At 41.5% G+C, this 72,089-nt stretch overlaps 1 protein-coding gene and 1 long non-coding RNA gene across 4 annotated transcripts; both read right to left on the bottom strand.

Moving 5' to 3' along the window:
• Nucleotides 1-25,432: 25,432 nt before the first annotated feature.
• Nucleotides 25,433-27,107, bottom strand: LOC134364752 (uncharacterized). The gene is made up of 3 exons (XR_010021882.1): nt 26,981-27,107; nt 26,332-26,483; nt 25,433-25,810 (listed from the first exon to the last, which is right to left on the bottom strand). It is a non-coding gene; the product is annotated as an uncharacterized LOC134364752 (long non-coding RNA).
• A 10,438-nt stretch (nt 27,108-37,545) lies between these two features.
• On the bottom strand, nt 37,546-57,918 carry PCMTD2 (protein-L-isoaspartate (D-aspartate) O-methyltransferase domain containing 2). Of its 3 annotated transcripts, XM_063111402.1 has the most exons (7): nt 57,794-57,880; nt 57,273-57,367; nt 53,883-54,213; nt 49,516-49,618; nt 48,638-48,809; nt 43,817-43,940; nt 37,546-40,340 (listed from the first exon to the last, which is right to left on the bottom strand). In XM_063111402.1, exons 3-7 carry the CDS (start codon nt 54,187-54,189, stop codon nt 39,964-39,966), a joined length of 1,083 nt encoding a protein of 360 aa, XP_062967472.1. In that variant the 5' UTR covers nt 54,190-54,213; nt 57,273-57,367; nt 57,794-57,880; the 3' UTR covers nt 37,546-39,963. The 3 variants fall into 3 exon arrangements, with proteins under 3 accessions (XP_062967472.1, XP_062967480.1, XP_062967490.1); XM_063111410.1 differs by lacking the exon at nt 57,273-57,367 and having other exon boundaries at nt 57,794-57,878; XM_063111420.1 differs by lacking the exons at nt 53,883-54,213; nt 57,273-57,367 and having other exon boundaries at nt 57,794-57,918.
• Nucleotides 57,919-72,089: the final 14,171 nt, after the last annotated feature.

Genomic DNA, 72,089 nt, shown 5'->3' with positions numbered 1-72,089 from the left:
TTCGAGACTACTATAAACAACTATGTGCCAACAAATTTGAAAATCTGCAGGAAATGGATAAATTTCTGGACACACACAAGCTCCCAAAACTGAACCATGAAGACGCAGAAAATTTGAACAGACCAATAACAATAAAGGAGATTGAAGCTGTTATCAGAAGGCTCCCAACAAAGAAAAGCCCAGGACCAGATGGATTCACAGCAGAATTTTACCAAACATTCAAAGAGGAATTGACACCGATTCTTTACAAACTATTCCAAAAGATTGAAACAGACACAAATCTCCCAAACTCATTCTATGAAGCAAACATCATCCTGATACCAAAACCAGGTAAAGATATAACCAAAAAAGAAAACTACAGGCCGATATCCTTGATGAATATAGATGCAAAAATCCTCACTAAAATACTAGCAAACAGAATACAGCAACACATACGTAAAATTATTCACCACGATCAAGTGGGATTCATCCCAGGGATGCAAGGTTGGTTCAACATACGCAAATCAATAAATGTGATACACCATATTAATAAAGTCAAACACAAGGACCATATGATCATCTCTATAGATGCTGAAAAAGCATTTGATAAAATTCAGCACTCATTCATGACAAAGACCCTCTATAAGTTAGGTATAGAGGGAAAGTATCTCAACATAATTAAAGCCATATATGACAAACCCACTGCCAATATCATCCTGAATGGGGAAAAGCTGAAAGCTTTTCCTTTAAGAACAGGAACTAGACAAGGATGCCCACTCTCACCACTCCTATTCAACATAGTGTTGAAAGTACTAGCCAGAGCAATCAGAGAAGAGAAGGAAATAAAGGGCATCCAGATTGGAAAAGATGAAGTCAAACTGTCTCTGTTTGCAGATGACATGATCCTATATATCGAACAGCCTAAAACCTCTACAAAAATACTCTTGGAATTGATAAATGATTTCAGCACAGTAGCAGGATACAAAATCAACACACAAAAATCAGTAGCATTTCTTTTCTCCAATAGTGAACATGCAGAAGGAGAAATCAAGAAAGCCTGCCCATTTACAATAACCACCAAAAAAATAAAATACTTAGGAAATGAGTTAACCAAGGAGGTGAAAAATCTCTATAATGAGAACTACAAACCACTGCTGAGAGAAATTAGAGAGGATACAAGAAGATGGAAAGATGTTCCATGCTCTTGGATTGGAAGAATCAACATAGTGAAAATGTCCATACTACCCAAAGTGATATACAAATTCAATGCAATCCCCATCAAAATTCCAAAGACATTTTTCTCACAAATAGAAAGAACTATCCAGACATTTATATGGAATAATAAAAGACCACACGTAGCCAAAGCAATGCTGAGCAAATAAAATAAAGCTGGAGGCATAACACTACCTGACTTTAAGCTATACTACAAAGCTATAATAACCAAAACAGGATGGTACTGGCATAAAAACAGACACACTGACCAATGGAATAGAATAGAGAATCCAGAAATCAACCCACACACTTACTTCCATCTGATCTTTGACAAAGGCACCAAGCCTATTCACTGGGGAAGGGACTGCCTCTTCAGCAAATGGTGCTGGGATAACTGGATATCCATATGCAGGAGAATGAAACTAGATCCATACCTCTCACCATATACTAAAATCAACTCAAAATGGATTAAGGATTTAAATATACACCCTGAAACAATAAAACTTCTTAAAGAAAACATAGGAGAAACACTTCAGGAAATAGGACTGAGCACAGACTTCATGAATACGACCCCAAAAGCACGGGCAACCAAAGGAAAAATAAACAAATGGGATTATATCAAACTAAAAAGCTTCTGCACAGCAAAGGAAACAATTAACAGAGTTAAAAGACAACCAACAGAGTGGGAGAAAATATTTGCAAAATATACATCTGACAAAGGATTAATATACAGAATATATAAGGAACTCAAACAACTTTACAAGAAAAAAACAAGCAACCCAATTAAAAAATGGGCAAAAGAGCTAAATAGGCATTTCTCTAAGGAAGATATACAAATGGCCAACAGACATATGAAAAAATGCTCAACATCACTCAGCATCCGGGAAATGCAAATCAAAACCACACTGAGATACCATCTAACCCCAGTTAGGATGGCTAAAATCCAAAAGACTCTGAACGATAAATGCTGGCAAGGTTGCAGAGAAAAAGGAACTCTCGTACATTGTTGGTGGGACTGCAAAATGGTGCAGCCTCTATGGATAACGGTATGGAGGTTCCTCAAACAATTGCAGATAGATCTACCATATGACCCAGCTATCCCACTGCTGGGAATATACCCAGAGGAATGGAAATCATCAAGTCGAAGGTATACCTGTTTCCCAATGTTCATCGCAGCACTCTTTACAATAGCCAAGAGTTGGAACCAGCCCAAATACCCATCATCAGATGAGTGGATACAGAAAATGTGGTATATCTACACAATGGAATACTACTCAGCTATAAAAACGAATGAAATACTGCCATTTGCAACAACATGGATGGACCTTGAGAGAATTATATGAAGTGAAACGAGTCAGGCACAGAAAGAGAAATACCACATGTTCTCACTTATTGGTGGGAGCTAAAAATTAATAAATAAAATCACACACACACACACACACACACACACACAAAAACGGGGGGGGCGGGGAAGAAGATATAACAACTACAATTACTTGAAGTTGATACGACAAGCAAACAGAAAGGACATTGTTGGGTGGGAGGGAGGAGAGGGAGGAGGGAGGGAGGTTTTGGTAAGGGGCCGCAATAATCAACCACATTGTATATCGACAAAATAAAATTAAAAGAAATAAAATAAGAATAAAAAATAAATAAATAAATAAATAAATAATAAAAAATAAAAATAGGTCATATAAACACCCTCTTCTTAACCAAGCTTTGTTGAAAATGATAAAAAATATTCTCCAAATTAATTTAATCTAATAAGATGCTTTAAAGTAAACTGTTACTAAAATTTTCTCTTTCTAACGTATTAATCAGATGTAATTTTAAATAATAATTTTAAACTTACTTCTTTTCTAACCCATTCAGGGCTGCTACTGTATTACATAACATTATCCAACAACATATCTAATACTTTAGAACAAGAATTTAAAATGTGGAGAAAAAGTAAAAGAGCATTATGCAGGAGTACAGTGTCATACAGAGAAGTCTCTATTAGTTCCAGAATAGGAATGACAGACTACTTCTAAAAAGTCCGATGCTTTTCACATCTTCCAGATAAAATCTATAGTAAACAATACACAATTAAGAGCACGTTAGAAGGAATTAGTCACAAAGTAAGGAAAAATGATTGCAACTATGGGTCATTTTGTTAACCTGGTTTTGAAGCTATAACAAAACAAATTTGGGGAGTAAGGATTCTTAGGCTTTTTTTTTTGTAGATTATAATAGACCCCCTCCAATAATAAGATAAAAGCTATTGCTAGAAGTCCATCTCAAGATAAATACACAAACATTTAGCTGAAATATGCATATAATTTCATGTTTTTAACTGATTCATTTTAATTCATCCATGGGCGCCTTATGTAACCCAAAGAACCCTTGCTTTAGGGGACTATATAACAAGTGCACAGGAAAATTATTATTATTTTACATAGTGTTTGAGAGACAGTGAGCTACTAAGAAGGTCTAGCAAAAAGGAATGAATCTGGAGTTCTTGTCCCAATAATATTTGCCTCTATGACAGAGTGGAATTATTTAAGCATTTTGTGCCTCATTTTTCTGATGTGTCAAATAAGCATGTTGGTATTTGCCCTACTTTCTTCTTCTCAAGGTTGTTGTGAGAATCAAATGAGATAATGCAGAATTGCTTTGAAAAAGCCAGAAGCTTATGCAAATGAAAAGTACTATTGAAATTACCACAATAAATAAGTAGATTCTTCAAGGCCTGAATCTGTCTACCACAATAAGGAGACACAAATTTCTGTCTACTTTATCACACACAGAAATAACAGTTTAACTTTTCTGCCAAACTTTTGGTTTGGAAGAAAAACATTTTTATTTTTGCACTGTTTTGCTAATTGTTCAGCATTACACCAGGGTCAAATCTCAGCAATCAGTACATCGGGAATTCCAGGTGAGGGATGTGCTCTTCTCCCAGATAACTTGAGGGCCCTGAAGGTGTGTGAGGAGAGCCTGCACAGAGCACTCATGGAATCTGTTGCTGAGAGTACACGAGCCACCTTTCTTTTCAGTTAGCCTCCTCATTGTAACACTGCATGCCAAACATTAAGATCACTTTCTTTCATTGGATGCAGCATTTATTTGTTTCTAGTTTCTAATTAGTAATTGAAATACAAAGAAAGTAATTATGTTAAGAATATCATATGGAAAATAATAAACTGATTTACCTGGAAAATGACTTTTAGCAGAATTTTTCTAAAGGTAACCAAATAATTTTAAGAATGAATTCACTAAATTTTAAAGACAAGAGATCACCAGCTGGTGGAGGGAAGAACCCACTTACTCTTCATCAAGGCCCATAAGTCGACCAAAGAACATCTCAATGAAGCACTCTAACAATTCCTGAGTTCCCCGGTGAAGATACAATTGGTTGGCTAGCAAGGAAAAGCCACGATTCTTCAGAAATTTACCTTTTTGTTCTTTTGATCCTCTATTACAATATGCATCTAATAGCTAAGGAAAAAATTTAGGATAATTTGAGTAATGTACTAACTTAATATAATATATACAAATCAGACAGTATTGTTTAAAGTAATATATATAAAACAACATAGAAAGTTCAAAAGAAAATGCCACTTCCATAGCAAAATGAAAATGAGCTTTATCTCTGACTATTGTAAAATGCTAATGGTGACTCTGTCTTGGAGATCTTAATACTTCTGTGATGGCAAAACTGACATTTTTAGCTAAGAATGGACACCAAGTAGACTGGCACTGCCTTAGTGGAGTATAAGTAAAATATTTGTACCTAATTCTGAAGGAAAAAAAACTGGTACACTACGCTCTCTGCAAATCTACAACACACATAAGACTAGACCTCTATTACTAGACTTCTTGACACATAATTTATCCTGAGCACAGGCTTGAATTTCCATCCTTTTCTAGCTTCTTAAAAGCAAATTACTTTTCCTTCCAAACCTACTTCTTCCAAGGCTTCAATCTTAAAGGAGAGTAGCACAATACTCCTAGACTTCAAGGATAAACTCACTTTTGGCTTTGCTACTCCTGATTACCCACTTTTAATTATGAAGGTCCTTCTTTCCCATTCCAGTGAACGTCTCTCAAATCTGTCCTTTGACTTCCCACTACCCCAGATCAGGAACTCACCATTTCTCCTTGGACTACTATACTAGCCTGCTAATGTAGAACACTCTCACTCTCTCTCCCCTTCGATCACTCCCTCACAGTGGTGATAGACTTCTCTTCCCCAAACACACATCTATTTAGCTCCCTACTTAGAAAGCTTTCTAAGTTTACAGCATAATACAAAGTACACCTTCTGCATGAATCCTTCCCTATTTCCCCCTTCAGAATAATTTCCCCCTTCAGAATAATTTCCCCCATGATCCTATTCTTCATTAATACTGCCATTGCAGCACTCATCACAGAATTCCTTACATTTTTTTACTTAGTTGCATACATGACTCTCTCCCCAACTAGACTATAAACTCCTTGAATGTAGTAGTTTATATTACTCCTCTTTATATCCCATATAGCAACTAGCCCAGTGCCTTGCACATGAAATGGGAGCTCAATAAATACTGGGATGAACTGCAAGTGATTAAACAATACTATATCCAGACAAACTAAAAAAAATTAGAATCTTTAAAAGCCAATTTCAATACTGGGTTATTTTCTAATGGAAACCTTTTATATCAAACATTCATTCATTCAACCATATACTTAGTACCTCTTATATACTAGACAAAAGATGCCTGCCCTCATGCAGCTTATATTTCAGTGTAGATTAAAAAACAAGTATATAGATAAATTGAAACATAATTACAAAACATAAACAGGATGCTGTCATAGAATATAAATAAGGAGTGGGGCTAGAGGAAGTGATTTTCATAAGGTGATCAGGGAAGGCCTCTGAAAAGGTGACATCTGATCTAAGATCTGAAGTAAATGCCTAAAATTTGATACTACACTGCAGTAGAAATCTCCAGTGAATCATGTGTTCCTTGTAATTTTTGCAAAATAGACTTACTAAGGGTTCATGTATGTGAATTTATTGGTAGTTTAAAAAACATATTGATATGAATCAATATAAGAAGGCTTTAAAATTAGATTACAATACATACAAAAACATGAGTAAGAAGTAACAAACTATATTAGTTCATTATTCCTAAATATAAAATAAAGCTTTAGGTCTACTTTAACATATATATTCAAATTTTTAATTAACACATACATTTATTTTTCTGAACAAAAACAAAGCTTAGTACTTACCCTTACTTTAATAACTCCATGTTATATAGCTGGTGATGGGTGGTGAAGAAGGACTAAAAGTGTATTTGCTTGAATAAGCTTGTCCATCACATCTTCAAGCACAACATCAGGCAGGATGAGAACTCCACTCAATAGCTCATATAACACACAGCATATAGGTACCAGTCTTCAGTTACACTAAAACGGAACCCAATATAAGTGAGAAAAGTACATGAATTACCTTAGGAACTGTGCTAAGGAGAAATAATTTTCACATGTGAAACAGATGTTCAAATAAGAAACACTTCCTAATATAACTGTAATTAACAAAGTAACCACAACTTTTTTTCACTGATCTGTTTTGGTCATGTAGTCTACTAAACACTACTCTATTCTACCTGATATCTAAGGCAGTAGTCATTGCTACTTGTGCTCTTTAAGCTATTTAAAATTAAATAAAAATTCAGTTCCTCAGTTGCACTAGCCACATTCCAAGCGCTCAGTAGCACATATGGCTAGTGTCTACTGTACTGGACAGCACAGACAAAACATTCCATCATGACAAAAAGTTGCATTGTACAATGCTACCTGAGATGCTACTGGATAATAAATCTTATCATTTCCCTGAACTAAAGAATTTTTCTCTAATTTAAACTCTAATTAATTATTCATTAAATAAACCACAAGAGATTTTTTTCTTTGAGAGCAATTTATGGTTCAACCTTTGGTTAAATATGGGAAAGGCTAGCCCAAGGCTTGCAATAGTGCTGTGGCTTTGCTGGAATGAGGCCAGTCCCTTTAGGTAATCTAGTCAGCGTGGGCAAGATTCGTCCCAAGGATTGTCACTGTCTGATCTGGGTTCTGCTCCCAACTCTTTATGATCTACTTTGACTACTGGAAATCCCAATGTTCCTTTTGGGACACCATCGACAGACACTTGGGCTAAGAGGACAGCTTCCATTTCACAAAAGATTTTTGCAGACTCACAGCTACTGATGAATGTATCCTTTTTGCCTTTTTTTCAGTGTGTTGAAACACCCCAAAGCATTCTGTTTCTCTAGTTGGGTAGTAACAAAAGTATCTGCAACATTTTGTATCTTGTCAATATTATGACCCAAACTTCCAGTCAGCTTTAGTGGCTGCAATGGTGGTGAAGAAGAGGGAAATGTGGGTAGGCTTCTGGAATGCAGCATGTAGGTAGCCATCAGTTGTGGTATAATATTGGAGGAACTGTTTCCTGGTGAGAGAAGGTAGATTTTTAAGTGGGACCACTTCTCTTCTGCACTATAAGTCACAACCACAGCAAGAGTACATTTATCTAGCACTGTTAAAGAATCCACATAGGTTAATTTTCCTAGTAACTAATGCTTAAAATTCTTAAATGGCAAACTTTCTCTCTTTTAACCACTTTCTTTTACAATATTCCAAAAACAAATGTCTTTTCGTGTCTCCTTAACAAAATACAACATTGGCTGAATGATTCAAAGGCTTTAGGATTAATGGTTCTATTGTGGTGAAATTAAGTGAATGAAGTGAAGCTTAGTTTAACCTCAGCATGCAGTCACCAGGATGCAGTTTGATAAGTGGAAAGAGTGTGGGCTTTGCAACTAAATGTAACCAGATGCAAATGACAGTGCTGTTAGTGAGATGGCCTTAGCTAAATCACGTACTTGTACCAAATGAGGGTTAGTTTCTACAAATGTAAAATGAGGGTTCATAATATCCACTTTGCATGGTTGCTTTGAAGATTAAGTGAGAGCATATTTGTGATGCACCTGCACACTGCCCAGCATATGATAGGGTCTCAATAAATGGTAGTGCTTGTTCTTATTACAAGACTAAAGGGCTCTATACAGTTCTCTCTCCTCCATTTCTGTAGCTACTTCTTGCTGCTATTAGCAGCTCTCCAATGTTATTTCTTATAGTCTATAGAGGAGACCAGAAAAATCACTCTCCTTGTAAGCGTAGTGTAAGAGTAGTGCATGCTACTTGTAGTGGATTGAATTATGTCCTCCCCAAACTCACTGAAGCTTGAATTGTGTCCCCCAAGTTTTATGTATTAGAAACTTAGCCCCCACTGTGACTGTTAAGAGGGTCAGAAATCCTATTATGGCAATTGAAAGGTGGAGCCTTGAAGAGGTGATTAGATTGTAGGACCATGCCATAGTGAATGGATTGATAATGGTGGTCAGGAGCATGGTTCTGAGGGTTTTAAAAGAAGAAAGAGGAAAGCCTGTCTCTGCTCTCTCTGCTCCTCCATTTTTCAATGTGATACCCTGCCATCACTGAAGTCCCCACCAAAGAAAGCCTTCATCAGATGTGTTCCCTGGACTTTGGACTTCCCAGCCTCTGAAAATGTAAGCAATAAATTGTTTTCTTTATAAATCACTCATTCCAGGTATTTTCTTATAAGCAACAGAAATGGACTAATACACTACTCAAGGTGTGGTCCGTGGACCAGCAGCATGGAATCATTACCACCTGTGAGACTGCTAGAACTTCACCTTCTCAGGCTCCACGCTAGACCTAGTGAATATGTAGAAGGGAGGGTCCCAGGAATCTGTGTTTTAACAAGCTCTACAGGTGATTTTTTTGCATGTTAAAATTTGAGAAGCACTGATATAGATTATATAGGCACTGAATGAACTGCTTTAAAATGTAGGCTTTGTGGCAATAAAATAGCTCCATGGCTCAGAAGATTTTCCAGTTATTTCTGAATTTTGGCTGAAGAGCTAAAGCTGCCAAAAGATTCCATGCAAAAGACAGAAAAAACAGGGCATGATTGAACCTGAAAATGTTTCAGAGTGATGCATTTGATTTAAAAAGAGATCTTATAGATAGAATAGACTGTGATACGAGAGTTGTAGAAGTGCCAGTAAACCGCTCTTGCTGATGATAAAGTCCAGGACAGGTGCGGACAGACTGCTAGATAAGGAGAGGTGGCGGTCCACGAGTCAAGGAACGTGAGGCTGGAGTACTGGATGGCCATTCATATGGCAAGTGAAGTTGTCTAGAATGATTGTTTTAGGTAGAAAGAAGAGAGAAAGACAAAAACAGCTTTTGAAAAAAATGGAAAAGTAAATCAGAAGCTTAATAAAAGACAAATGACTATGGTAAGAGGAGCCAGAGAATGCCCAAGCAAGAAGGCATGAGCCTCACTTGTTTTTTAAGTTCTCCCAAGGACCTGTGCTGGGTCTCTCTTGTTAAATTGAGTGTGAGTTACTGATACCAGAAAGTAGTGAAAATGGATCCCTTACATATATTCTATAATTTTAAGCTTAATCTTCTGTTTATTTAGTCTGAATATCAGGTTTTGCTATACTGCTAAAACATGTACAATTGAATTGTCTGTAAATATTCAGAACTATCATGTGAAGGGTCGTGATTTCATTATTGCTATTTTTACCCTCAGGAGGTGAAGCAGTAAAACCTGACAGATTTATTTCTGTAAATCCAGGGCTAGTCAGGGACTTTCCTCCACTGCTGGAATGCCCCAGGTACACGATTGATTTTACTTTCTCCTGAAAAATCATGCTATCTATAATCAAAAAATGTTTTGAGACAGCAAACTTTAGAAAAAGGATAAAACAAAATATAACTTCAAAAGCAAACCATTAGATTTTGACAAAAAAGGTGTTCAAGGAGGAAAAAAAAGCAAAGTTTATACTAATGTGCACTTATGTGAGTTATTATACTCTATGATTTCTTACTACAGATTTTTGTTGTTATTACTACTGGCCACATGAACTTTTCTTTGAACTCCAACTGTACTTAGTTATTTCTATGGTTTAACACTTATTCTATTTTTATATGTTATGATTTCTCAAGGACACGGTTCATCCATCTAGACCTTAAAGATGGGACTGTGTCTTATGTTTTTATACATCCCCTTCAATGTCTAACATGACTCCTAGACTAATACTACCAGCTTAACCTTCCTCTCTGAGCTTCACACTTATATATTCGATGGCTTGGTTTCTTCAATGTACCACAAATGCACCAATCTACATCGGCATATTCTTTCTGCCATCAGCACACTCCCCGTGTGTTCTCTGCTTAGTTTGGCAGAAGCGCACTCCCCATGCACAACTGGAGCCACCTTCAACAACCACCTTTCCTTTATCCATGGCGAGTCACTCACCAGCTTCTACTGACTTTATTTCCTGTTTCTTCAACTCTTCTCATCCCTACCACAGTGCTATAATGCAGGCTTTATCATCTCTCTCACCTGGATTACCATCATGGATTTCTAAATGGCATCCCTGATGGACATCTTGTCACCCTCAAATCCTCACAGCTACCAGAGTTCTCTCTCTCAAATGTTGACTCCTGTTTAAAACCCACCAGTAGCTTTCTGCTGCCTCCTGACCAGCTTGGATAAAGCCCAAGCTTCTTGTCTACAAGCATCTCCACGATTTGTCCCTGGGCTGATTTCCAGCCTGGCTTCTTATATGACATTTCAACAATGCCAACTTCTCACCACTCCCTGTTGCTTCCTTTGCCTGGAACGCCTTCCCCTGGACTCCCAGACATCCTTTCAGACTCAGAGCCAGAATCATCTCCTCCATAAAAGGCCCCTCTGCCCTCATCATGTTCTGTGCTACCAGAAAATGAAATGTTGACTTTTCACTATTCTTTCCACATGGTATGGTACAATTATCTGTTTATGTCTCTCTCCCCTCAACTAGGCTGTAGGCCTCTTCATATTCTATTCATTTTCATGACTACCCTGCTCCCAGAATCTCACACAGTATTTTATCCACTAAGCGTGCTGAGCCCACCACAAAGATAAGCCATCTAATTTCATTTGGACTTTTACTGCTGCTCAGTCACTTCACTCATGTATTACATTTCTTAAAATGGCTGTTGACAACCAGTTTTCCACTTACAATTTACTACCTGGCTTTTCTCACAGGTTCACTCTTGCTTGCTCTCTTACCACATTACATTTTCCTAGTTTTTTAAAAACTCTGATTATTCCATCTTTCTCTTACACTGATTCCTCTTTCTTGTCCCACCCTCTAAATAGTCATGTTACCAGTAGTTCTGTCCTTAGTTTCCTCTTTCCTTCTCTCTCTAGACACTTTTCTTCAGTGGCCTCATCTGTTCTTAGGGCTTCAGCCCACTTCTACATGGGTAGCTCCTTGTAACTTCCCCCATGTTATAACCCTCCTTTCCGATCGTCTGCTAGATAACTATGCTACGAATAACTACAGGGCACCTTGAATGCAACATGTCATTACAGTGTCCTCTTTCCCTTACATCCCAGAGCCATCCCTCCTACCTTCCCATTTCCCCACTTACCCTTCCTCCTCCCAGTTCCACTGCTACTACGCACAGATTCTATTATTTTGTCTCTTACAGACTACTATAATTGGTCTTATTTCCCTTAATTTCTTATTACTGAATCCCACTGCAATAATTTACTTACATCATATCCCTTTGCTCAAAACAAAACACTTTCAATGACCTCTAACTAGAATACAAGTTCAAATTCTCTGGCCTTACATTCAAGGACCCATTTTTTATGACCTTATAGGAAAAAAATAAATAAATGATAATCTTAAACTATATTTACGGCATTATTTCTCATTTCTCCTTTATAGATACCCTACACAAAGGTAGAATTCATTAGTCCTTATTTCTTCCCTTTCTATTTTTCCTCCCTTCAAGTCATTCTCTGCTAACTTTTCAGAGTACCTATCAAATTCTACCCAAATTCTTAAATGCCCATGTCAGATATCATGTAATCTATTAAATATTCTCTCTCCACTGAGGTCTGATAAAACCCTCTCTCCTCTGAAATCTCATTCGTTGTTCTTTTGTGTCTATTAGGTACTTACCAAATATTGTTTTGTATTGTAGTTATTTGAGTGCATGTCTCCTCTCTCCCCTTGGCATTTAGGCTCCCTGAAGGCAGAGACGCTGTCTGGTTCATTCTATAACCCTCTGTCCTGTCCCAACCCTAAGTATGTAATTAGGGAAGTTTCTAGCACAGAGAAGCCATTCAATGAATATCAAATAAATATTAATCAAGTGCAAAGAATAAAATGAAGGTACAGATATCCAAGCTGCAACAAAAATGACTGTACCTACTTATGCGCAAAGAAAAGTAGAAGTTCGTGGGGTTGTGACAAATCTAACTATTAGTATGAACTGCAAAAAGGAAATTGAAGATAACTGTCAATAATTCCAAGTCTGGAAGCAATCCAAGGATTTCTGTTATAATTTTCACAAATGATCTACAGACCTCTCAGGGCATGGATGTAAGCTGCCCCTCTTTGTGTTCCTGAAAAAATAAAAATCAACTCTCTTTAGATTTAAAGACAACTGCCAGCTTAACTACGATTTTTCATTTAAGCAAGATATCCTTCTTAAAATAGAATTCTAACTACGATTTTTCATTTAAGCAAGATATCCTTCTTAAGATAGAATTCTGTTGCTTTACTACTCTAGTCTGACCGTAATTACCATTGAGTTGCTATTTCTCAATTCAAGCAAACTTGCTATTAAAAATTCATTAAAACTGAGGGCAACTTATTTCTGGTCTATTTATCTTGACTAAGTGAGGCAAAGTTATATTATAGCACTCATGAGCATGGACTCAGAAGCCAAACTGCCTAGGTTTGCATTCTGGCCCCTCCACTCACACTAGGTGTGTGGTCTTAGGTATGTTATTTAACATCTCCATGCCTCAGTTTGTCTATAATATGGGGATAATACGAGGGTACTTCAAAAAGTTCATGAAAAAAAGAATGGAAAGATAATACAAATTTTTTCATGAGCTTTTTGAAGTACCCTTGTACTAGTGCTACTTCATACAGTTATTATAAGGATTAAATGACATAAACTATTAGAACAGAGCATCACATAGTAAGCTCCATATAAATCTTAGCTACTGTTAGTACTATCATTACTACTACTAATGTTACTACTTTGGTGCCCCGTGTGAGGAATCCCCGCGGATCAGAGACTGACCTGCCAAGCATTGGAGAGGAAAAGGACGTCCAGCTCATCCCGGCAAGGGAGTCCCTAATAAGGGAGACGCATCCTGGTAAGGGAATCACAGGTGGCTTTCAATTAGCGATTGCACACCTGTGGCAGTGTCTAATTAGGGCTTCACCTGGAGGTTGTGCTTTCTCTCTCTTCCAATTTTCTATCTATTCTTCCAGCTATGGGTATCTCGCTGTCTACAAAGGAAGCTCAATATAGGTCACAACTTCAATGTCTCCTTAAGGCAGCAGGATATAAGGTAACTAAGCATCAACTAACTGAATTATTATTGTTTATTAGACAACAATGCCCTCAGTACCTTAAAGAAGGGAATCTTGATATTAAGGGTTGGGAACAAATTGGCTGACAGTTAAAAAATGCAATAGGTCCAGTTAAGGCTTCTCATGTAATGGTTTGGAGTTTATGTCGAGTTGCTTTAAGATCTATTCAGGACCCTAACAAAAAGCAACAACGTGTTTCTGTCACTAAGGAGGATAAGGAACAATCCTCGCCTCCTCCTTCTCCTCCACCACCTTTAGAAGCGAACAATTCAGCCACTCCCTTGATGGAACGTTGTATTAAAGAAGGACACAACATGGAAACTGATACTTGTCATGTCTTTCCTGTTGTGAGAACTGGGACTCAGCCCAGACATGAAAACCTCTCATTTTTCTTGCTTCAAAAATTTAGAAAGAGCATAACAGAAAATGGCTTACATAGTACTTTTACTAAAGGGTACTTAGAATCAATTGCTACTGAGTATAATATGACCCTCTGAGATTGGAAGACACTTGGAAAAACTTTTTTAACTACTGCTCAATACACAGTATGGCTACAAGAATATCAGGAAGCCTTACATAATATTTTACTGGAAAATTTACAGAAATAATGTTCAAATTGATAGGAATATGTTATTTGGGGAAGGAGATTTTATAACACCTCAGGCACAAGCTTTACTTCCTCAACAAGTACTTGACCAAACAACCCGTGCAGCCATAAAAGCTTGGAACAGAATTCCTGAAACAAATACTCCCACTAAATCTTTCACTACTATTAGACAGGGCCCCTCTGAGCCTTATATAGATTTTATTAATCGTCTTCAAGATGTCATAACTAAACAAACTGACAATGCTGAGGCAGTGCAAGTACTTTCATTACAATTGGCTTTTGACAATGCTAATGAGGACTGCCAAAGGGTCCTCCTTTCAATGAAAAATAAAAATTCCACTCTTGCTAATATAATCAAAGCCTAACAGAATTTGGGCGCTGAAACCCATAAAGCCCAAATTCTTGCTGCAGTTCTCCAATCTAAAATATGTTTTAAATGTGGAAGGGAAGGTCATTTTCAGAAAGATTGCAAAGTAAGAGAGATAGAACAGACTAAACCAAAACAAAAATGTCCTAAATGTAAAAAAGGATTTCATTGGTCAAATCAGTGCAGATCTAAATTTGATACAGAAGGCAATCGTATTTTGGGAAATGAGGAAGGTGGTGCCAGATCCCACGCCCCAATAAACAAAGGGGGTCGAATTCTCAATGCTCAGGCTCAAATCTGGACTCCTCGTCAGGACAATTTTCCTCCCCCGGACTTCAAATAAATGATCAAACAATTGTCAATTTGACCTTAACAAAAGATGTTATTTTAGATGAAGCAGGACAAGTGAAGTCAGGGACAACAAATTTCTCTGGTCCATTACCTTTTAACACCCCTGGTATTCTACTGGGCAATCCAAAATACTCTATAAGTGGTGTCCAAATTATTCCAGAGTTAATTCCACCTGATAAGTTGGGACATATTCATGTTATGATAACTAGTTTAGGATATCATGTAATTCCTAAAGGGACTCAAATAGCTCAACTTGTTCTCTTGTCCTCCTTGTTTTCTGAAACAAAATCAAACCTCAATCTCCTGCTTCTCCTGGTACTTTCTGGATACAAAAATTAAATAATGCTCAGCCACTGTTAACATTATCTGTTGAACAAAAGTTAATAACAGGGTTGGTAGACTCGGGGGCTGACGTTATTATAATTGCAAAAAAGGATTGGAATCCATTATGGAAAATAACTTCTTCCCCATGTTAACAATTCAGCAGGTCCCAACCATTGTGGACCCGTCAGTAGGTGGCGGTATAAAACCAAAGATTTAGGCTTCTTTTCAGGAGGGATAAAGTGCCCTTCCGTGGTGCTTAAATTTTGGGAATTGCAGTTTAAAAAATTTAGGGTAAACAAAGACTTGAAGACCTGTTCATGAGGGGCCATTCCTATATTTATATTGTCCTTTTTTTGTTTATTTAATTGAGATTTAAGAAGGCCATTAGCCCTTTCTACAATTGCCTGGCCGGTGGGGTTATATGGGATTCCTGTGACATGTTTAATGTTCCAATCGTTACAGAATAATTGAAAGACTTTGGAGGTGTATGCCAGCCCGTTGTCTATTTTTATTTGAGCTGGAATTCCCATGGTAGCAAAGACAGAGAGACATTGTTTTTTGACATGTTTAACAGCTTCTCCTGTTTGGGCAGTAGCATGAATAAAACCAGAATAAGTATCAACAGTAACATGTAAATATTTAAGACGTCCAAATGGACTCGTTATGCTAATGAGTGACATCTGTCTGCCAAATTTCATTACTTTTTATTCTTCGGGGATTAACCCCTCCAGGAAAACTAGATTTAGAAAATCTTTGACAATCAGGGCAAGCATGAACAATGTCTTGAACTTGTTTGTAAGAAATTTGATGCATCTTAGCTAAGGCTCGTGCCCCTTGATGAAAAAACTGATGAGAATCAATAGCCTTTTGTAAAACATTATTATACATAACAAAGTGATCAGCCATATCATTTCCAGTTGTTAAAGGACTAGGGAGACCAGAATGAGAGTGTATGTGAGTTAAATAGAAAGGGTAATGTCTCTTTTGAATAAGTTTTTGTAAGCTTTTGCTTTTTCTTTTAAATAAATAAAATGGGGGAGATGTGGAATATACTATAAAGCATATGTACCTCACAGGGCCTGGTTTTCCAAAGCCTTGTAGTTTCAAGTATTGACCTTGTGGAGGACTGGAAGTTTTCCTCAGGCTATAAAGTTTCTGGTGTAAGATAAAGATTTGTGGCACAGCAAGGTTGCTGGCTCAAGGACAGACTAGTTATTGATTGTTATGTAAAGATACTGAGAAACTGCTGTAAGATCACTTAATTGTCTAAGGGAATGTCATCTGACTTGTTTCACTGAAAGTTACCAGCCTTTATTGTTAAACTATAACCCCACCTATGTTCTCTTCCTGTAACTTCCTGGTCTGGAAAATAAATGCAGAAAGAGAACTCCAAATCGGGGTTAATTTCCCAAGGAAGGGATGCCTCTTGCTTGAGCGTTCCCAAGGGAAGTTAACCGCTTCAGGGCCTCTCACTGCTCAGAAGAGATGGGCTTTGAGTAATCCTTTGCATCTCAGTCACCCAGGGGAAGAGGGGTGACAAATCCATGGGGGGCAAAGCAACATAAAGCAACACTACTCCTTTTTCTTCTTCTACTACTACTACTACTACTACTACTACTACTACTACTACTACTACTACTACTACTACTACTACTACTACTACTACTACTACTATCACCACAATCACCACCACCACTACTACTGCTACTACTACTATGGGAAAAGGAGAGAAAATTTCTGATAGACAAAACTAGTTACATTAATATAATGTGCTCCAGATTACAAAGCTCTTTCTCACAACAGCTTGGTGAGGTTTTATCCCTCATTTCCGGAATATGAGGCTCAAAGCGGTTAATTTGACTAGTTTAAATCACACAGAAAATAAGTAAGTAGTACAAGTAAAATTCAGACTCAGGTCTCTGAACTCTTTCTACTGCATCATCTACTGCCTGGAATAATGAGACTTGGTAGAATGCCAAGTAATTACTAAAAATAAAGATGGATATAAATACATTGTTTAGATCCTCCAATTCCACCTCAGCAGAAGGCCTCTAGATCAAGGGTATGAGAGGTAAACTTCCTCATCTTCCCTCTCCCTATGTCCAAATACATATCCCTACATCCACTCTCCTTCATTTACTCTTGCGTATTGCTGAATCAGAGGACTTATGTTAATTTTAAAACAATTTAGTCTGACTACCTCAGATTTAAGAAGAGAACACTGAGTCTACACAATAAAACATAAAACCCCTGAAGTTCCCATTTAAAGAGAATCAAGCTCTATTAATTCTCTTAATATATTGTCTTTCATATTCTTCCTATTTTTACATTCCCATTTTTATCACCTTCATTCAGGTTCTTTATGTTGCACTCACAAACTACTAAAACTGCCTCACATCCAATATACTACCAATTTGTTAATCTTCCTGAAATACTGTAAAGACTCTGAGACATCTTAAAGGTAAAGACTAAGTTCATTTCTTTATACACTTTCCACAATACCTAACATAAAGCTGTGCTTAATAGCTATTAATTTCAAAAATGAGGTCTTTGAAGGAAGAAGGGTAAAGAAATATACTTTTCAGGAAAAGGAATTGGTACAAAGATTTTTCTAGCATTTTTATAAATAATATGGAAGTGAAAACACTAAACATATTGAAAATATTGAAATCTCCAAGTTTATAAGTGCTACTTTTCTGACATGAAAAGACTGAATAAGAACCACCACTGTAGTTTGAACTTACTAAAAATTGGCCAATATACAAAGAAACACATTTAGAGGAAAACTGATGCATAAATGATGCATAAAACATTCAGTAAGCAGGGGCCTGAGAGACCACCACATTGTATTTCTGAAGACAATAGTTAAATTTACCATAGAGGCCAAGAAAGGCAATAAAATGTTTCTGGTTTTTTAGAGTTCATTCATTGCACAAATATTTATTGGGTGCTTATGTGTGCCAGGTACTGAGGTTACAGTCTGATCAACAAAAAACATATCCCTGTCCTCGGGAGGTTTACAAAGGAAACCTGTTTATAATCTCATAAACAACATAAAACTAACAAATTACATGTGGATGGAGTGTGAGTAAGTTCATAAAAAGGGGAAGGAGTTAATTTAGATGGGAAGGGCAGAGAAGTCTTCTCCCTAGAAGTAAGTTTTAAGTTGTGCATGAAGAATAAGCAGGAGTTGGCCAGAAAAGAATGAGATCAATAACTTTTCAGGCAAAAAGAACAACATGTACCTGAGGTGGGAAAAAGCCTCACTTGTTTAGGAAGGGAAAGAAAGCCAGGAGGGCCAAATGGTATAAGATGAGGCAGGAGGGCAGCCAGATCATAAAAGCCTTCTTATGGATGTTGTCACAGATTGTGGATTTTAGTCCAACTACAATGAGAAACCCCTAGTGCCACCGAAGCAAAGGCGCTAAAAACGTAAAACATTACTAATCCCACGGAACATCTGTACTTATCTAACTTGACAAAGTTCTAATAGATGCCTCATACATTTTTTTTTTTAAAAAGACTTGGAAAACAGTCCAATATACAAACCAAGCAGATAAAAGGATGTCTATAAAGACAGAGAAAAAAATTTAACTAGAAGCCAGGCCACAGCACAGACACCACAACATAACGGTAAATTTAGTGCCGTTTTTTAACATAATATTTTGGATGTATTTTCAAGATGCTAATTCTAGCATATAAAATAGACCTTCAGCAAATTCATATTTATTAAAATAATACATATTTGTAAGGTGTTATTTAAGGGATATGGAACAAGTTAAAATTCATCAACTATTGTTGATGTTCAAGAGACCACAAAATTATTACTATATCCCAACATAAAGAAACATCTCAAAAATTTAGTAGTAGTTGTACTTTGTAACTGAGTTAGGAATGATGACAGTGTAAAGATTAAGGTATAAGAGGCAGGAGTTGAAAAACTCCTATTTTCTTGAAAGAAGAGAGCCAGTAGAACAGAGAGGATGAAAAGGAGGAAAAAAATCCCATTGAAAGTCCCACAAAAATTTGACATCCATAGTACAGAGTTAAAACAGAAACAACTACAAAAAGCATCTCCAAAAGTAAAGTAACGTGAAAAGTACCTGCAAAACCTGACAGGTCAGTGGAAAGTGATGAACCACTTGTGCTTTCCATAACTGCTTAATGTTAAACATCTGCTGGTGGTGATCTGCTCGGATGAAAATTTCCAAAGCCTCTAGCAGGGTTTCCCAAACATCTTGCTAAGAAAATAAACATACACCAATTAGCACAGTTACTGAAAAACATGCTGCGTGCTTTTTAGAACATACACAATATAACAATTTAACACTGTGTATATATTTAGTGTCAAAGATTAAATTTGTCTGAAAAAACAAATCATAAGTTTTATCCTCTATTATTTTTTGTTATCAACAGGTCATTTCTAAACACCTATGATGAATGCAATACTGTATTCAGTACTTTAGTATATTACCCTTTCTGTGATGTTAAATGATATGTATTTTCAAAAGGTGAATGATCTTGAGAGAATTATTCAAATTAGAGAAGCCTACATATGACCAATATAATTGTTTTCAAATAATTTATGTTCAAAGAGTGTTATCAAAAATGTATAAATTTCAATGCTAATTGGCATATGCAGCATTTAATGAAATAATTTTAAAACAAATAGTATTAAATTGAAAAGTCACAAACAATGTGAAAACTCTGCATTTTTGGATTAATTTACTTTTCAGTCCAAACAATAAAACTCTCTGCACAATTAATTACAAACTGCATCTTCAAAGAGTAGTTAGTATCCTTTAAAGGTGCTTTAAAATGCTCTGGCCATATTGAATCAACCTTAAATCATCCACAATACTAGAGAAAAAGAACTTACAAAGATAACTAATATTGAAAGATAATCTTCACCTCACCTTATTACCCTAATTGACCTTTCAACAAAACAGTTAACAAGAAGCAAAATTAACTAGCTTGGGTTAATTTTGCAGGTCTTACTATTTCTCCTGCCATTATCAGACACTAATGAACAATGAAAAGGCCAAGGAATTGATGGACTTAATCATATTACTCTAACCAAGGTCTTTTTCTTCATAGATGGAGCTAAGATGCCCTAAAAGAAATAGCCATATGAAAACTGGGAGACAAGGCAGCCTAAGTATGAAAATTTGATTCAAACAGGTTTGAAAAATAGTGCCAATGTAAACAAATTACCACCAACAACAAAAATCGAACTCAGTTCAAAAACAATTAATTAGATAAATATTTCAAATCCAATAGTGTTTTATTACTTTTGAATTCAATAAAAAATGTTTTTTATCAGACAACTCCAAATTTCCTTGTTCTTTTGAAATACTAAATAAGCTACTTGTCCCTCATTATTTAGATTTCCCAATCTGCAACTGAGCATATTCTTTATCATATATTTATACTGCCTTTGATCTAATTGTTTATGTATGCTATCCCTGCATTTATTTGCTTTCTCTCCCTGCAATATTACACATATTTTTATCTATCTACTTATCTATCTCTATGGTTATTTTATGTTTGAAAGAGAATATTCAAAGTGAATAGAATATTCACTGTTGTGAATAGAAATCACAACAAATTACAAAGTTTAAAAAAATTAACAAATACCATAATTACAAAATAAAGAAAAATAGCAACAGTTTTGTTAGCTGCTTTTTAATACCTTTCTCTTATGCTTTGTAGCTGTGCACCTTTTGATTGTCTCTTCATATAACAATAATTTTGTAATATAATTTTCTACAGGAATAAAAAAATAATTTTTCCTCTAGTATGTTTGAGCTAAATTTATTTCTAATAATGACAGATAAGAAAACTTTTTTTTAGCTTCACAACTGTTATTGATAATGTTGCCAAATTTGCAAATAATACATTTTTTAAAAATTCTAAAGGTATATACTCTGAATTGCATTTTAAATAATTATGTTTGATGATAATGTTGTTATATTCTACTTCTAGACACTCATTTCCTGCACTCATTTCCTGGCTGGGTCCTTGTGAAGACCAGCTTCTCCATTCCAGGTGTTGAGATTCAGTGCCCAGACCTAACATCTATCTATGCTCCTTACTCCATGCTTATGATGAGCCCTTGCCCTACACACAACAATCCCAGCTCTGCCTCCTGGCCAGCATGGCTCCCCCATTCAGAAGTATGTCCATTTCCCTCTCCTGGACCTGACTCCCCAGACTCTTAACAGGCTCCCCTTTCAGAGTTTATGGGAAATATAAGCTCCCAACTGATCCAAATGAGCCCATATTCTCTTGCCTGAGTACAGTGTTCTTAGCCAGCCCAAGTTCTGATCTTGACCTTCCAGCTCAGCATTACTCATGGCTGTTCAAAACTCTGAACTGGAAATACCGACAGATTTTCATTTATAATTAACATAACACTGAAGCAGTAAATTCATTCTTTCCTTCAGAAGAATTAGATGAATATTTAAAAGTACATGTCTCTATTTACAGTAGCTAAAATGAGGAAGCTATCTAAGTGTCCCTTGATGGACGAATGGCTAAGCAAAATGTGGTGTATCCATACAATAGAATATTATTCAGCTATAAGAAGGAAGAAAATTCTGACATACGCTACAACAGGGATGAACCTTGAGGACATTATGCTAAGTGAAACATGCTAATCACAAAAAGACAAATCCTATATGATTCCACTTATATGAGGAAATTTAGAGTAGTCAAAATCATACAGTCAGAGAGAATGGTGGTTGCCAGGGGCTGTGGAAAGGGAGGAATGGGGAGTTATTGTCTAATGAGTACAGAGGTTTGGTTTTACAAGATGAAAATTGTTATGGAAATGGATGGTGATGATGGTTGCACAATATTGTGAATGTACTTGATGCCACTTAAAAATGCTTATGATAGTAAATTTTATCTTATGTGTATTTTACCACAATAAGAAAAAGGGGGGAAAGTACATATTACAAGCCTCTGCTTTATTCCATATCTTCCAGGCACGAAATAGCTCCTCTAACAGTTTCACATCTTGGATTATAGCACTGGACTCTATATCCAACTTAAACTCTCCATTCTCACTGATATGAACAATATTATCACCACAGCAAACTTCAAGAAGAGTCTATGGAAAATCGGCATTAATGTAACATGCATTAACAATGATTAATCAAAAAATTTAATAAAAACATTAAGCTTTCAATCTTAGCAGTCATAACATTAAATTCAAAGGAAAACTGGTAAATAATTCAACATTTCACAAAGTATCTTTAATTTGTTTTGTAAAACAACTCAAATAAATAGAAAACCCCAACCTCTCAAGTATTTGCAATTACTCAGTTTCAAACATGGAGTAAAACAAACTACATTCTATTTTTATTTTTTCAATTGAATTAAACTGCTGTTAGCCTTTAAAACCTTTTCCGAAAAGTAGTCAGGATTCATGCCACACATGTATGGATCTTGATAGTTTAAAGAGGTAGGTGTGGAGTGGCAGGGGTAGAGGAACCATTTTTTGCCTCAGTATCCCTATCCTCAGAGAGAAATACTTTTACAATAGAACCAAATGCTGATGGCCAGGAAAAAAGTTTAAATATATGATGATAGCGGGATCATCATAAAAACTAACATGGACGTCTGTGACTTTAAAACTAACTCTGTAGCAGCACTGCCTAATGGAATGGTGTGTCTCTAGGTATCTGGAGAACAGAGTTCTCTCCCATCACTGTGGGAGCTGAACAAACAATTTCATCCATCTACAGAATGAGGGCCCAGCCTGGCAGGCATCTATGGTCCATCCAGATCTAAAATTCTATGAGTTTATTTTTTTTCTTACTTTTCTAAAACACTTTAAAGAAAAATGTAATCATTTAATGATGAAGCAGAAGGGTACCTTAGTTTGAGTAGATATACTCTAATGAGTTTCCTTCATTTACTTCAGGAATAACTGAAACACAAAACTATCACTAGAAGACTTTGATGAAGAGATGAGTATCACTGCATATGAAACTCAGAATAAATTTCATGAGGTCATACCTTCAAAATGTGACAGCCAATGATGCATTTTCATTTGATCAACACCTGACGAATCATGCAAAGTCCATGACAGTTTTCTAACTCCTGTATTCTCTGTTGGTTGTACTTAATTAAGGATAGTATAACTCAAAGCGCTAATGCTTGAGTTTCTTCACAGCTATTAAGTTCAACAACCTAAAAAAAGTAGATATATTTTTCTCCTGATTTGTTGAGAGTAAAAGTTTAACATGTGCGATTATTACCTTTTTGTAATATCAATCTAACAGTTTCTATGAAACTTTATTTTTTAGTACTCACATTGTAACCATTTAAGAATTGTGGATAAACAAAACTGAGCAAGAGGCATAAATTCCATTCTCTTTAATCTCTTTAGTACATTATAAATGGACTAAAATAACATTAATAACCTTAGAGATCAGTAGCATTTTACAATTAGTGATCTGAATTGTCAGCAAAATGTTTCAAGTTTTCAGTAGAATGGTCAATCAACAAATAGACTCTACATAAAAAGACATGATGCTTGCCCCCTGTGGGGCCTACTGTCTAGTCAGAGATAAGACCTACGTGTAAAAACCATGTATTGTGCCTCATACTTCAATTCAGCCAACACTTTCTAACAACTACTGTACGTAAGAAACATATACCAAAGAAGAATGAGACAAAAGAAATGCCATGAGAGTACAGAAATCACTTCTGACCCCTACCTGGTAGGCTATGAGGAGAGGAGATGGTCTGGAAGGAGAGCCCAGTCCTGGAAAAGCAGAGATAAAGGGGTGGCTGGGATGCAGAGGAGAGGGATAAAGTCCTGCACTGGAAGTCCATGGTACACCTAGGAGGCTGCAGATTGCCTGTTTGGATGGATGATGGACATTAGACTCAAATGGCAGACAATGCATGTAGGGATTTCAGAGAATGAAGTTTATTTTTGCCGGGGAGGGAAAGATACAAAGTTTCTAAGTTTTAAACGTGAAAACATACTTTAAGTATTGGCAAGATCCTAATATATATGTAAGATAAAAATTTAACCATGTTCTTAGGATCCAATCACTGTACCAGTAACCATAACAAAATTATATTCAAAACCTTGATGAAAGTGGAAAAACAAAGGATATACATTTTGAAATTGTACAATGACATAAAAGGAGATTACAAAATGTTAATGAGGAGCTAAAGAGCTTTAAGTTTTAAAACACTAGGGGAAATTCTATTCTTCTAAATAATACATGCAAAAAAAAGTATGCAAAAGAAAGAGGAGGAAAAGACGACAGCTTACAGAATATGGTAGGTCAAGTGCTAACAAGACATTTTATAAGAACACTAACAACAAACGTTGATATGCCCCTTATTGCTAAAATTAATCAAGATGGATCTGTTAAAGAAAGAAAGCCAGTTAGGGAGACAGTGTGAAAATTTGATAAGGTTGCAGAAGCTATACTTAAGGGTAAAAAGAAGATGGCGTTCTGAGGATAAAGGAAGATCAAGGCTGCTTTAATTAAACAGGGATATGGACCCTGAGGAAGGAGAAATGATTTGTGCCAAAGTGAAACCATTTGTGCCCCCTATTATGGATTTTAGAAATCTCTGAAAAAGTCAATATATAATTATTGACTTACTCTGCATCAGATAAGTTATTGTCCTTGCCCTTCAATAACTAAATAGAACAGATATTAAATGATTTACTCTAAAATGGTACTTATGGCCTGAGTCAAACTTTTTATATTTCTCCTCTTTAAACAAACTCCAGACCCAAATAGATAAAAACTTCTTAAATTTTTAAATTTTTTATTGACCTTTGGTTTTTTTCCCCATGCATGAGAAAGCTTTAGATGTTTCTTTTTCGTATATACTTTATTTTTTAAAATACGTTTCTTTCATCTCATTACTACAGCATGCATTTTTCTTTCCGAAAGCAATTTAAAATTTCATACATTTAACATTTTAATTGTTCTAATAACATTTGTGGATAATAGAAAACTTCTAAAAATCTTCATAAATTAGAAGAAACCATAATCATCTGTGGGCAGAAAGCTTGATGACATCTTTAATATGTGTTTTCTTTAATGCTAAAAATTTAATATAGTTGAGTGCAGCTTTTTTTTTTTTTTTTTTTTTGGTAGTCCAAAAGAAACTCTTTAGCAATAATAAAGTAGTTTCTCTCTAGATAAAATTATAATCAGGGATTATTACCCTAGCAAAGAGAAAAACAAGTATACCAGTTCCACCAATCTCATGCAGAATGCCTTGAATAGTTTTACATTCGGTAGGCTGGAGATTCTTTAGATGATGAGGTTCTAATAAGATGCTCTGAGCTTCTTTTGAGCTGAAGGGTCTTTGAGAGAGCTGAGTTTCTGTCTCACTTTTAAGTCGAATCACTGGTTCATAGATGGTGTACAGAGCAGGACAGTAAGTTGTATAAATAACTGAAAGACTTTCCTGAAACACAAATATTTTCCTTCAGTAACTACACACTGTTTTAAAAGTAAGTTATCAACTAGCAAATAAATATTTCAAAGTGAAAAGACACTCAACTGATCTTTTTCTTTGTTTTAAAAAAGACGGCTACTACACTAAACCAAGATGAACATGAGAAGCAAGGCTGTTTCCACAAAGGAAATGATCAGTTTCACTGAGTGATCAATAGTATAAACACATCAAGACTGAGAAGGATTCAGCTTTGGACACAAAATTATACTTAACTATTACTACTAATAACAGCTATGTCTTACACAACACTCATTATATACCATGCACTGTCCTAAGTAACCACTTATAAACATTGGGAACTCTGAGTCAATTTATCTGAAATTTTTGCTTTGGATTTGCTCATAGGCTGGCTACTCATTTAAAAGTGACACTAAAGTAGATCATCTTTTCTACTAGAATAAAATTTCAGACTGCCAGCGCACTTAAAAACAAAACAAAACAAAAACGTCTTTCGAACGACAGTACTGTACCCGAGAAAAGTGTCCTTCAAACATGGAGAGATAAAACCCTCTCCCAGACAAACGAAGGCTGAGAGAATTCATCACAGCAGACCACTCTTACAAAAGCGCGAAAGAGAGCTCTTCCATCTGACAGAGGATGCTGACAGGCAACACCACCACACCTGAAGGTACAAAAGTCACTGGTAATGCAAGTGTCAAAATAAACTCAGAAGACACTCAAACTGTAAGGATGATGAGAGAACCGCTCCCCGCCCCCGCCCCGCCCCCGCCCCCGGTGGCCGCGTCTCCCGCCGCACTGGCGCTCGCAGCCGCCCTGGCTCACCAGGACCCGGACCCAAGGCCACAGCCCCGCGACCCCGAGGTCACAGCCCGGCCGCACCTGCTCACCCGGCCCGGCCCTAGTCCCGCCTGCCGGCCTCTCTGCAACAGCCCGCGGAGAAGGCGAGCCCGGCGCGGGGAGGGACGGCGGGCGGCGCCGGCTCTCCTCTCCCTGCCAGCTCCGGGCATCCCGCCGTCTCCATCCCCCCGCCAACTCCAATGGCCTCCGCCGCCCCTCCCCTCCCCACTCGGGGCTCGGGGGACCCTCCCCAGGAGCCCCGCGCCGCCTCTCAGCCCGAGGCTACCTCCCCGGCCTCGGTGGGGAGTCACAGCCCCTCACCCGGGCCCTACTGGTCCGTCGCGCCTCTCCCCTGGCAGCCTCCTCAGTTCGCCGATGCTGCGCCGCTCCGCGCTCTCGTCGGCACTCCGTGGACCTGAAGAGCGTCTGGAGCGCCCCTAAAGCCCGGACAACCTCCAGACGAGTGCAGAGAACAGCAACATCCGGGCTACCGCCTCCGGCAAAGGGGAGGGGCTGAGGGAGGAGCGCCGACGCCGGAGTGGGCGGGGCCTGTCCGGGGGTGTGAGAATGTGAGATGGTGATAACTGTGCCTCTATCAGACTCCTCGTGAGAGTGACATGTGGCGGTCCAGCTAAGTACTCAAGCGACGGGAAGCTGACCATCGCTGTGGCCTCCGTCCTCGCGGTCAGGCCACGTGCCATCGGCTCACAGGGAGTTAAGTCTTAGCGTCTGTGAGATGCATGTCAATGGCAGGAGCAGATTTCTGCTTAAAACTCGCTATGAAAACACGCGGTGGGGGGGGACTCAGGCCAACATGAGACCCCAGGCAGCCGCTGTCTCCCACTCCCTCACACCCTTTCTTCTCTTATTTCTGCTTCTCTTTTTCCCGTGTGCGTCTTCGGGAACTGCACTCACTTCTTCCATGAGCACAGGACACGGAAGAGCCCCACGGAGCCTTCTGTCCCTCTGCATCGCAGCCACCCCGTCCAGCGTGCCCACCGACTTCACTTTCCACACACGTGTTAATGTTTTAAAGCTACTGTGTGATGAGAACTTGATAAGTGAGTTAGGGTGAACACTAGAAATAATGTTTTGATTTAAAAAATCCCTAATCAATAAGACTGATGAAAGTTTTCAGAAAAGTCAGGTTCCCCCAAGTATTGATTTCCTTAAATGTAAACACGAACTTTTATAAAAGTTACCTCCATATGTTCAAGCCCATTTCCTAGGGGTATGGAGTGGAGCTCAAAACACACGTGCACACATGCATACGCACATGCACACAACCTGCACGCACACGTGCACATGCATGATCACACATGCCACACATGCATGTCTGCACGTACACATGCACACCTGCGTGAACATGTGCATACACAAGTGATTGCACACACCATACAATGCACACCTGCATGCACACATGATTGCACACACCACACATTGCACACCCTCATGCACTGTACACATTCATGACTGCACATGCCATGCATATCTGCATGCACACATGCACACACATGATTGCACATGCACATGTGTGAAGATGTATGCACACACACACACAGGATACACTCTTTGGTATCTTGCAAGTAGCTAGGAAGATCTAAAACATACCGAAGGGGATATTTGTTCATTTGTACCTAAGGTCACCTAAGGCGTGAAAACTTTACACCCAGTATCAGCAAGGAACCAAGAGATCAGTAGGTGTCTGTGTGAATGAAAGGACTTTATTAATTCCTCTGTCCATCATCTGTCCACTGACAAAGAAACTGAAGACACAGTACAGCAGAATGTTTCCTAACCTGGGATGCCAACTGCACACGCCTGCCACCCCCAGCCCACCCATGTCTGCAGGCCTCCTGTCCACTCACTGACTTGGCTGGCCTCCTTCATTCTCACACCTGTCCAGCCTGCCCAGATGGGCTCTGGAGCTCTCAGTGGCATCTGCTGTGTCAGCACCATGGCCTCCTAAGGGGTAGAGGCCCATTCTGTGGATCTGGCACAGCCTGGCGATGGGTGAATTTGAGGCAACGTCCATGGGAAAGAGAATGAGAGAGCAATAAAGCCCCCGTCCAGTCCTGTCCTATCCTGGGGAGGGGTCTTTACTTCAGGGAGGCTGCAGGCTCACCTAGAGACGGAGGAAGCCTTTGCTGGTGTGTGCAGAGTGTTAGGCAGGGCTCCAGGGCCTGCTCGTTGTGTGGGCAGGACTGTTGGCGCTGGGGACAGGGGCAGCTGCAGGGCGGGGTCTGGGGGGCATGGCCCCAGCCCCCGGCCTATGGACCTCCTGTGGGACATCCACTTCCAGCAGGGTCCGTGACTTAGCAGCACCTGCAGGGGCTTCTGGGTGCCAAGATAGCACAGGGCGAGGGAGCAGGTGGGGAGGAGGCTGGGGTCCTGAGGCCTCTACCTCCTGCCTGTGGCCTCAGCCCCTGCAGAGTCTCTTTTTCCATCAGCTATCATAGGACAGATGTAGATCTGTGATTCCCTCATGCAGTCCCAGCTCATGAAGGCTCTGCATCTGCCCTGTCTTCAAGGGATCCCATCTCTAGCGTGGGGGAGCCCTGAATGCTCTAGGCTCTCAGGAAATATCCATTGAGGATAAGCCAATGAGGAAAAGCTTGCTGAGCACCTGGGGTGGGTGGCTGGGGAGGCTGTGGAGACTAATGGTCCTGCTACTGCAGAGAACCCCAGGTCAGAGAACTCGTGGACAGCATCAAAACAGTGCAGCACGAAGAAAGCCGGCCTTTCCCACTGAGCCGCAGCCCCACTCCTGGAGCTGAAGGATGGCAGATGAGGGTCCCAGGGTCTACGGCTGCTCTTGTGACCACAGGGACCTGGTACCATTGTGGCCCCCGCCCACTGTGAAGAGCCACTGGGGGCCACATACAGGGTGTGCTGGGGAGTGCAGCTCTAGCTCTACAGGTCTCCTGTGAGCTCAGACCACCCTGTAATCAGTCTTGTCTTTATGGATTGGAAAATGGGCTCACAACAAAGTGAAGAGCAACCTGACAGCCTAGGGAAGGCTGGAGGGGTCCTGGTCAACAGGGCAGAGGCAGGGGAAAAGATAAAATAAAGAAACTTACCCATGAAAAGAGAGATTTGCAAATGCTACATGGGAACTTACAAAACCTAGAATGACCAGAAAGTCAGACCAAGATCCATGAAACTGATATGAATGCCCCGTGAAGAGCTCTGCCCACCTTGCTGGTGTGTCCCTCAGACCTAGCCACTCGGCAGGAACACCCTGCATTTGTTTACACGTTCCTAACTCAGGTTTCATAACAAAGAAAACCCCCCAGAGCTGTCGGGAATATTGTGACTCATGCACAAGCCAGTCCAGCTCCACTCCTGTCTTTGCCTTTAATCAGTTCAGTTTTTATGACCAAAGAGAACCTACAACAAAACAGACAGAATCCATGTCAGACGTATCTGTGTCTGTCGGAGCTGGAGGAGTAACATGGTGTCCTCAGGCCCTCAAACCAACCTCCTACCTGTTCCATGTTCTACCCCAAATCTGGTGCCCACGCAGCACTTGCAAGACCCTTGACCCTTGGCCCATGACCCCTGACCCTAACCTTTACCCTGGCCCTGACCCTAGCCTGGCCCTAGCCCTAGCCCTAGCACTGGCCCTGGCCCTAACCCAAACCCGAACCCGAACCCAAATCTTGTCTAACCTGAACCTGAACCCTAGCCCTAGCCCTAACCATAACCCGAACCCAAACCCTAGATATAATACTCTTTTTAAATTTGCGTGAACTTTTATATTACATTGTTTAAAGTAACCTATATTGCACCATTAATGTCATTGAGTATATTATTGTAGAAAATGCATTAACTGAAGGTCTATGACCTCCTGAGATATGTCACCTTTTTAATAAATTTATAACATCCCCAGACTATTATGGACACTGAATGAATAAAAAAATGAGAACTTGGAAAAGTGAAAGAAGCCAACCACTCTCCCACAGTCAATGATATTTAGACTCTTTGCTTCAATGTTTCTTTTATAGAAGGAGAAAACACAAAGGAATAGATTTGATGATTCAGCCATAGTTAAGAAATTTTAAATTGTCAATTTCAACCTTCACTGAACTTGAAAAATGTACTATTTTTAGTTTCATTTCCTATGTCAATCAAACTGGTTTAACCAGTTTTTTCCCTATTCAGAATCTGGGTAGACCTGAATCAAAAACATTTTGTTGCTGACACGTGTAAGAGTACCTGAATTACCCATGCAAATGTTCATTCATCATGAAGTATGAATGATGCCTGAGAAGATAAAACAAGACAAATCAGGTACCACTAAAAGTAAATTCAAAGTAACTGAGAAACATGGTCAACATTGTAAAGGAAAAATAGGGTAAAATGTTAAATAAAATGGGAGATAAAGCTAGAGTATTTTAAGGAAATACAAGGATAAAAAGCCAATGAAAGCAAACATACCAATATATAGCAAGACTGATCATGTGTTAGTAATCGCTACAGGTGGATGATAGGTACATGGCAGTGAATCGCTCCATCCCTTTCTTAGACTTTTGTTAATGTTTAAAATTTTCCACAATGAAAAAAATAAAGAGAAACATAAGTCAAAAAAACATCCCGTTTGTGTTTCTTGAAGACCTTCATTAAACAACTAAATAAAAATGTAAAGAGTAGTTTGAATGCATATACAAAACAAGAAGAATTATAGTATAATCTTCCTGGGGAAAATTAATACAGTACAGAATACTGAATTAATGTCAGGGGGAGAAAAGACCACTGATTGATTAATCATGAAAAGGTTGTGACTTTTAACAAAATGGATAAGTAACTCTTTTTTTAAAAAGCTTTTAACCAGAAACATGAAAAATTTCATTTGGGAAAGTTAGCATATTGGTTCAAACACACACAGTTAATTCTCCAAAACAGAAGAGGGGGTTCTTTATTATTTATATACATATATAATTTTAAATGAATAATTTGAAGAAGTTGGTTTGTGTACTAAGCCAGTTATTTTTTAAATCACTGAGTTCTAGGAAACAATAAATGCTTCTAAAAAATATTATACCAATTAAAAGACAAAAGGGAGCCTTTTGTTAAAAATTATATTATATTGAGTGTAATATGAATACATTAGTAAAATTATATGTAGCAGACAACTTTTGGAAATGAAATTGAACTAAAACAAAAGTGAAGTTTTAAAGAACAAACCAGGCCTAATACTTAATCACAATGTTAGTGGGTAGAGGGGACCCTGATATATGCTACCTGTTGCTTTGCCCCCTACGGATTTGTCACCCCACTTCCCCAGGGTGACAGAGCCACAAAGGATTACTCAAAGCCCATCTCTTCCGAGCAGTAAGAAGCCCCAAAGTGGTTAACTTCCCTGGAATCCTCAAGCGAGAGGCATTCCTTCCTCAGGAAGTTAACCCTGAATTCGGGTTTTCTTCCTGCATTTATTCTCCAGATCAGGAAGTTACAGGAAGAGAACATAGGTGGGGTTATAGTTTAACAATGTAGGCTGGTAACTTTCAGTGAAACAAGTCAGATGACATTCCATTAAGGCAATTAAGTGGTCCACCAACAAAAGCTTGATCTTAGCAAACATTCCCTTCTTATGGCAATTTTCCAGTATCTTTACATATCAATCAGTAACTAGTCTGTCTTTGAGCCAGCAACCTTGCTGTGTTAGAATTCTTTATCTTACAACAGAGACTTTATAGCCTGAGGAAAATTTCCTGTCCTCTGCAAGGTCAATATTTGAAACTGCAAGGCTTTGGAAAACCAGGCCCTGTGAGGTACATTTGCTTTATAAATCCTCTATGGTTACCCACTATTTGGTCCAGAATAAAATGCAGGCACTACCTCAAGAAACTTTGTTTGAACATTGAATCTACTGGGATACATAAACTCTGCATTATGAACTAGCTGCTCAGTGAAGACCCTAACATGAATGATGAGTGTGACCTGTTAAAGAATAATAAAATAAAGGCCTTGTCATATTAGCAAAGCAGTCAAAATTAAGAACCCTCAGAAGTTTCCTTCTGAAGATGAAAGTGCAGGTGCACAAACGCAGCCTCCTGCTCCAGGCTTTCCTTGCACCTCATCTTCCGTCACCCTAGTGCCCTGGGCCCTGTCTTCAACCTTTAAACATCCAGTTTTCACCAGGACTTTCTCCCTCCTGAATCAACCTCATCAACTTCTTAATTCTATTTTTGCATAGAGCAGAAGATTTACTTAAACAAATTTTCTGGCAAATTTCTTCTAAGACCCCTAATTTAAAAGGAAAAAGGCATGCTTAAGAATCAACTAAATAATTTGGTAATTCTCACAAACAGGCCTAAGGAAAAACTTAGGAGTGTGCCTGAGTACTTACAAATGCTAGGACACACTGTGCACTGAGTATTTACACATGTACATGTACATACCTGTGCATTCTTTGTTTTGAGCGTTTGGTGTTAGTGCTCCTAACACCCTTCTAGTGCACTCTTCCTAAGTGATCTTATTCATTCCCTTTCTTTAAATACCTACCATATGTCAAAAATTCTACATTACAGCTCAGACCTCACCACCGAATTCATGAATTTGACTTGAACTCTAGTATGTCTCCCCTTGGATATTCCATAGTAATCTCAAACTCAACATGTACAAACTTAAACCCCTAGTTCTAAACATCCTCCAATCCTCTCTGAATCTTCCCCATTTCAGTAAATGGCACTGTCACTATCCACCCAGTCACTCAAGCCAGAGACCTGGTAGTTAACCCTGACGAAGATATTCCCCATTATCACCCAAATCCATGACATCAGCAGCTGCCACCTAAGCTTTCCATCTGTACAGGTCTCCTTCTCCCTGATCACAGCCAGGTCTGAAACACCATCATATCCCACCTCCGCTGCTGCAGTGGCTCCCAACTGGCCTCCTCTAGCCCTGTCCACACATCCTCCAACCAGCCTTCAGAAAACTGCAGAACGTAAATCATCTTGTATTGTGGCTCTGCTTAGAGTTCTGCATTATCTCCTGAATCCTCACCAGAATCCACAAGATGACCTTGACTGGGTGAGGAGAGAAGACAAGTGGCGTCTCCTTGGCTCCCAGCAACCAGCAAAGCAGATGCCAAATGTGTGAGGCTTTCCCCCCACCCACAAACAAGCAATCAGTTCTGCAATGGACACCTGCTGGGTGTGTTCTAATCCAATTCAATTGTGATGTTGTCTGCCTGGGGATCCCGCAAGACTGACCGCATGTCAAACAGCAGTCATAGTCCAGGCCCAGGAACTTTGACCATCCAGCTTCACATGTTCGTCATTACAAATTATGATGACTTTCGTGTCCCTTACCCAACTACTGCTTATCCCCCCTCCCTCTCCCCCAAGAAAGAAAGAAAGACCATAATATTATAAAGAATTTTTTTTTTTTTTTTGTCGTTTTTCGTGACCGGCACTCAGCCAGTGAGTGCACCAGTCATTCCTATATAGGATCCGAACCGGCGCCACGGGCCCGGCCCTTATAAAGAATATTTTAAAGGCTACAAATTAACAGCCAGATGAAGAGATACATAGGGCGTGGTCTGGAAGGGTTCTGAGTGCAGGAAATTTGTTCCGTGGAGCTGGGGTGCACTGCCCTCCCAGACATGGACGAGTTCTTTCTTACCTTCCTGCAAGACTCCACACATTCAGCTGTCCAGAAGCTCCCCATATCCCATTCTCCTGGCCCTTTATGTACACTCCATCAGACAGGCATGATTGAAGCATGGACAAGAGTAGGAATGGGACTGTGTGATCTGGTACTAATAGATGACTGGGACTTCTCCTGAAATGGAAGTATTATAACCTGCCATCAGACAAGGCAGATCAAAGAATCTTTTTATGGCCAGCTCCAAGACAGAAAGGTAGGAGAAGAGTAGAGTACATTTCTAGTTTCCATGGCCTGCCCTGGGGAGAAAAAGGCGCAGGTGGAAGGGGCAGGAGGTCAGAGGGAGAGACTTTTCTGGGACCTGCTTCTGAGGCCTAAAGTGCCCCAACATTATTAGCAAAAGACTATCTTTCACTTTCGTCACTCTGGAGCTGTTCTGAAGCTTCTTTAGGATCCAAGGACAAAGGCCAAATGCTTTAAGAAAAGATATGCATGCTGTTTCAGTCCCTTAGGAAATAACAGGGGTTATGGGAGTTATGAGGCAGGAACTGGGACGAAAACCAGTGTCTTCATATCATACCATCACTCGGCCTCCCTCTGCCCACCCTCACACTGTGTGCTGTCCCCTTCCTCTCCAGGCTCTAGCTCCACTCTGAGGCTGTGCTCACACGGTTCTCTGCCTCAATGTTCTTTTCTGAGCTCTTTTATGACTGGTTCCTTCTCATCTTTTAGGTTTCAAGTTTAAGTCACCCTCTCAGATAGGTCTTCCCTTCTAATCAGCATTTGGGTACTTTGTTTCCTTCGTATTACTTTTCCTCTCCTCATATGTAACTATTTTACTTCCCTTCTAGCTAGCTTTCCTTTTTCTTTCTTTCTTTTTTCCCTTTGGCTCTTGTACCCAACTTAAACTTTGTGATATTTGAACAATGTCTGTTTTGTCCACTGTTGTTCCAGGCCCAGGCATGCAATGGCAGGTCCATAAATACTTGCTGAACAAATGAACAGATTGATTATCAACATTTTTAGATACATTTCAGACAATATCTCAAAATATTTTTCCCAGAGTAGATGTCTAGTTATATATTAATTACTCAATTGAACAAATACATGTTGAGTATTTTCTAAGCACAGGACACTATATTCAGAAAACTCATTCTACAGACACACTTGCACATGTGCAAAATAATGTGAGTTCAGCACTACTCATTGCAACATCCATTACATTAGCAACTCTTAGAAATTACACAAATATCCATCAATAAAGTACTGGTTAACTAAATTATAGTACATCTGAACAATGAAATAATATGCAGCCATTTAAAAGTGGGGAGGTGATGAGAAATTTCTCTGTTTGATAATCTGGAAAGACCTCCAAGGATACAAAAGGAAACTAATAAGAATGGTTACCTATGAATAGGAAGGTGGAAATTAAGTAGTTAAAAGACAGGGATGAGAAGGGGACTTTTGCTATAACTTTCACAGTGTGTGTGTCTGGCGGGGGAGAATTTTCTGTTTCCTTAGATTGTGTCTGGCTTTCATTCATCACAGAGACAAAAGATCAAAGTTGTTTACATCTCTCTCTGATTCAGCTTTTGTGGGTGTGCAAAAGTCATGTTGCAAACCTTCCAACCAATCCTGAGTTCACACCCCCAACTACCTCCTTGATTAACTCACAGACCCAGCTATTTCCCCTGCCCTAAATCTACCCAGGGCCACGTGCCAGACAATGAGGATTATTCAATCTAGATGACCTCAGCTGTTTACACCGCAGTGCCTCGCCCTTGCCTTTCCACAGAAGCCCCGAGAGGCTGGTCCCTGGGCTTTCCCTCCCTTCTCCCGCCTGCTGGTGCTCACATGTGGCCCTGTGCAGTGTGGTGTGCATTTTCTTGGGGAATGTAGGTAATAAATTCTTCTTCAGTCGCCTCTATAAATTAAAATGTCACAGGTGTAATTCGCACACGGTGCATAGCTTTTTTTTTTAAACAATGTGATGGTATTAACTATTCCAGAAAATCCAATGTTCTTTTTTTATTTCTTGTTCTCTTTTGATTATGAAACACTAACTTTTGCCATCCCTTCCACTCTCCTCCTCCCCATCCCCATCCTTCTCCCCTCCCTTTTTTCTTGTTTTATCTGCCCTACACAAGACACAACGAGAGCCTCTGTGGGGATGGCTAGGACAACAGGACAGGTAGCTCAGGTTGCAGACAGGATTCCTGATGCTAGCGCACCACATCCACCCTTACACCGGGGACAAAGCTCTAGAAATAGCTTCTGATGCCAATCTTGTCTGAATTCCAGCTCCTGTGCCAACCCTCCAACCCAACACAGGTTTAGAGTAAAAACATTCTCATTAAAATCTGAGTAAAAGAGAAAATATGCTTTCATTCTTCCATTCTAACGCTAACCCTAACCCTAACCCTAATGCCTAACCCATAACCCTAACCCTGACCCCTCACCCTAAACTCTAAGTCTAACCAACCCTAACTCTGATCCTGACCCTAACCCCGGCCTTGACCCTTAACCCTGGCCCTGACCTTTAACCCTAACCCTTAACCCCAGCCCTGGCCCTGACCCCTACACCCCAACCCTAACTCAAATCCCCACACCCAAACTTCGAATCCAAAACCCGGAACTAACTCTAACCCTAATGCCTACCCCTAAACCTAATCCCTGAGCCTAACCCCAACCCTTGATATAAACCATGACCCCTGAACTTTAATTTTTGCTTCATTGGTGATATTTATTCTTGAAGCTCCATACTTGTCCATTTTCTTGGCACCATTCAGCCCCTTCTGAATCTCAAATTCAGTCCAATTTGTTTCACCAGTTCTTTACATGTTTATATTTTTCATGTTAAGTCTCTGAAATCAGAGCTTTCATCTTCAATCCTGTCATGTAACTTCCATATAGGGGACACCTAGGAATTTAACATGAATCAAACTAATCATTGCAAATAAAATACTTCCTGCACTTTAAGATAGTTTCCATTATGAAAACATCCTTTAACATTCAAAAAATGGGAAAACTGTACCCCCAAAAATGTACCACTCTTCCAAACTCTATTGTCTTACGCACTTAGAGCTAGCCACTTTTTTTGACCTATTCCGATTTCACATTTTAATCAGAAATAATGCCTTCCTATGTCTGCTATAAATGTTTCAGAATTAAAACAATAGAAGTATCTTTGAAAGAAATTGTGTGACATCGATCAAGAAATAGTTTAACGATTTTGAAAAGAAAACCATCAAGAATTTGACGACACCAAGCAATGCTGAGGATAAAATGTCTTTACCTTTATTGGTATCATTTGTGTTTCTCCATGTACATCAGCTCATTAAAATCCACGTTTCAAATTTCTTGGGTTTTTCCCTGTAAGTTCCAGACTGGCAAAAGTATTTCTCATACACATTTGATTCTTACATTACATACTTAATATTATCAATTTGTAATTTGTTTTGCACAAGTCTATGGCTTTACTACTTTTCAAGACAAAAGTCACATATTAAAATACAGACTACGCAAAACATAAAAGCAAACAGTTGTCAAGAATGTGGTTTATAATACATACCTAACAGACAGTACAGGTTAAGATTTATCAGTTTAAAAAAAGGAAGTATGTATTATACTGAATTCTGGTATAAGGTGCTCAAGCACAGGAAAATTTACTTACATTTTTTTTTTTTAAGGTAAACATCAAACTATTTCTCACATATATTACAATGATATTTTTTAACCAAATTCTGGTTTAAAAATCACAGACTGACAACATGTAAATACAAAATGCTAGGAAAAGTTTTACAGGGAAAAACATGTCTTATGCATTTTAATGAATTTTACAATCTAGCATAAAGGCAAATGTGGTTTTTAAAATGTAGTGCATATACAATTATAGGGAAAAAATTTAGTCAAGCCACCTAATAGATTTCACAGATACCATTTATTTACTATTATGTCCAAAAATTCCCAAATAATGTATAAGTTTCTACATATCAATACAATAATGTCAACAAGGATCTGCAAACTATAAAGTATTAGCAAGTAAACTTAAAGCATGCATCTCTCTGAAAGAATGGAGCTTGACTTTGAGTTAGAAGGCAAGTAAACACAGCTATGAACTAACTTTCTTTAAAACAGCTTAAATTTACCAGTCTAGGGCAATATACACGGTTTTTCCAGCTGTGCATGCAGACTATATTGTGTGGTAAAAATGATTCAGTGACTAAAAAAGCACAAAAAAATTCAAAATAACCAGAAATTAGTTAGTTAAGCTTGTGAAACTACAGAGACCATAAACCCCAGCAACTCCCAGGACACTAAGAGTAAAAATTAATCATAAAATGTGGATACTACTCCATTGAAACTCTGAGTTTGGGTTTAATGTTAACAATTTATACTATTCTTTTCTTTGGGTTAAAAAAAAAAAAAGGTTTTAAAAAGAACCAGTGTTCTGAATCAACTCATTTTGCCGTCTGACTGCCAGAAAGCCTGATTTTCTTCCAGCCCCACAGCTGGATAAGACAGAAAGCTCTTGGCTCACAAAGCCTGGAGAAGATTGATTTCACACATCACTGTTGAGTTAAACTGTTCTAATGCAATGAGGCTACTAAAATACATATATTTTTTCTTAAGAAAAATTACAAAACTAACAAATCTTTTTCTCCAGAATTATAAAAGATAAAATCTATGAATCAGTACTCTAATGTGATCACAGAAAAATAGCAAACTGAAGTCAAAAGAGCACATGCTGTCTACAATACAGTCCCAAATCTATTTCCTGCATTCTTAATATTTTCCACCTGTCCTGAGGAGTAAGCCTGTCAACACTTTAGAAACCCACTATGGTCTTTAAACTTTGGTAAATAATCATGCCTATGGTTAGGGTAAAAGTAATTTAGCTTATTACTTACACAAAAAAACTTGTTTCATTTTTCAGGATATCCTTTAAGGGACTTACTTGACAGTGGTCTTTTAAAGGTAACAAAAGGTGTCAGGGGGAAAAAAAACTTGGAATTCTTCTGTAATTCCAGAAAGACGTCTGGCAGTTTGATACATTTATTCCACCTCCCCTAGTCATAATTTTTCCTTTCAAAAATCACAATTAACAACTCACATAAGATTTAATTAATTTACTTAAAATAAGGGATGGCTTTTTAATGTTTTCGCCTCCAGGTAACTAAAAAGTTCCATGAAACTCAGTGCCAGTAATTAAGAGACTGATACCATAAAAATCAAACTTGGACACAGGTGTGTCACACCCGGAAAAGCTTTTATACATTTACCAACTTGTGCTTTATAAGAAACACAGGCTAATTTCAACTTCCATTTTCACTTTTAATGCATACCATGTGCACGTTGTGTGACGGATTGTCAGACAGTCTCTACCATGCACATCCTAGTGTTTTACTAGAGCTGCAAAAAACACACCTTCTCTAAGAGCATTCTCTCCAATTTGGGGAAACATTCTTCTATGCAGTGTACATCTTGTAAGATTATGTTTAAAAAAATCATACCACTGAATCAAAATTTCAGAGGACAATCAAGAGCTAGAGAAAGAAAACTCTGATGTGGACGAGTACAGCAGTCCCCTTCCCAAGTGACCTGCTCCCAGGTGACCCTCGCAGCAGGCAGGCAGCACTTACTTCAGACTCGGCAACCTGCTCTTCCTCATTTCCCCTTTTTAAACAGCAGACTTATTTTTCTCGGTAATAAAGCAAGTAGTATTTCAGAGGCTCTGGCAGAGGGAGGCTCAGGACCTTCTGGCGAAGGAAGTTCACTGGGGGGTCTGGCTTTGTTTCAGGAAGGGTCTTCTCTTCCTCCCGCCGCTCCTCTTCCAAGTCTTCACAGCTGTTGTCATCGGAGGGGTTGGAAATGCGACTGGCAAAGACCTCTTTGTCCAAAAAAACAATCGTTTCCATCCGACGGCGGCGAACTCTCCTGCGCTTAAACCTAGGGGTGCTCTTCAGTCCGTTTCCATTCTTGCTCGCTGCTTCCTGATGAATGACCTTCTTGATGGTGCCGCGGATGGCAATGCGTGCCAGGTCCTGGAGGCTGCGCACGGCCAGGGGCGCTGCGGGCAAAGGAGACCTGGTCAAACTCATCTGTGACAACACCACACAAATTATACATCTAAAAACCCTTACACCGTTTTAACTCACTGTCAAATTTACAAATATGTTGCAGGAATATGAAAGTATTGTAAGCAAATGTCAATTAGTGATCTACTACTTTGCATTGGTAAGGTACTTTCCAAAGACATTGTCAAACACACAGAGGATTGGTTCCAGGACCCCCTGCGAATACCAAAATCCGTGAGTGCTCAAGTCCCTGATATAAAATGGTGTAGTATTTGCATCTCTAGATTACTTATACTACCTAATACAATGTAAATGTTACATAAATAGCTGTTATACTGCATTATTTAGGGAATAATGACAAGAAAAAATTCCGTACGTAAGTACAGACGCTATTTATTTTTCTTTTAATATTTTTAGTCCACAGTTGGTTGGATCCAGGGATATGGAACCCATACACATGGAGGGCCAACTCTACACTAATTCTTAACTTTGAAAAAGGAAAGGAAGCAATATCTCTTGGCTAATCAATCAGTGGCAGAATTAAAACACAGGTTATAGTTTGTTTCCTTGACAGCCTAGTGTCATTACTCTCTCTACTGTATTCATTCTTGTATCATTACATATTCTTCTATTTTATTTCCATAGTAATTTACAAACTGAATATTTGCTTCTTCTTTCATTAAAGTAGAAAAATGCAAATCCGAACATTTTAAGAAAAATAAAAACTCTGAAGCACTGCAAGGAGAAGGAACATTGGGCAACTGCAGCTCACAGTTTAACACAGGCAGTATCGGGGCTTTTCTCAAAGAGAAGGGAGTGGCTGTGTGTTTAAATACATTAAACTGAAAATCAGCATCGCTTTTCCCTCCAGCACACAACTTCTCCAAAGAACAACAGTCCACACTACAGGGAAGGCGTCTGTGTTATCCACAACATTTACTGCCAAAATCAGACAGCCTGCACAACATCTCAGTTCATCCCCACTGTTCTGAAAAGGGCCTGTGTCCCAGGTTCTAGGCAAAGAATGAGTAGCACCTTCTCCCTCCTTCATCGAAACCAGACTTTCTCTCTTGCTTCTCTGTCTTTGAGGACAAGGGGTCCTTCTCCCTTCTCCAGGACAGGGTTCAGCAGCTCCTTTATCTTCAGCACTGCCCCTCCGCTGACCACCACGATCATGTCTCTTGTCCTATCTATGCCCTGGTTTCCTCCTCGAATATTTCCATCTTTTCTTTCCCTCCCTCACCATCTCACTTCTAGAAAGACTATTTCCAGTGCCACTGAGATCTAGCCATTCCCCACAAGATGCTGCAACAACTCCTTCACAGGCCATCACATTCCCAACTGCAGCTCTGACCTGTCCAGCTCTCCCCAAGGGGCCACTGACTGTCCCCTCCCTCTGATTCTCTTGCCTGTCTCTCTCTGGCTCCTCATCTTGCACCCAGCCTAGCGGGGCTCCCTAAAGTTCCAGTCTCCACCATTTCCCCCTCTCACTATGCCTGCTAACCCTTGGTTTTACATCCATTCTCTGGCTTCAATAACAGAGACCAGCCAAAGGCTCCCCAGGTTCCAGTCCTGACTGGGGTCCTGAGACTCCCAACAGACCAACATCTACAACAGACAGTGGACACCTGAGGCTCACATGTTCTTCCTCAGAGAGGCCATACGTGTCCCTGAATCTTTTCCACTGTAGAAGCCAGTGCCTTAGTTTCCATCTTTATCTCTTGCCTGGAAAATTCCAACAGTTTCTTTACTGTTCCTGCTTCCTGTCTGCCATCCGTCCATTCAATGTGAGAGTTGACCCCATCCACCTCACACCACGTGTCTACACCCAACCCCACCAGGTGCCATCCTCACCCACAGCATGACTTCACTAGTCTAGGAAACTCTGGGCCAGCAAGATAAAAGCTGCAAATGACTCGACTGTTCACTTCAGGAACCCTCAAGAGCACCACATGCATGTTTACCATCCAGCCTGGCTCTGAAGCCTTGTCTCAAAACAAGCATTGTCACCACGTTGTCATGATTCTCATCCAGGCCTGATCTTGTCACCACGTTGTGACAATTCTCATCCAGGCCTGATCAAGCCACCACATTGTCACGATTCTCATCCAGGCCTGATCAAGCCCTCACACGGAGAGACTCCCTTTCAACCAGACCCTCATAAAACGTCTCATAAATACCCCAACTGTGGTATTGCCTTCCCAAACGCTGCCCACAGAGGTTACTCTGCTGGGAGCTTCAGGGAGAAGCATTTGACAAATTCACACTCCTCCCGACCCCCAGGGTTACCCAGGACACAGATGTGCTGCATTTTTAATTTAAAACAACAATTAAACATCTTTTTAAAATTGTGGAAAGCTGCTTTAAATAAGAGATGTTTAATTTTAAGCAGCTCTCCACAGCCAATGGGATAAACTCAACTCTAACCTACATACCAGGTCTTGTTTCTTCCACATGCCCCAAACCTGACCACACAGTGAGAACGTGCATTTTGAATTTTGCCTTGCTTCTGTTGATACTTGTCCTCCCTTCTCACTTCAAGGAATTCTTTTTCACCCTTGAAGACCAAGCACAAACATCATCCTTTGATCGTCAAACCTTCCCTGATCCCTCTAAGCCCTTTTGCATGTTCTGTTGCTTGTTACCAAATTTCAAGGACTGTGTCTGTTTCATATGATGTGTACTTATCTGAGACCAAAACAAAGGAGTACTATTCAATAAATGATTCCTCATAAATGAAAAAACATTTCTGGAAGGTATTCACCAAAATGTATTATCTCTGGGTGTGAGACTATGTGTATTTTTTTTCTCTGCCTATTTTTTTTTTCCCATTTTCCCGATTTTATAAATTGGATCAGAGAACATGCCAAATAATCTTATTTTAAGTAAAGTCACTTGGAATTCTCATCCTTGGGTGAGGTGTGGTTTAAATTATAAACATTAAAACAGACACTGGCCCTGCCGTCAGCTCCTTGCTGACTCTGCATCTTGAAGGACCTAATGCAAAGGCTCAGAGTGGAGGCCCCAGGGACAGTCCCCAGCCACACACCAGCAGACCAGCAGGAACGTACTCTCTGCCCTTGGTCTGCCCAGGTGGAGCAGGCGCCAGCTGCTCTGGGGAGCAGACTGTGAAGTGGCCTCTGGCTCAATCACTCTTTCTATAAAACCTCTCCCAGTGGAGAAGGCAAACAGTCCCCCACGTGTGAGAATTAACTTTTACGTGGGCCCTCTGCTTTTAGTGGCATGACCAGCAACAGATTTTTGTAGATGCAAGAAAAGGCTAAAATAAACTAAGATAGGCTAAAAATAGATTATAATTTTTAAAATACCTAAAAACCCTTGTAGAACTTTAAGGTCTCAGTAGGAAGGAAATGCTCTTGAATATCAAAATGGTCCTTATAAAACTCGTTTCAAATTCAAATGAGATTAAAACGATGTGAAAGATAAAAAGTAAAGATCTATTACTTACGTAACTGGACAAGTCTTGATTTTCCTGACTCTGAATGGCAGGGCTGGACCAGAGGAGCAAAAGAAACAGCCAGAATCTTTTTGGTTTCCCAAGCAGAAGGACCTGTGCGCGTTATCTTAGTCAACTATCCCAAAGATAAAAGGAGAATATTCAAAAGAGTTGGCTACTAGGTAGCTTGTATTTAAGTATAATCATTCCTATATGTGAGTATAATCTAAAAATGCAAAGATGCACTAAAATGAAATGACAATATGGACCCCTAACAGGCATGAAGTACAGTCATGTGCCACTTAACAACGGGGATACATCCTGAGAAACGCATCATTAGGCAACTTCATCATCGTGTGTACAAGATAGACTAAGCTTACATAAACATCAATGGTACAGCCTCTTGCATTCCTCTAGCTCCATTAGACTCTTACGAGACCACCATCCCCCAACCTTGACCAAAATGTCGTCATGCGGCACATGACTGTACATTTAACTTATGAATATTCTTGCGAAAATGCTTAGCCTGGATATGTATATTCAGGCCCCTAGACCTAACTTCTATTGACAGGAAATAAAAATAAGATAAACTAAGACAGAGAAACTAGTTAAAGAAAAGACGGAAGGAAACAATCAGGTCAGGAATGTAACAACTTTCTCCAGCTTTCCAAAAAAGTCAACTGTTGGGGGGAAAGTAAGAGCAGCAGCTGTTCTAAAGTAAAAGTAATTAAAGACACAACAACCCACCCCAACACTCCAACCTGTGCTGAATCCTGGCCTATTTCTCCTGGGATCATAACTACAAAAAAGACATTCTTGCAACAACTGGGGACTAAATAACAGATACTGTTACAGAGTCACTGTTACTTTCTTTAAATGTAAACCTGTCATCCTGGACACCCAGATGACTATCCTCATTCTTTGGAGATGAATACTGAAGCGTTTAAACAAGCTTCATTCTGACATCACCTCCACAAGAACACTAGAATTTGGTGGCCAATGTACTGCAGCACAGGTCATCTAAATGTTTCTTCTGAATTAAAGTAGTAAGAGCATCAGAGAACACAATTAGACAACATGGCCCTCCGTGTGTTCTGTGTAACTGGGCCAGTCTCCAAATGACCTAAACAGATCACAGTACTATTCCTGGCCAGTTCTGTCATGCTATGATTATAGGCTAGTCTTTTCTAAAAATATCTAAGCCAACAAATCCTCTAAAACCTAAGATTCTATGTCATGCATCTTAGAACTAAAAAGATTAAGTACCCATATACTAGGTAAACATGAACAAGTGAATGACATTCTTGTATATGAGCAAAAAGTTTTTCAAAAGCATTTTTAAAAAGGAGAATTTACAGTTATGATGAACATCAAATATTTTAATAAATATATGAAACCTGAAAAAAAAACTATAAACCCCTATTTCATATTCTACATGAGCAGAAAAAATATTGTAAAGATGTCCAAAGTCCTCAAATTAATCCAGAGACAATACAATTCCAATCAAAAGTTCAATGCACTGCAACACAACAAAGATTTCTAATATCATGTGCATAAGAAAGACATATTTAAAACAATATTCTGAGAAGGAAGAGCAAAGAGGGGGGTGTCTCAGCCCCATCACACACTACAGCAGTCACCAAGGACACAGCCGCTTGCCCTTCCGGGCTGCTGACAGCTCTGCCTTTGAAGGGGCGCCTGGGAAGAGTCTCTGCCCAAGCACTTCTGCTTTTGAGCCTGTACCATATTTGAGATAATGGATGTAGACAAAGATACAAGAATACCCATAAAAAATGGCAAAAAGTGCTTCATGGCAGCACTTTTGTGTTCATAACAACACAAAGGCTGGAAATGAATATGAATATGACACCCAAACGTGCATCATATTCTTATACACTCTCAAAAATATCTTTTTAAATAAATATAGGGAGAAAAAGAATTTCTGGTTATAATGAACATCAAATACTTAAAAATAAACAATAAATTACATGTAAAACTTAAAGAAAATTCCCTTATTTCTTATTGCTAGATGTGTAGATGGTGTAGAAACCATGTGTAGCTTCACCGAGGAAGGTTATGAGAGGTGTGTTTGCTTATATATTTTTTAAATAAAGAAATAAACTAAAAACAAAACCAGAAAGTAGTTACCTACAGGTGAAGGGAGCAGAGTGGAGGGGACAGGTGTGGAAGAAATTCCATGAGTGTTCCTTGTTTAGACTTTGGAAATCTATAAATATTTTAAAAGGTTATAAAACAAAATAAAACCTAAAATGGCAATCCCTAGAAACTGAAAGAAAAGTAAACACATGAAGCTAACTGTGCGTCAGGCTGGTGGCATAACCTTACAGGGAAATATTATTTCAATTGACTTTAAAGCAAAGTAATTTGATTGTACATCCTTGGTGGGATCTAGGGGCAAAAAAGGCCAAAAAATAAATAAATTCTCGGGCTAGTTTCAGAAGTCAAGTACGGGTGATAGTTGTGATGCTGTGTTTTGTGGATAAACAATGGGCTGGGTTGGGGGGACCAGCCACTCCAGCATGAGAGGAATGCGAAACTGATGTTGAGACTGAAGAGGTCAGAAAACCCTCTGGTCCTGATTTTGAGATGGAAGCATCAGTATGAATCCACCGTATATTCTATCTCCAAACAAAACCAAACCATGTGCATGTGTTTGTGTACATCCCAGCTCTGGAAGTCCACTGAAAACACTAATCCAGTATCAATGAGCACTCCTAGGCTCCAGTTGTGGCCTCTAAACACCAACTCACGTTAAAATGAAACTGAGATCCCAGAGAAATGGTTAATTCCAAATCTGAGGTCAAAAATATACAAATTGAGTCTGGAACATCTTTTCTTACCAGAAAGCAAAAAAGCTATCAAAGACTATTGAGGTTGTATCAAAGGCCAAGAACCAACATAAAGAGGCTCCAACTGGACAAAGAAGGGACAATTTGCATTTTAGCAAGAATCATGCAATGTTAAAACATTAGATATGCTTAAATCCATGAATTCATAAGATACTAAAAAACAAACAAAACCTCATTGGTTACCACCTTTGGCAGATGCTAGAGAACCAAACTATTGAGAAAATTAACAAAGGTTAAGAATCAAAATGTATCCTGCCTCTCCTGTGTAAAGTATACCTCAGGATAAGCAAATCAGTAATAAGGGTTTTTCTCTTTACAGAAGTCTTCCAGCTAGTAAATGAAGAAACGATGGAATCAGAATGTATTATTCTATAGCCCTAACGAAATAATGGATCAGGGCCACAATCATGCTGTCAGCACCAGAAAAAAGGGACAGCAGACAGGACGTCCCCACAAATGGAAGCACCTTTTAACACCTGGAAAATATCCTGTGTCCCAAATAAATCAAACCTGAACCTAACCAAGTCTCCAGATCCAAATGCCAATTCATAGGGACTACAGAGGACAGAAGAACATGCAAAACATCACCACAGAGACACGTTCTCTGCAAAATCCAGACTGCAGAAAGCACTGTAAGACAAATGACCTGATTTCTTCAACAAAAAAATTGCAAGGAGAAAGTGAAAAAGAAAGAAGGAAGGAGAACCTACATATTAAGAAAGCCTTAAGAGATGCACATCAACCAAATGCAGGATATAAACCTGAAATGGGACCCTCATTCAAACAAACTACTTGAGCAATTCTTGAGACAATAAAGAAAATCTGAACACAAATTGAATATTTGAAGATATTAACAAATTACTATTAATTTTTTAGGTCAATAATGATGTTTTAAAAAATAGAGCCTTTACCTTTTACAGATATATACTGAAATATTCATAGATGAAAACTTTTTAAATTATGGGATATTCACTAAAGCCTTTATATAACAGTAAGTAATAATGAAATACTACACACAGACTAATGTCTGATAACAGGAGCTAGTTAGTAAACTCGGTCAATGATTCAACAAGCTACTATATAAGCACCAAAATGATGACATAGAACCATTAAATGACTTAAAACTATACTCATGAACTCTTTTAAGTAAAACGCTGTAAGTTAAGTATGCACAATAAACTTTTTTTAAAAGGAGGACTATAAATTAAAAGAAAAGCACTGTAGGAATCACACACTGACAGCAGGATAGGCATGGTGAGCAGTTTTTCTTAATGTTCAGTTCTTATGGATTTTCTAAAATGAATATTACTCTTTGAACAAAATAAATGCTAATATTTAAAAACTGCACAAAATTGCATAAAAATGCACCATCTTCTAATTTTTATCATTTCTGTTTTTCCTAGTTCTTTAAGACTGATAGACATTCTTCCTGAGACCAATTCATGTCCGATTACATGTGCTCATTATTATAATCTATTTTTCCCAGTGAAACACAGTGTCTAAAATATACATAGTCATACATGACCAAATAATAAAATTGGACAAGATTCCCACTAAGCAAATGATTCCTGTAAGATATTTGTCATCAAGGTATTTAACAATTAGACTAGCAATTAGAATATAACTACTCTAATAATTTTATATGCAATAATTCTCACAATAGAACAATTATAAGAGTGGAGGGGGACAAAAGGGAGGAGGAAGGAAAGGTGGGTGGGTGGAGAGATAAGTGGGGGTAAGGGGAGGGGGCGAAGAAGGAAAAGAGGAGAAAAAGAAGGAAGAGGAGGGAGGGCTTCAGGTGCAGGCCCCAGCAAGAGCATGTGCACGGCCTGGGCTGGGCCAGCTCCCTCACCTGCCCTGCCTCTGCTTCCCAACTTGTGACATGGAGGGAGCTGTCATTAAACCTCCTGCAACACATCCTGCCAAACAGTGTGCAAAAACGCCAGTAATGAAGGACTCTGACCTTCTCTTCCAGGGGCATGACAAGGATCCCGCCTACTTTGAGAAGATTCTTCATGTACTCTTCATGTTCCTTCTGCACACCAGCCCCACAGTATACTCGGTCATACTGGGAACAATCTGGAGAAATCTCTAGGCAATTACCAGTAACAAAGGAAGGTTCACAGAAGTCAAACCTGTAAGTAAAAAATGTTTTCTGTAACTAAATGTATCACACTGCAACAAACACAGTAAATCTATGCTAACCACAGGTTATGTTTTAATTCTAAAATCCCAGGGCAATGTAATAGTTTACAGAGCCAGGAGCTGGAAGCCACACTTCCAGAAAGAATTATATACTAAACAACATAAGCATGATCCAAATGTAAAACAACCTCCAATCATCGTTGTCACTGCTCATCTTACAGCTCATTATCATACTCAAGATCTATAAAATGAGTGAAATGAAGAAAAGTTTGTTTTTTCTAAAAATTTTAATCTCTAAAATGAGAACTTTAATGCTTTATTTTAAAATGGCAAGAGCTAGTTAAACATACTGTTTAGAGACAAATGCAACACTTTTATTTTTGAAATAATTAGGTGATAAAAATTTGTCTATATTGGAAACATGAAAATTCAGCAAAATGAACATTTTTTCCTTATGCTGGTGAGAAATTATCTTTATGTAGATACCATAGTTACAAAAACCTAAAGCCCTTAAAAACACAGAATATTAAAAAAATAATTAGAACAGACACGTAAATATCCCTAGGATCACCTACCACAGTTTAATAACGTTTCCTGGCATATGAACACTAATAAACTGATTTCTATCTATCTAATCAAAAGCTCATTAAATTATAATTTACACCCTCAGACCCAATGGATATTATTTGATCTTACTTGTCAAAGCTATCACTTGTTCTGATGAAGAAGTCCAGTTTCTGTTTTGCATACTCTATCACATCAGAATGAAGTTCCACCCCATGGTTTACACCAAAAGGACCTAAAAGGTTTGAGAATAGGAACACTTTTAAAACTGAGGGCAAGAACTCCTGCTCATTTATTTCTATTTTAGCAATTGAAACACATCTGATTTAACACAGATAACTACAGAAATTCACGAGGTTTTAAAATTTTATCACATTACTGGGCCTAAATGAGAGCTAACTTTTAAATGTGTATGGCAGTTCCTGCTCACTACACCATAAATGCTTGTTTTGATGTCTGGGTCTCTCTGTTCTCAAATTTTAAAAGATCAGTTGAAAACAGAAAAAAAAAAAAAAACAAGAGTTCAGGGCCTTATTACCAAATTAAAGAAGAAACATGTATTTGCAAATGAAACTGACAGACTTCACTTGTGCTTGTCTAGCTAGAAGTGTATTTAAGACAATTCTGTTTTCCCCAAAAGTTCCCCCAAAACACTCAGATGTGGACATTTTAATAATCCTCACAAAATAGGTTTTAATCATTTAAAAAATGTATATTTCCAAGTCACAATGAAGAATTTTGTATCAAAGAAAATTTACCAATAATCTGAAATAAAACTGAGAAAGTTATGAGCCCGCTTAATGATGAACATGTGCCCGTAATATAAAACTGCTCTAGGTTAAATCTGGGTGAGCAGAGAACAAACTATTGAAATGAAACTAAGGTGAATCTCCATGTCGTGGGAACCCATTTACATGAAAGTCAAAACCAGGCAAAACTCCTCTGTGCTGATGGAGGTTTGTAAAACCCCGGTCGCCTTTCAAGAAGGAAGAGGGGCGTGAGAGCCTTCTGGAGAGCAGGCTGTACCCTGCATCTTGTTCTGGGTGATACTTATGTGAACACTACAAAAATCCACCGAGCTCCACACTTCACACTTGTTCATGTGACATAGGTAAGTTACACCTCAATTTTTCAAAATCTATATGGGAAAATCAACAGGGCATGCATCTCTGGTAGACATGTATTCGTACTGTAGCACTCAACCCTACAATCCAGCAGAAATGTAAACAGGCACCATCTGGGCTTCCTCCACCCTCACATTTTGCCACTTGGGTATATCTGGTCCTGTCCTAGGACAACAGCCAGCACCCCAGGCCAAGGCTTTCCAGGCCTCATCTGGACAGCTGTGCCCGCTACACTCTTCTCTCAACAGCTTCTTCTCCAACAGCTGCTGCTAAAACATTCCCTCCTCAAAACACACCCTATTTGAGAAGTCATATTTTCACTGTTTACAGCATCAAATCCCGAATTATTCTGAACTTCAAGACCTTCTGCCAACTCTGTGACTTCAATTCCCATCACTGTGGTATGGGAGCACTGTGCCAAGGACCAAGAAAAGCTGCTTTTTTTCTCCTATTCATCACATTTTCATTAACCCCTCGCCTTCACTATCAAAACACTTATTGAGTAGTTAATTCTAACAATCAATATGACACATGGTTCCTATTCCAAAGAAGCTTAACACCAGAGTAATAACACATATACTTCAACCTCCCCCCCCAATAAAGAGATGACTAGCAAGGGGAGGAGGATACGGTGGGGGGGCGTGGGCAGGACGAGGTCAAGAAGGCAGCATCTAGGACACAGCATTGTGACATGGCACTGAAGCCAGACCCACAGGCCCCCCCTTGGCAGAGCAGCTCCCACATACTTGCTGCTCCCTAATCACAGAGCACTTTGAGACAGGTTAGTCTTGAGTCCCCATCTCTGAAGCAGGTATTGCGTCCTCCCCTTGCTGATGAGAACCAAAGGCAAGGAGAGTCCTGAGCAAAGGGGAGAGAGGCCCACAGAACACGGGAATATGGCTGAGCCCGGAAGTTTAGAGCAGGCAAAAGGCTCAGAGTGAGGACCTCTGCATCAGATGAAAGACTGCAGACCTCACATGCGCAGGCACTGAAAAGCCAATGTGGTTTTCACTTTGGAGTGATTTGCGCCAAGTGGCATTAAGGTTGAAAAAACTGGAGCACCTGGACACAGACAGCGGCCTGGCCAAGGCATGGAATCCATCCCTGACAGCAAACTCTAAAGTCAATTCCTTCAAATACATCAGAGCAGCAAGTCGTGTCTACTACAGCAGAAAATACGCCTTTCCTTTCTCAGATGTCTCCTCTCCAGACATCTAATGAAATTCACAGTAAATCGGGGACTCAGAAAAGAGAAGCAACAGTATTGAATTGTAACCATTTCTTTGTAACTTCTAGGGGATGTCAAGTGCAACAGGCCAATTCAGGCTTACTTGAGTCACCTTTTCCTAAACATTTCAGCTCTTTTCAATACCATTTCTAATCCGGTCAGTTTGATAATATATTTCCTCCAGAAGTACTACCTTAGCAGTAGCTCCTCCAATTTTCCAGCTACAATGCAGGGAATCATAATTCGCAAATTCAAAAATGATAAATAATCTGAGCACTGTGTTCTCTTCTCAAAGCATAAAAACCAGAATAGTCTCAATCCAAGTATCAAATTAGGGTTAAAAGCTTAAAAATAAAAACCTACAAACTTAAAAATCTGAAGGTAAGAGTCTATATCCTAAAGCCAAATGATCAGTCTCAAAATTTCACCAAATTCCAAAATATACAAACTTATAAAGAAACCAAAATTTCCATTCCATATCCACAAAAATCAATCAATCGTTACTGCTGGGACTTTCCAAAGTGACTATAAAATTACAAAGGAACAATGCTGATGTACATGCAATGTATTTTTTATACAACATGTAAACCATTATAACTTGAATATGCTCAATATTGAGAATTTTACACTGACTTGATAATACCAAAATACTTAAGCTAAAAACTTTGTGGACATTCTTGATGTTTCCTTCATACCCATATCCACTCCATCAGCAAATTCTGTCAGTTCCGACATCAAAAAGTACTTGTATAGTCTCCAGCCACCTTGCACCAGCTTCACTCAGTGTCTCTCAGCCAGCATGCCACAGCAGCCTTGGCCCCTGCTCAGAGCAACCTTCCACAGCTCACATCAGCACACATCGCTCCTCTGGCAAAACCACTCCACCTCACTCAGAGTAAAAGCAAAGATTTGAGCCATAATCTCAAAAGACACAATCCTGAACGCCATAATCCCAAACACTGACATCGTGAAAAAACAAAATCTTTTAAGTCTAAAATCCAAAAAATCACAATCCCAATAGATCAAAATCCCAAAAATATAATTCTGGAAAAAAAAATAATTTTAAAAAATGTCTTTAAAAGACATTTACATTTTTAAAAAAGAAAAAAAGCAGCTATTTATCACAATGCAAGACTTCAAAATATAGTAATAATCATGAAAGTCGGCCAGGTCTTACAGGGTTCCTCTGTGCAACTGCTCACAATCTATGCCTGTAACACACTTTTTCATATACCCCATTATTTTTAGCTGTTTGGAGTTGTTTTTTATTTTATTTTTTCGTTTTTTAGTTCTTTTCCCCACTGTGTTAAACTGTCAGCATTATTTTTTACAATTCACCATGCTATGTATCGCAACTTTGCATTGTTACCAAAACTGGATGTAAATTGTGTAAAAACTTTTAAAGTGTTCTAATTTGCTTTATACACTTTTCACAAATTTGACTCCACTAAAGTACTTTATCACAACATTGACTTTCTATGTAAGCACCGTTAGTGTGCGTAAAAACACTGAAGCTTCCTCAATAGATGAAGAGCTGTCCTTTTTGTGCATCTGAATTTGTGAAAGAGAAAATTTCTCGAGACCTCAACTCTCTGGGTGACTGTCTACACAGTGGTGGCCCACAGCAGTTTTTGACCAATCTCACCAAAAAATTCAGAGTGTTCATCATGGTATTTCAGATGACCACAGTTATAAAGCTAGGTGCACACAATTATTGACCACAGTGATATGAATTTATATCTTTCACTGTCTGACCTATTTCTTTATGAATACGGTTCACCTGCTCATAACTTTTATACCTGTGTGACTCCCTAGTATACCAAGTACTTATGCTTGCAAACATGTATGTTATTACTGCCTATTTTATTGTGTAAAGTGGCCTATAAATTATTCTGCTGTTTTTATGTTTCTCGAATAAATCCCCTTTTAAAAATGTAAATAAATATCTTTTAAAGAATTTTTAATTATTTTTTTTTCCAGGATTATATTTCTGGGATTTTGATCTTTCAGGATTATGATTTTGGGGATACTGCTGGGAAGGTCACAGTCTCTACCAGGGCCTGCCTTCAGCAGACTGTATGTTCTATCCAAGGAGATGCCTCCCAAACAGAGGCACATGAGCTGTCAGACTCTCCTTCCAGACTTACCGAGAATGAGGCCCACCATGGAGCTGAGGTACCCAGTGCCACTGCCCAGGTTCAAAAACGAGAGTCCAGGCTGCAGATCCAGGGCTTCCATCACCTCTGAGTAGATACATGGGGCTGATAGGTGAATGTTTCCATGCTTCCATGCCAAGTCTTTATAAGCATTTTCTTTAAATTCTTCAAGATAATAATCTGCGCGATCGATAGCTCGGAAAGCCTGCTCTACCAGCTCAGTCCGGATGTACTGTGCTTCTTTCAAATTATCTATCAGCTCATCATTGTCTTCACCAGCACTCACAGCACCGCCCATGTTCAAGATTACAATTAGGCAATACTACAATTAAAAATGTTAAAAAGAGCTATTTACATTAAAGTTAAGATTGTAACAATAAAAGTTCTAAATACATACCAATTTCAAACTCTGAATTATGAAAATAATACAGATGGAATATCTTCTGTCAACACCCAACCCACCCCCCAGAGATGCCAAATTTAGAAGAAAAAAAATACCACTTCAATTAGAGATTCAGGTAAACCACAAATACTAACAAATTACTTGATGTTCATTTGAAATTTAAGTGGTGTCCTATGTCTTATCTGGAAACTCTACCCCCGAAAATACACACAAATACCAATCCAAGTCAAGCAATCCAAACAATCTGTTGATTTGGATATGCTGATATTCAAATTCTAGGCAAAAGCATCATTAACAAAATTCTCTTCCCAAATAGAACATATTGTGACAAGTGCCTTTCGCAACAAACACCAAATCGGTTTCAAGGCTAGAGCCTAAGCCTAGGAGGGGCTGCCACCACAACTTCCCACACCCACTTCTGAAGGGCACTCGGTGCAGCTCCCAGCTCTCCCTCTTCACCTGCTCCCAGACCGCCTCCAAGAAGAAAAAGTGTGGCGTGTATCCCTCTGAGCCCAACTGTTAAAATGCAATGTGCCTTCATCTAATTCACAGGGAGATGCTCGTTCATCTGGAAAAGTCTTACTCTTCCTAAAACTGTAAAAATACCCTTTCCTATTTTTACTTACCCAACATGACTTTCTCAAAGTAATGGTTTTACTTCACATACAACGGTGATGCTTTACAAAGCATGATATAAATTGTTGGGGACAAATAACCACCAGACCCCAAGGAGACTGACACATTTTCTCAATCAGGACAACTTTCAATAACAACCTATCATAATACTATCAGTATAAAGTTTATACTTGCTTCCGCCTCACAATCTTTGGATTTCTAACAGCAGAATGAGGGTCATAAGGAAATACTGGAGAGAAGATTCCAATCACACCCACATATACAACTGACAGTAGTGATGGGAGAGGTTCTGAAAATAAATGACCACATGGATGACCCTTCAGCTTCTTACAACAGGTAAATACAACGTGTGAAGAAGCATCCAGCTTAACACAAATTCTCTTCCATTTTATGGTGGAAGAGTCAATCTTCATAATCAAGATCCTAGAGCTGAATATTAGATTTTTCAAATCACCAAGATGGTCCAATTATTAAATTTTCACCCCCTTTTTAAGTTGTTTCAGAGTCCATGTTAGATTACAGTCCACGGCCAGTAAACTTAGACAAACGGAATGAAGTCCTAATGAGGTAGAGTTTAATCTTGGAAAAGCCACTTAGTTCTAAGACTACACCCATAGCCTAGCACAGTCATCTTACACTCTGGATCACTGGTTAACAGTGGAGTCATGTGTTTGGACGCTTAAGGGTCCATTTAGGAAAAGACCTGGAAATCATGCATCCTGCTCAGTGCTGGGTCAGGAAAGCTGCCTCTTCACTCACAGACCTATATACAATGTTCTACCACTATTCCAGTACCATCCTTTCCTCTTGAGAAGGCAACAACAGACTGTGTAGTGAGCATGTTCTATTCCCAATGAGTACCTGTCACTTATTTTGGACTTCTCCTCACTGTGAGTTTATTCCATATTAAAAAGGCAACTTTTTAATAAAAACAGCTATCACCTCTTTACAGGTGCCACTGACAGTCATGACCTCATGTAAACTTCACAACATTATGAAGTAAACTGGGACTAAGCAGTTAACTTGCTCATGATCCCACAGCCAGTGTGAGATGAGTGAGATGGCTCAGACCCAGGACTGTCCAGCCAAGGGCCAGTGTTTTTTTTTACACCACACCAGTGTAGCTTTTGAAATCTCTCAAGGAAACAATACTTTTTACCACACAACATGTTGGTAATCTTTTGAGTATGGGGTAACCCTATCTATTGCCACTGGTAGGATGCATGTGAACATCTGTGGGATCTGATATTTATTACTAGCTTTGCCTGGTAATCTAACACCCTCTCGCACTGAAAACCATGATGGCTTACTACTGACCATGGATGTGATCAGTCATGATGCCACCAAAAACACCAACAACAAATTCAGACATCCTTGCCAAACCAAATCCTACCACTTTCACCTAGATTCTACAATCCCGTCAAATTCTATTTTTCAAAATAATAGTGGAAAATCATTTTTAGGATGCTGCACTTGATTATACAAGGGTACTTTTAAAAAGTTCGTGGAAAAACAGAATTGAAAGATAATGGAAATTTTTTCATGTACTTCTTGAAGTACCCTCATACTGTGCACTTTATCATCTGCTGTAATCCTGAATATAACCCACTACTCTGTAGTAACTGGCCATAGTCTAACGTGGCAACCTTGCTCTCGGTACCGCTCCTTCCAAAACCAACTGCCAGGGCATCTGAGGAAGACTCACGGAGCAGAGCAAGAGGCCAGGAGGGTCCGAGGACTGACACTTGAATAATCTATGACTGTGACTGTGTCAATGTAAGCACGAAGCTGTGATAATGAGGATACCGATTCCAGTCGATGCTGGGTTTCACAGACTACACGTGGAGGACCACGTTCCAGTCTGGATGTCATTTCTCAAGGAGAATATGTACAAAGTAATTCATGTGGAAGATGAGCTGGGGAAAAGGACGCCAAACCACACCTCCACCGGGCAAAACGACGCAAAAAAACTGAGCCTTCTCCTCTTGACAACCAGAATTCTTACAAGGAATGCAAAGGGGCTTTTTTCAAATGCTTGAAAGGCTGCCACATGCACACCATTGGCAGGCCTGACAAAAACTAGACCAGTGGTATACACGTTGGATAAAGACAATTCCTAACAAATACACAGAAAAGCTTACTAAAAACTAGACTTGCAAACACTGAAACGAGCCCTTCCTCAGAACACCCTCGGCCACGTGCCACTGCAGGGACAAACAGAACTGGGGCCCTGCGAGGCACGGAACCCATGGCCTCGGAGTCCCCTCGCATCTCCTCGAGCGCACAGAAGCAAGCATCTACGCCCCAAACACCACCACAAGAGTGTGAGTCGTTTGCAGGACCTCAGCTCCACCGCCTCTCGAGCCCCGGTCTGTCCCAGCTGTTCAGCGGCTGTCCCAGCTGCTCAGCGGCGCAGTCTCCTTTCGCCTCTCCCCCGCTGAGGAGAACAAAGAAAGCATCCCCAGCGCCCGAGCACGGAGGGGCGAGAGGCGCACCCCTCTCCCAGACGACCCGAAGGCGCGAGCCCAGGAGTCCCTCCCACCCCACCACGAGGACCTTTCCCGGACGCCCAAGCGCACGTCCCCAGGCGCGGGGGCGCTGTTCCGAGCAGCCTGTGCCGTCTCCGGAGAAGGCCCACGGGGGCGCGCTTTACACCTGCCGGCGCCCGGGCCCGCGGACGAGCGTTGCCTGCGCAGCGGCCCGGCACCAGCGGCAGGAGTGGGGCGGCGCCGAGGGCGCGGGCGGCGGCGAGCCGCGGGGGAGGGGAGGCGCCTGGGGCGGGGATCCCGGCGCTCGGGTGACCAGGACAGTGGCAGGAGGCAGGGAGGAGGGAAGGGGCCGGGGGCGGCGGCGCCGGCTCTACCTCCGGGCTCGGCCGGCACGTGGGTTCGGGCTGCCTGGGCCGCGACCGACAGCTCCTCAGGCGAGTCCCTCGCGCGTCCGCGGCCCGGGTGCGCAGCTCGGCCCTCGGCCGCCGTCAACATCCGCCGCCGCCTCTGCGCCTGCGCGCGCAGCGGCCCGACTGCGCGTGCGCGCGGGACCTGGCGCTTAAGGGGGCGATGGCACCGTAGGGTGGGCCCTCCCCGCGCGGGCGCGCCGTCGGCGCAGAGGCCGTCCCCGCCAGAGGTCCGCGAGGAGGACGCGGGGCGGGGCGTGCCTGGAGCCAGCCGCGCGCACGCCTGTGGAAGTGACACGGGAGGGGCCGGCGGATGAGCCAAAATGGGAAAGGAGGGTGTAACTGGCGGGGGGGACCCCGGGGTAGGGGGACGCGGCAGCGACGTTGGGGTTGAGACGCGCAGGACGGGAAGGGCGCGGCCGTGCCAAGAGCAGAGCCAGTGGCTGCAGGCCGGGGCAGCCGAGCCGGGGTGCATGGGCGTCGCCGTGCGGGGCGGGACGCAGGGTTGGGGTTCCTGAGAGAGGGTGGAGTTTGGGCGGAGAGCACACCACTGAAATCTCCCGGGGACCTACAAGGCCAAGAGAACTCCTTTTGGACGACGTGAATAGGAGCGTGAGTGATATGCAGACGAAGAGAGGAATACCATGCAGGTGTGAGCTCCTAGCTCCACGGGAGGAGGAGGGGAAAGCGAGGATGTCTGGACAGTGACAAGACGTTCTGTAGACAGCATGCGGAGGGCCGTGTGCTGGGGAGAGAAGGATGTGGTTCCAGGTCCTGCAGACCTAGAGTGCGCACGTGCAGCTCCACACCACAGGTGCTGCGTAAGGGTGTGTCCACTTCAAGCGGTCGTCTCAAGGTGGGTCAGGGCTGCTGTGGTGAAGAAGACCGACCTACGTTTGGGTGGCCTGCGGGATTCCTCAGTGGAGGCAAGCCACTGAGGGTTGAAGGCAGCCCTGACCGCGGAGGCAGGGGAGTCGTGCGTGCCGGCTCAGGCTTCAGGGTGTGTTGGGCCGGGTGGATGGACCCTGCATAGGCTGCCTGATGAGCTCTCCCTGTGAGACTGATCTGAGATGCCTTTGCTGGCCGACGGCCATACTCATCCATCTGTCCGGGTCATTCTGCATCTAGAAAAGGACTTTGTGGCTCTGTGTTCTTGTCCACAGGGTGCTGATTTCAGGGCTAGTGCTGTCCTCTCTGCTGCCCTCCCCCCACACCACCCACGGCCACCGGGGCGTCCCTTGCTTTGCCACCTTGATGCAGCAGAGCCCTTTGTGGACCACCTGCCCGGCCCACCCAACAAGCTTTGTGAAACTGCCCGTTCTTCCCTTTGCTTCAACCCAAACATCACATGGGGTTTTTCCGATGAGTTTTTAGCAGTAGAACCTTTCCTTCAATTACAGTCTTATAAGCCACCCCCTATAGACAACAGGTACAAGTATCGCTGCTGTGGAGGAGGCGACCTGGGTCACCCCTCCCCACCTCCCTCCTGCCCCCATATTCCTCCCAGACCCTGGAGCTCCACTTGGAGGCAGAGTTTGAAAAGCAAAGATCGGAGGCTTCACCATCTTCCATGGTCTCAGGGAGAGCTTGCTTTCTTTCTTGATCTATAGCCCTGACCCCACCAGCCTCATGATCTTCACACTGGTTCAGCATCCTTCCTACCTGAGACACTGTGGTTATCTGTGACCACTTCAAATTACCGAGGCCCTGGAGCCATCCTTGACCCCCCTGTCCAATGTCAGGGACACCACCTCCGTACAACCCACCGTGCTGTGCCCCTGCTTCTCTCACCTCTCACCACCCACCCCACCCCTCCCGGGGCTCTGCTGGGTGATCCTCCTAAAACACAATGTGATGACATCACTGCTGTCTTCAGACATTCCCTTCAGACCCATTTGCTTGGTTCTCTGGGATGGCTTCCCCCACTCCGCTCCACATCTGCTCCCACTACCATCAGTATTAATCTTCATAGAATGCCATGCTAAGCATTTTACACGGGTTACTTCCATGAAGTGGGTACTACTATGACCTCCTGACATTGGGAGCTGGCCTGGCATTCACAGTGAGGCCACAAACATGAACATTGGACACAAACAATCTCACAGAGGAGCACATTGTGATACGGGGAAATAAAACAAGTCTACATCACAATTTTTTCTAAGCACAGACTAGAGCAAGGACACCGTTCCACCTACAAAGTCCCAGACATGTCCTCTCTGGGCTAGTAGCAATGACCCCTGCTCTTCCACCAGCTACAGCTGAGCCTCCCTCTGCCCTGGCCTTCCCACAGATAACATTTACACAGATGTCCAGTCAGAGAACTGCCACCACAACATCACCCAACCCAAGCCACATCCCTTAGTAAGTTTTTCCAGGGGTGCATTCCCCTCACTGCAATGAGTAATAACACCAATTCATTCAACTATAAGTGTGTTCCTGGTGGCCTGTGGCAGGAGGGCTTTGACAACTCCATTTTCCAGATGAGGAAACCGAGACTCTGAGAGGTTAACTGGAGCCACACAGCTAGTAGTAAGCATGGGAAGGTGGACTAGAATCCAACTGCGGCTCCTAACCCTCCCCCAGCCTCCTCCCATGCCCTGCAACAGGGAGTTTTCTCAATGTGTCTTTAGTGTCCCCCTGCCCAAACACCCTTCCCCTGGCAACTGTCCACTCACGGTTGGCATATCTGGAGGAGTCTCTAGGCAGAGGGATGATCACACAGAGGCCTGCGGCAGGGGTGCACCTGTGTGTCTGAGGGGCAGCAAGTGGCCAGAGCCAGGTGAGGAAGGCCATGTTGTCATCTTCAAAGTACAGTACTGAGGCTTCCTTGGGTTCCAGTAGCTTTCTTAAGTTTTTATTATGGTAAAATTTACATAGAAGTTATCATTTCAACCATTTTAAGCGCACAGTTGAGTGACAGTAGGCACATTCACATAGTTGTACCACCGTCACCACCATCCGTCTCCAGAATTCTTTCATCTCCCACTGAAACTCTGTCCCTGTACATGATCAAAATTCTTAGCAAACTAGAGGAACAGAGAGGAACTTCCTCAGCTTGATAAAGAACATCTACAAAAAAAAAAAAGGAAAAAGAAACACGCATCTAATATCATATTCATGATGAGAAAGTAACTGGATCAAGAATAAGGCAAGAATGTCCCCTCTCATTACTCCTGTTCAACATTGTACTAGAAGTTCTAGCTGATGCAATAAGACATGAGAAGGGAAAATAAGCTGCACAGACTTGGAAAGAAGAAATAAAACTGTCTTGGTTCACAGATGACAAGACTATCTATGTAGACTATCCTAAAGAATCTACCAAAAAACAAAACTAATAGGTGATCGTAGCAAGGTTGCAGGACAAGGTAGTCCCCCCTTATCTTCAGGGGATCTGTTTCAAGACCTCCAGTGGAGGCCTGAAACTGCGGATAGCACTAACCCCTGTATATACTATCTCTTTCCTATGCACACACACACCTATGATTAAGTTTAAGGTATAAATTAGGCACAGTAAGAGATTACCAACAATAACTGATAGTAAAATAGAACAATTATAACAATGTACGAGGGTACTTCCAAAAATTTATGGAAGGATTTGTATTATCTTTTAATTCTATTTTTCCATGAACTTTTAGAAGTACCCTTGTACTGTAATAAAAGTTACGTGAATGTCTCTCTCTTGGCTACTAAGTAACTGACAGGCAGGTAGCATGTACAGCATGGATGCGCTGGACAAAGGGTTGATTCACGTCCCAGAGGGGACCGAGCAGGATGGTGTGAGATTCATCACGCTCCTCAGAACAGTGTGCAATTTAAAACTTATGAATTATTTATTTCAGGAATTTTTTATATAATATTTTTTGACCACAGTCGACTGCAGGTAACTGAAACCACAGAATGCAAAACCGCAGATGGGGGCACCACTGTACAAGATAAATGTATAAAAGTCAATTGCTTTCCTATATTCCAGCAATGAACAATTGAAATTTAAAATTAAAAACAATACCATTTAAAGTAGCAACAAAAAATGAAATATTTAGATATAAATCTAACAGAACAAGTATAAGATCTATATGAAGAAACTGATTTTTTAAAAATCAAAGAATATCTAAATAAATGGACAGATATTTCATGTTCATGGATAGGTTTAGATGGTGTTAAGATGTCAATGGTATTAAGATGTCAATTCTTCCCAACTTTATCTGTAGATTTAATGCAATTCCAATCTCAAAAGCTCAGCAAGTTATTCTGTGGATATCAACAAAGTGATTCTAAAGTTTATATGGAAAGACAAAGAACCCAAGGTAGCCAACACTATTGAAGAACAAAGCCGAGGACTGACACCACCAGCTTTCAAGACTTACTGTGAAGTTACAGAAATCAAGACAGGGTGGTATTGGCACAAGAACAGACAAATAGACCAAAGAGACAGAATAGAGAAAGCCAGAAACAGAAGCACAAAAGTAAAGTCAACTGTTCTTTGGCAAAGGAGGAAAAGCAATTCAATGGAGAAAGGATAGTCTTTTCAACAAATTATGTTGGAACAAATGGACATCCACGTGCAAAATTAAATAAAATAAACACAGACCTCACACTTTTCACATAAAAGTTCCTGAAGTTAACATAGGAGAAAATCTAGGTGACCTTGGGTTTTTAGTGATGACTTTTTAGACACATCAAACACTCAATCCATGAAAAAAAAATTGGTAAGTTGGATTTTATTAAAATTTAATACTTCTGCTCTGTGAAAGACACTGCTAAGAGAATGAAAAGATAAGACAGAAACTGAAGGGAAATATTCATGAAATACATATCTGATAAAGCACTTCTATCCAAAATATACAAAGAACTCTAAAAACTCAACAATAAGAAAAACAACACAATTTAAAAATTGGCAAAAGATCTGAACAGATGCCTCAGCAGAGAGGATCTACAGATGGCAAATAAGCACGTGAAAAGATCTCAAAATCATATGTCGTTAGGGAATTGCAAATTTAAAAAAACAGTGAGATACCACTGCACACCTATTAGAATGGCCAAAATCCAAAACGCTGACACCACCAAATGCTGGAGAGAATGTGGAGCAGCAGGAGCTCTCGTTCACTGCTGGTGGGAACGCTAAAGGGTGCAGCCACTTTGGAGGACAGTGTGGCACTTTCTTATGAAAAACATGGTCTTACCTTATGATCCAGTGTGTGCGCTCCTAGGTATTTACCCAAATGACCACTATGTCAACATAAAAATGTGCACACAGATATTTATAGCAGATTTATTTATAATTGCCAAAATTGGAAGCAACCAAGATATCCTTCAATAGGTGAATGGATAAACAAACTGTGATATGTCAGTACAATGGAGTGTTAATCGGTAATAAAAAGAATGAGCTATTTAGCCATGAAAAGACATGGAGGAACTTTAAATGCTTGTTGCTAAATGAAGAAAACCAGTGTGAAAAGGCTACATACTTTATGATTCCAATGACATGACATTTTGGAAAAGTAAAAGTAAAAAGTGTAGAAACAGTAAAAAGATAAGTGGTTGCCAGGGACTGGGGTGGGTAGGGAGGGATGCACAGGCGGAGCACAGAGGATGTTTAGGGCAGTGACGCTACTCTGTGTGACACTGTGATGGTGAATACATGACACTATGCATTTGTCAAGACCCGTATATCTGCAACAGAAGAGTGAACACTGATGTAAACTACAGACTTTGGTCACTAGTAATGTGTCAATACCAGTACATCAGTTGTAACAATGTACCACACTAACGCAAGATATTAACAACAGGGGAAACTATGTGCAGGGACAGAGCGGGGACTGTAGGAACTCTGTGTTATCTGCTCAAATTTTCTGTAAACCTAAAACTGCCCTCAAAAATAAGATTTATTATTATTATTTTTATTTTTACAGTGAAATTTTTTTCAGACCTAAAAAAACTAAAAAAAAATTAAGCAGCAAACCCACGCAATGTGAGATGTTAAAAGGAGTTTTTCAGGCAGAAAGCAAATGAAACAGATGGAAATATAGATCTACAAAAAAGAATGAAGAGTGCTGGAAATGAGAACCGCGTGGGTAAATGTGTAAGATTATGTTCTGAGAGCACCTCAGTCCTGGCTAAGGATACCACTTACTTTATTTACTGCTGTGCTGTCTAATTATTTTTATGATGGGCAAGTGTTGCTTTAGCAATTACAATCATTTAAAAATATTTCTTATCCTCTAAGAGTTTTACAAACAGTGCCCTGTTCTTGAGGTGGAGCTCCGTTTGTAAACACCAGACAGCAGCTGCCTTGGCCTGGCCCTGCTCTGTACTTGCTGGTGGTCAGGGGAGGCTGAGTCAGGGCTGGCTGGAGGGAGCACAGATGGGACAACAAGCCCTGACAGATAATGTGCCAGGGGCTCGCCCCCATGCTAAGCAGGAAGCATGTTCAAAGCCCCCTTCACTTCCTTCTGCAGAGGAAGTGGGTGAATGCGTGAGCAGGGCACCCTGCAGCAGCTGCTCCCTGTCCTCAGCCCCCTCCCTGCCCTGCTCTTCTGACATTTCCTGGGGTGCTTTTTGCAGTCCAGTGGAAGGGAACTCTCTCACGCTCACTCTCGGCATCCTGGGCCTCTGAGCTGCTTGCCCACAGGTGCATCGAACACTGGTCGGCTTTGTCAGCGGGAGGATGGGGGTGCTGACACCTGGGCAGACGTCTCTCCTACCTCTGGCCGGTCTGTGAGGAGGGTGCCATGCAACTGGGACAATGGCAGTGACAAGATGTGGAATTTGCCACAAGGTGTCACCAATGTACAACTGCTGTATTGGGAGGAGAGAACCACAGTTTTCAAACGTGTGCCCAGGTTTCCCTGCTCTTCTTACCACACAGGTGACAGCAGTTTGATGTGTCTGAAAGTACGAGTGAACTCAAATGCACTCACATGAGTAAAATGGCTGGGAAGGGGTTCTTAGAAATAATTTCTCATCTTAAAACAAACCACTTTAATAAAAAGTTAGCAGTGTGTGGGCATAGGGAAGGGGTCTGCGATGGTCAATTTTATATCAAGTTGGCTGGGCCTCTGTGTGGGATATAATATATTTATACACAAGAGTGAATCTCTTACTAGTTCCGCTTCTCTGGAGACCCTGGCTAATACAGGGTCCTTACAAAAATGTAACTGGGGCCCAGAGGACTGTCTACAGAACACCTGAGGTGGAGGTGCCCTGAGCAGCTGACACCCACACTTGTTAGAACCTCTTAGGGTTCTCAGTGATATTGCTGCCACTGGCAGGAACTTGGGGACCCGTGTCCCTATGCCAGCCCCTCTGCCACTCCCCACTTCACGGTGTCTTGCAAATTGTGAGGGGAAAGTATGAATGTGTAGTAGCCTTGGAGAAGTGGGGGCCGCTCCAGAAACTTCTGACTGCAGCTGGTGGTAGACCAGACTGGTTCTAGGAGGAGGCGCAGCAGATGTATTCATTCCCTAGACACCAGGCAGGTGGCAGGTGGCAGGTGGACCTGTGGGTGCAGACAGGAGGGCCTTGGGTGGCACCTACAAACGCAACCAGCAGCTGCAGTCAGCACCAGGTGACTGGGGCAGATCTCAGAGCTGAGAGTGGTGGCTGCCACAGATGAGCTTTGCAGGGAAGGAAGGCATGTTTGATGGTGTCCCTGGAATGTCAGAGGCGGTGGGTGACCTGCGGCCACAGTGAGCCCCTGCAATCTGGCTTTAATGTGGCTGGCAGGGGTGCTCTGACAAGGAGATGCCATGTGGAGGTCCTCTGCCCAGATGTCCCCAGTGACTTGAGGCTGGCCCTGGACTCCCCCTCCCTCTATCTACTCAGCAGCATGTGCTGTTTGCCTACAAGGGCAGATCCCTCTCTGGACTCTGGAAATCCAGGATTAGTGTGACAGGACCCTGGTCCCAGGGATCGTAAGCAGACAATAAATCAGGAAACAAATCAGCAAGGTCACCCACTGCCCAAAACCCCCCAGTTTGGCATTCCACACAGTCAATGTCTGGCAGTGACTGAGCCCGGCTCACCCCTCATTCCTTTACTCCACCCTCATCCCCTGAGCAGCCCTGCTGGTCCTGCATCCTTCCTGCCTCACATTGGGGTCCCTGCCCCTGCCCCCAGACACCCACAGGACCGGTCCTCACCTCCCTCAGGCAGAGTGCTAGTCGCCTTGGGGAGCCTCTGTTGACCACCCTCATGCCCCGTTCCCCTCTGTGCTTTCTCTGTAGCTCTTTTCAGCAAATATGTGACTCTCCAGATGAGCCTGGAGAATCTGCTTCCACTTCAAGAAGACCTCAAGGTCTCTGGCCAGTCCCTGGGGAATGGTCAGGGTACCAGGAGGCAATGGCATCTACCTGACCTCCCCTCCAGGCATCCTGACGGTGGCCCAGATGGCTGCCAACCTTCCTGAGGCTAGGACAACCGAACCATGAGCTTCTGCTCTCCCTGTTGTGCTTCCCACTGGCCTGGGGACCATGTCAACTCCTTTTCCTCTGGACCCTAGGATGCCCACTGGATCTGACTGCCCCATGGGGATCCAGCTTAGACTGCACCCCCCTTTTCCTCTTGAAGGGACGGACCCCCGGGGGCACTGAAGCATGTGGCACTGAAGGCACCAGCCCTGGGGTCAGGGGCCCGCAGGCAAATCCTGGCCACACAGCCAACCTTCTGTGTGATCCTGGGCCTCAGTTTCCTCATCTGTATGATGGGAACAATCCTACAGATTGCATACAAGAGATTGAGAGGTGGAAGGAGCCATGTGTATAAAAAGGACTCAGGATCAGACTCAATGGCTATCAATCTTTTATTTCTCTCCTGTACCTGCTCAGAGCTGAGCCAGGTAGGGCCTCTGCAAGGGTTGGGAGTTGGGGCAGCTGTAACTGAGCCCTTCTAGGTTTGGTGCCTGATGGGGGTCTCAGATTATCAGCCTGTGGTTGAGGTACCCAAGCAGTGGCCCTGGAGGAAATGGGGTGGACCTTGAGAGCCCTTCTGCTTAGTCTTGGGTGACCCCTCACCATCTTTAGTCAAAACATTCCCAGGTTTATTGCCTGCTATTTTGACAGCTTCTACAGAGAGAGCTGTGACAGAATTAAAGACAAGGAAAATGCTTTTGACCATGTGTGAAAGAAACAGGCAACAAAAGTGTGTCTAATTTGGCGGAAGGTGCCCCACGAGCAGAGATGAGAACATCTTATGAGAGGCGTTTGCTAGCAGGGTGCTAGGGAGAAGGCTGCACGGGCTCCCTGCCCTCCTACACGGTCCTTCACCCTGGGAGTGGTGGGTGCCCGGGGACCGCTCTGCAGGGCTAAAGCCATACCACCTCCTCCAATTTTGTGGGGCTCCAGGTGTGTCCCTGGAGATCTACACTGGCTCACAAGGCTGCTGGGGGTATAGCCAGCCCTCAGGAGCTGGATCCAGCCCAAGTAGACACTTCAGCCAAACTCTCACACAAATTATCAAGAGGGGTTCCATTGGAGCTCAGGAGAGTCACTGTGTCCATATGGTGGTCAGGGCATAGCCTGGGCCATCATACACATATCCCTGCACAGCTTTACGCAGAACCCCAAGTGACCATCCATTCTTCCTTCACATCAAATACCTGCCCTTTTCGGAGTCTGAAATGCAAATAATGGCCTGCCGATTAGGAAACCTCCTCATCCACACCTGTAGCAGCCTCTAAGGGGACACTAGCTTCAGGGAGACACGTGGTTAATGGTAGAAAGCCTCACCTGAACTCGAGGCTCCACTTAATCATGGTGTGATGTCGCCCGAGCACCAAGCTGGCCTCTCAACTCCACAGGATGTTACATGCTTGTCTGCTGGGAGCACACATATCCAGGTAAGGAAAGCAGGTGCACACATGGATCTGCCTTGGTTCTCTCTCAAAACATAGCTTAAATGATGGCTTTTGAGGCATAAGTTGTCAGGGACAGGGAGGGGCAAGAGGAAGCAATGGTGCAATTGAGAAGACAGAAAACTCACAGATGTGAGACAAGTGACCCAAGAAATCCCAATGCTGAATTCTAGATGGAGTGTAGGGAGCTCAGAATCAACAGAGTCCACACCCAGAAACCTCAGGAAATGGCAGCACCAGGTTCTGCTGGAGCTGAGGAAAGGGCTGAAACAAAGACAACAAGTGGGAAGTGTTTCTGAAGCCAGAAAACCCCAGACCCCTGCCCCAACTCTGAGAGCCAGCAACCCCTGGGCACACACTTCTCTCCCTCCAGATAAAGCCTTGAGCTTTATCCTCTAAGGAGGGGAAAAGAAAGGGTCTGCAAGCTGGGATAGAAAGCCTAGCTGCAGGTGGGGATCCCAAACCAAAAATAAATCTTAAGAAAGCATGTGCCTGTGACTCTAAGAACCCGAGCTCCCAGCAGGCTGGTGGCCCAGCCAGCCCCTCCAAGCAGAAGTGGAGAATATCTTTTCAGGGGCCACCAGTTCATGCCATTGTCAAACTGTGGGATCGGGCAGCTCTCTAGCATCATGGTAATGGCCACACATCACACCTTCCCAAGGCTGGAGGGGCTGCTGTGTGTTTCTGCTCTGCAGAGCCACGTAGGACTCACCCTCCGAAGCCCAGGATATCGTGGTGAATGGAAGCCAAGCACTTCTATTTGAAAGATGCTGAGGCCCTGGGACCCCAAGACCAGGCTCCCAGCTCCTCAGAATCCTAGAGTTGGGGGAACAGAGTTTGGAAAACCTAAGGGTCTTATAGGACCAAAGTAGTCCCTTATTATCTGTGGTTCTTTAAAGTCAAGGGTCCTCCGCCCCAGCTCCTATGCATGCTACTCCCTCTCCAGGAGCTCCCTCTGCTCAGCATCACCAGCCACATCCCAAACACGCCTCCTTCAGAGGCCTTCAGAGACCCCACCACTCCTCCTCCTCAGGAAGGGGAATGGAGAGCCCTGCCCCCACAGTCCCAGCTGCTCTAGTTGGGTAGCTGTGAGGGCAGGGCTGAGGCAGCCTGGCTCAGGGTCAGGCCAGGCTCGATTTGGAACCGACCGTGACCCGGTGCTACTTGTCCCTCGGTTGCCCACCAGTCCCCTGATTATGAGCAGAGATCTTTGCTGGGATGTGGCCTCGTACCCCTGTCCCCACTTCCAAAGCTCCTCGGTGCCTGCTCCATCTGTACACCCACCATGGCTCTGATGCTGACCTCCAGGGCCCTCGAGTCACCATGCAAGGCTCATCGTTCTTCAGACCAACCAGGAGCTCCACCGAGACCAGAGGCAACAAAGCTCACTAAGGATGAAACCAAACTGAAGACCAGCGTCTGCCAAGAATACAAGCACCCAACAAGTCGCTTTCACAAGCATCGGTGGCTCTCGGCATTGCTGCTCTTTAGTTATCTGGAAGCTTTTAAAATAAGTCCTGCATTTATGCCCATGTGTCATTGGGGAGAGGTTCTGGTTTGATCAGCCTGGGGTAGGCAGGCTTCTCTAAAGTGCAGTGTTTCAAGGTTAGGATGGACAAGAGGCTAGACAAACCTTCAGGAGAGAAGAGCAAAGTCTCTGGGCAGGGGATGGGGTGGTGCTGATGATCCAAGCCCCATTTGGATACTCTTGTGGGAACAGACATTGAGATGCACACAGTCCTGGTCTCTGCTCCTCACCAGCCACCAGGCAGCCAGGGTGGGGTCCTGGCAGCTCCTCCTTCTCTCTGTGCCCCCTGCAAGTTTGTCACAGTCCCCACCTCTCCAGCCAACTCTCATGCCCCCCAGGATGCCTTCACCTCATCTTGCAGGGGGGACACTGGCCTCCAGCCCAGCATCTGCCATGCTGATGTGGAGGGTACAACCTAAGCCACAGCTCCCCATCACCAGTGGGGCCTCAGCACAGGGGACTCTCAGGAGCCCTTCCTCATGTCTGCACAGGTTCTGTGTGACCCACTAGAGTGCAGTTGGAGCCCTCTAGACACACCCAGTGCCCTCAGGTGTCCTGGACCATGTTAACTGGAACAGAGGCCCAGAATTCCCAAGAATGTGCTAGTGTAGATGAACCTTTGTGTGTCAAGTGGGAGCTCCAGGTCTGTCTCCAGGCTATATTCCCAGGGAGGTCGAAAGCATGTTGACAGTTGAGGTTGAATGTGATTAGAAGCCCCAAATCCAAGTCTCGCCAGGGAGGGCTGGAGCTCCACCTGACAGGAAAGTGTGGAGATGCAGAAGGGAGGTGCCCCTGCATGGCCAAAAGCCAGCACCTGCAGGGGTGGGAAAAGCACCCACCGCCTCACGTAGCCAGAAGTCCAAGGGTGGACTGCCCTCCAGCACGGCTGGGTCCAGGAGCTTTGGAGAGGCCAGCAGAGAGCTCTCTCTTCCTCCTCTCCACTTCCATGTCTCAGCTTTGTCATCCTCCAGAATGTCTGAACTCTGTCCCATTACAGATGGCTTCCTCCCTGCAGCCAGGAGAGACAGCTCAAGCAGCCTCAATTCCATACCCACCCCCATCTAACAACTCCAGAAGGAAGACTTTCTCTCTGATCCTAAGAGAAAACTCCTGGAGAGCACTCCAATTTGTACACGCCTGGTCCTATGGGAAGCGGTAGGGCACAGTGACTCAGACCTTCTAAAACCTCACCTCGGGGGAAGGGGGTCCAAAGGAGATGTTGGCCAAGTTGATGTCAGGAGGGCCCCGTGTGTGGTATAAGGGAGAGACCAGGGATGGAAGAGCCCCTCTCCCACCCTAACTCACCCAGGAGGGCAAGTGGGGAGTTCAGCAGGAGCAGAGACGACGTCCCCCAACAGACCACGGCACCAACTCAGTCAGAGTGGACTTTTATTAGGAAATCACCCTGCAAACACACCATGAGTGCTGTGGGTTCAACGCGTTTCCTGAGGAAGGAGGGTCACAGTATCGGAGCCATCAGGGGACATAGCGCAGCCTGTGAGCGGGTGACTACACGGGGTTGACCATGGCCAGTACCCCTCACAGCAACACAACTCAGCCATCAGGACCGACACACACACGCGACACAAGAAACACACCAGAGCACACACGTCTGCGCTACGCATAAATAATAATAAATACAGAATTCCATTTGCTTTATCTGTGCCTGAAACAAAAGGAACCCAAAAGGGGGAAAAAAACCAAAACATCTTTCTCTCCATTGGACCAAGGGAAAAAAAAATCCCCAAATTATCAAAATTCCTCAGTTACAAAATACTTTTTTAAAAATTCCATTATTAAAAGAATAAATAACAAAATATATAAAAATAACTTGGTTGCATCAAAATTATAACTAGAAGTTATATCAGGATTTTTGTGTGTGGCCTGTCTCATAGTCAAGCAGTTATTTTTCCTTTGATCTAACTTATTTCCCTCTGTAGTGCCCTGGTGTGGGGTCTAGTTGAAATAGTATAAAATCAATAAATAAAAACATTAAATAAATAGCAAACGTTGACGTAAGAGATTGTGAATATAAATACTTACATCTTGACAAATTAAATAATTTACAGGATAATTAAACTCACTACATTTTAATTCTTCCAGGAAGTGCAACTTCTCTACCTCAAAACACTGACTCGGAACTGCAGTCACAATCGACTTGGACTCTATTTACACAGCAGTAACTTTGTGTTTTTAACACATTGAATTAAAATTTACCTTTTTCACATCTTGAATGCATCTAAAAGACAGTGAAATGTTGGTGGTCTCCTGTTAGGGATTTACCCCGACTTCAATGACACTGTCCCCACCTTCGTCAACTTGAACACAGAGACGGAGCCCAGCTGTGACCGGGCAATGTGGCAGTGACAGGTCAGGGGCCAGGTGGTGGACACACAAGCCCAAGGCCTGGCCAGGTGATCCCCAGGCTTGGAGCCCAGACCCGAGACTGAAGGCTGCATCCTGGGGGCAGCCGTGACCCAAGGCCACACTCATCTGCACAGCCTTAGGGCCAGATGCCCCCAGGCATGAGGCTGATTTGCAGGGGCATCCCGGTTAAAATTCCTTGAGCTGACTGTGGGCTACAATGCTTTCCAGCTGCCTGGAGTGATCGTCTGCAAGGCCTGTTCCTAACTTCCCTCTGGAGCACCCTTAACACAAAATGAACTAAATGGAAACAGAAAACACACTTGCCACACGAGCCCTCGCTGAGCACAGACACGCGCCCCAGGCACATCCTCCAGACTGAGACACGGCACCACTGCACCACCACCCAGCTGCCACGCCACCCTCCCAGCCTCGACAGACAGGGAGCACTCGGCCACAAACTCCTAAACTTCCCTGAGAACCTTGTCCATGAGCTTCCACTGGAGACTTTGAGCTGCTCTTCA

The sequence above is a fragment of the Cynocephalus volans genome, chromosome 1 (assembly GCF_027409185.1).
Source record: "Cynocephalus volans isolate mCynVol1 chromosome 1, mCynVol1.pri, whole genome shotgun sequence".
NCBI lineage: Eukaryota > Metazoa > Chordata > Mammalia > Dermoptera > Cynocephalidae > Cynocephalus > Cynocephalus volans.
Note: the sequence above shows the minus strand (reverse complement) of the source record. Positions and strands in the feature narration are given on the sequence as shown.

Coding starts and splice junctions, on each gene's coding strand:
- PCMTD2 (XM_063111402.1), bottom strand. CDS start 54,189: ATGGGCGGTGCTGTGAGTGCTGGTGAAGACAATGATGAGCTGATAGAT. Junction 48,810..49,515: donor ACAAGTGATAGCTTTGACAA/GTAAGATCAAAT, acceptor TTTTACTTACAG/GTTTGACTTCTGTGAACCTT. Junction 43,941..48,637: donor TCATGCCCCTGGAAGAGAAG/GTCAGAGTCCTT, acceptor TCTTTGGGATAG/TTGACTAAGATAACGCGCAC.